At 46.4% G+C, this 71221-nt stretch overlaps 5 protein-coding genes, 1 long non-coding RNA gene and 1 pseudogene across 8 annotated transcripts in view; 3 read left to right on the forward strand and 4 right to left on the reverse strand.

The window, feature by feature from the left end:
• LOC136463736 (pentatricopeptide repeat-containing protein At3g04130, mitochondrial-like) overlaps nt 1-455 on the forward strand; it is a 1321-nt gene extending 866 nt beyond the window's left edge. Inside the window, exon 1 of one of the 2 annotated variants that reach the window (XM_066462716.1) lies at nt 1-455. This exon is cut by the window's left edge and continues 866 nt beyond it. In XM_066462716.1, the coding sequence (XP_066318813.1) occupies nt 1-391 (391 nt within the window). In that variant the 3' untranslated portion in view covers nt 392-455. The other variant, XM_066462717.1, reaches the window with a different exon arrangement.
• A 15311-nt stretch (nt 456-15766) lies between these two features.
• Nucleotides 15767-16949, reverse strand: LOC136463738 (probable histone H2A variant 1). Its single transcript, XM_066462718.1, has 2 exons — nt 16695-16949; nt 15767-16314 (listed from the first exon to the last, which is right to left on the reverse strand). The coding sequence occupies exons 1-2, from the start codon at nt 16812-16814 to the stop codon at nt 16018-16020; spliced, it is 417 nt and encodes a 138-aa protein (XP_066318815.1). The 5' UTR covers nt 16815-16949; the 3' UTR covers nt 15767-16017.
• Nucleotides 16950-24021: 7072 nt separating this feature from the next.
• On the forward strand, nt 24022-28148 carry LOC136463739 (uncharacterized). 2 transcript variants are annotated; one of them, XM_066462719.1, is made up of 3 exons: nt 24022-24454; nt 24665-25540; nt 26523-28148. In XM_066462719.1, the coding sequence occupies exons 2-3, from the start codon at nt 24794-24796 to the stop codon at nt 27918-27920; spliced, it is 2145 nt and encodes a 714-aa protein (XP_066318816.1). In that variant the 5' UTR covers nt 24022-24454; nt 24665-24793; the 3' UTR covers nt 27921-28148. The 2 variants fall into 2 exon arrangements, with proteins under 2 accessions (XP_066318816.1, XP_066318817.1); XM_066462720.1 differs by lacking the exon at nt 24022-24454 and adding an exon at nt 24465-24542.
• Nucleotides 28149-30946: 2798 nt separating this feature from the next.
• Nucleotides 30947-33376, reverse strand: LOC136463740 (uncharacterized). Its single transcript, XR_010761071.1, has 4 exons — nt 32689-33376; nt 32049-32609; nt 31650-31965; nt 30947-31564 (listed from the first exon to the last, which is right to left on the reverse strand). It is a non-coding gene; the product is annotated as an uncharacterized lncRNA (long non-coding RNA).
• Nucleotides 33377-33648: 272 nt separating this feature from the next.
• On the reverse strand, nt 33649-38988 carry LOC136467250 (transcription factor GTE8-like). The gene is made up of 9 exons (XM_066465873.1): nt 37116-38988; nt 36894-37031; nt 36314-36381; nt 35352-35421; nt 35203-35262; nt 34990-35102; nt 34864-34906; nt 34653-34774; nt 33649-34566 (listed from the first exon to the last, which is right to left on the reverse strand). Exons 1-9 carry the CDS (start codon nt 38419-38421, stop codon nt 34303-34305), a joined length of 2184 nt encoding a protein of 727 aa, XP_066321970.1. The 5' UTR covers nt 38422-38988; the 3' UTR covers nt 33649-34302.
• Nucleotides 38989-39943: 955 nt separating this feature from the next.
• On the reverse strand, nt 39944-40327 carry LOC136465820 (uncharacterized). The gene has a single exon (XM_066464409.1). The coding sequence runs from the start codon at nt 40325-40327 to the stop codon at nt 39944-39946; it is 384 nt and encodes a 127-aa protein (XP_066320506.1).
• Nucleotides 40328-54205: 13878 nt separating this feature from the next.
• On the forward strand, nt 54206-55585 carry LOC136463741 (uncharacterized; annotated as a pseudogene).
• The last annotated feature ends 15636 nt before the right edge of the window (nt 55586-71221 follow it).

The following is a 71221-nucleotide window of genomic DNA, read 5'->3' on the forward strand; positions in this document are numbered from 1 at the left end:
TCCTATTGTCATCACATACACTGCTGTTCTTGAGGCTTACTGTAAGCAGCACAACTTCAGGAGGGTGTATGAAGTCCTTGATTCCATGAGTTCTCAGGGCTGCCATCCAAATGTGATCGCTTACACAATGATCATGACCTCACTGACAAAATGTGAAAGGTTTGAAGAAGCTCTGAGTGTTTCTGACAGAATGAAGTCCTCTGGTTGTAAGCCTGATACCTTGTTCTACAATGCCCTCATCAACTTTCTTGGCAGAGCAGGTCATTTGTTTGAAGCTAACCAAGTATTTCGTGTCGAGATGCCAAGGAATGGTGTGCCCCGTAATGTGGCCACTTATAACACCATGATATCAATGTTAGGATTGACGATGTGTATGTACCTTTCTGTGTAACCCGTATATCTGGATAGGCTCCTCGCCCTTTCAGTAGATGCACCGCAGCCGGTGCCGCGGTGTAGAAGACGTTCAGCTCCGGTGAGATGAAGTCCAGTGACGCCGGCGGTGTCCTGCAGAGGGAGACGGCGGTGGTTGGGGCACATCCCGTCGCTGGCAGCATCTCTTTAGATCGGTATTAGGGTTTCTCTTTGGGTGGGTGTGGCGGCTCCGGTCAACCTCGTAGTCCGAGCCCTCACCCCCACATTCCTTTTATGTGTGCCGTGCGACAGGGGCCCTCCAACCGAGTTAGGGTTGGGCTCCCCCGATCAGGGAGCAGAGATAGGGCTCAATAGGCCGTTGGGCCTATTGGTGGAGATCAACTAACATTCTCCCCCTTGATCTCATTCCATCTTTCACTTTCATATCATTTGTTTTTGCTCATTCCATTACAGATTAGCTCATAGAGCATGTCTCATCGTCACGGTCCATTGCCGATAGACTTAACAGCTACAACTCACTACTCTGTTCTGAAATAGATACTTATCTTTGGGCCTTCTTTTGTCCAGGAATATTTTAGGCTTTCCCTTAAACCCAAGCTAGCTACATGTTCTCTGAACACCATGTCCTCTGAACATGTTGGGTGGTAAGCCTTTTGTAAGCGGATCCGCGAACATCCTTTCTGTTCTTATATGCTCAAGACTTATGACTTGATCCCGGACTTAATCTTTCACAACATAATACTTTATGTCAATGTGTTTGGCAGCACCACTTGACTTATGTTGTGAGTATACTGTACTGCCAGATTATCATCGCAGTATTACTTTAAGTGGTCTATAGATGTCGTCAACCACCTTTAAACCGGGTATGAACTTCGTTAGTTAGTTCACCTGCCCGTTGCCTCATAACACGCTACAAACCGTCATACATTGTGGACGATGTAGTGACAGTTTGCTTTGAGCTTTTCCATGAAATAGCTCCCCTTTGCGAGATGATAGAAAATCCACGTCTGGATATGCATTCACTCTCGCATAATCAGAATCTGAATATCCCACCATGTGGAGTGAATCAGATCTTCTATATGTCATCATGAGGCATTTCGTTCCTTGCAAATAACGCAAGACTTTCTTTATCAATTTCAATGTTCTATTCCAGAGTTCCTCTGGAATCTGCCAAGTAAAACCCGGTAACAAATGTCAAGTCAGGGCGTGTTCATACTTGAGCATGTTGCAAGCTTCCGACAGCTGAAGCATATGGAACCACTTTCACTTTATCGATTGAGCTCATATTGGTTCCTGGGGCATTGAAAATCCCCACATCTGTCGCCCTTGACTATAGGAGCAGGTGAGGGACTACATTTGTGCATACTGAATTTCTTTAAGATCTTTTTCATGTATGCCTTTTGTGACAGTCCTTATACCCTTTTTCTTTTATCTTGGTGAATCTCGATCCCTAGAACGAACGAGGCTTCGCCAAGATCTTTTATATCAAATTTCTTTATCTCCAGTAGTAGACTGACATCACTACTAGCAAGTAAGATATCATCTACATATAGAACAAGGAAGATAAATTTTCCATTCTTAAACTTTGCATAGACACAATTGTCCTCTACATTCTCTTTTAAAACCCAAAATTCTTTATTGACTGATCAAACTTCAAGTACCACCGTCTTGAAGCTTGCTTTAATCTATAAATAGATTTCTTTAAGCGGCATCCCATTCGTTCTTTTCCTTCCATGACAAAACCTTTCGGTTGTGCCATGTAAACATTTTCCTTCAAGTCTCCGTTGAGAAATGCCGTCTTTACATCCATCTGATGTAATTTTCAATCGTAATGTGCCACTAATACCATTATGATTCTGAAGGAAACTTTACATGAGACTGGAGAAAAGGTCTCATTGTAATCAATTCCTTCTCTTTGCATATAGCCTTTCGCCACAAGTCGCGCTTTATATTTCTCTATATTCCTTTGAGAGCCAAGTTTTGTTCTGTAGACCCATTTACAGCCTACTGTTTTGACTCCTTTAGGAATTATTTCCAAATCCCAAACTTTATTGACATTCATTGTTTTTATTTCATCTTCCATGGCCTCAAGCCACTTTGATGAATGATCATTTCTCATGGCTTCTTCAAATGAGGTGGGATCATCCTCCATTTGAAATTCCTCAGTGTTGTACACTTCATAATCAGCAGGAATAACTGATTTTCTAACTCTTTGAGACCTTCTAGGGGCCTCCACATTTGGCACAACTTTTGTTTGAGGCTGTTGTTGCTCCCCCTCATGTGTGGCAATAGGTTCTATAGAATCCTGAAGAACAGGTTCCTCATTTTCATTCATTGTTGCCACAGGTGAAATAACAACAGGTGCTGGCACCATAGTATCTAGCACTGTTGGTGCAGCTACAACAGGTAGTGAGAAAATTGGCTCATTAATCATTGGAGTGGGCGCTTACACCCGCTTCACTTCAAGGTCAATTTCTCGAGCTACCATGCTCCCCCTCATCAATTCGTCCTCTAGGAAGACAGCATGTCTCGTTTCCACAAACTTTGTATATCTCTCTGGACAGTAGAAACGAAAACCTTTTGACTTTTCTGTATAGCCAAATAAATGACAACTTACTGTTTTGGGATATAACTTCCCAATGTTTGGGTTAAACACTTTAGCCTCAGCAGGGCTCCCCCCACACACGCAAGTGGTTAAGTGAGGGTATTCTTTCTGTCCACAACTCATACAGTGTTTTGAGCACCGACTTTCTTAATTCTCTATTGAGAATATGAATAGAGGTTTTAACGCCTCCATCCACAGGCTCAACTATAAGGTGGAGTAAATTATTATACTGCCCACCATATCCATCAGGGTACGATCGATTCTTTTAGCTTCTTTATTCTGCTGAGGTTCGCCCGGTATTGAATACTGGGCTACTATACCATTCTTTTAGGGTATGCCGACCGTAGTACTCCACCACGGTCAGACCTGACTGTCTTTAATCTTTAATGTCTTAAATTTATCCAATACATCTTTTCTTTCTTTGATTGGATAAATATAGTCATAATGGGAGTAATCATTTGTGAATGGATCATAACCATCCACACTCTTTACAGAAAACTGACCACAGATGTCTGTGTGAATAATCTATAAAATTCCTGCGCTTCATTTAGCATCTTTCTTTACATACTTTTCTTTTATGCATTCTCTGCATTGTTGTTAATCTGAGAGCTCTAATGGAGGAAGAACATCATTCTTAACTTGTCTTTCTATTCTCCCCCTCGAAATATGGCCTGAACGATAGTGCCATAATTTCGACAACGCATCGTGAGCTCTCTTATGCCACCATTTCCAGAGTTACACTCTGTCACCAGCTGCTTTATCAGCTGAGTAGCATATGTCTTTGAAGTGTCAGTGAACTGACTCTTTATTCTATCGAGGTACTCGGTGACCGTGTCACACTTTGAGATTTAGCCTACAATTGCAGGTTCAATCATGTTCTTTATCACAGCCAAACTTTTTCTTGTTGGTAGTGATTCATTTCCTATGCCCAAGGAGTCATAGGATATCTTTTTGGGATTCAAAATCCCTCTCTTTAGTTGCCCAAATGGCATCATTCACTTTTGTCTCCCTCACCGGTGCCACAAACTCAGTGGAATACGGTGAGGTGACTACCCAGTCCACCTTAGACAAGATAAGAAAACCAGGTTAAAACTTTTCTTAACATAAAATAACACATCATTTGCATGCCTTGATTCCAACGTTGGTTAAAATCAAAACATACAACTATTCTTATACACTAATTCTACATCACCGTTGGGCAGAAATAGAATTAATGCATAAATCATTAACTTTCACAATTGTTCTTACACACTAATTCTACATCACCGTTGGGCAGAAGTAGAATTAATGCATAAATCATTAAAATTAACATCTGTTCTTATACACTAATTCTACATCACCGTTGGGCAGAAGTAGAATCAATGCATAAATCATTAAAATTAACATCTGTTCTTATACACTAATTCTACATCACCGTTGGGCAGAAGTAGAATCAATGCATAAATCATTAAAATTACGATATTGTCATTAACAACGTTGGTCAGAAAATAACAACATCATAATCCATGACAAATCTCTTTTTCTCCAATTAAATACCACATTGGTTCAAAATAACTGGAGAATAAACAATTTCTCTAGCTGTGGAAAAACTTTTTCTTTTTCTCCAAGTAAATAGCATGTTGGTTCAATATAACTGGAGAATATACTTTTCTTTAGCTGTGGGAAAACTCTCTTTTCCTTTAATTTTACCCACAGGGAAAATTTCTTTTTCTATTTTCTTTAATCCATTAATCAATTTCCAGGGAATAAACATTTTCTGGAAAATCTTTTCTTTTCTCCAGTTAAATATCATGTCGGTTCAAAATCACTGAGGATGAACTTTTCTTTCGCAGCGGAAAACATATGCTCAATTTCTTGAATTTTACCCACAGGTAAAATACCTTTTTCTATTTTTCTTTTGAGCCAATTTGTATTTTCAATTTTCCAGGAAAAAGAAAAAACCGAAACTGGGCCCTTGCTTTTCCTGTGTCGACCGAAAATGGCAAGGCGGCCCACGGCCCACGCCCGCGTGGGCGCTTCCCACGCTCTCCCCCGCGCCCAGGCCGCAACCTGGGCCTGGGCCGGGAATTTGGCCTGGCGCGCGCTGCCGCCTGGGCTGAAAGCCAGCCCGCTCGATCTGAGCCGTCCGATGGGGATCGACGGCTACGCGTCGATTTCGCGCAGTTAAAAAACCCCGACGCCGCGTGCCCGGGAAAAACCCTAGCTTCATTCGCCCCTTGCCCTTCTCTCTCTTCGCTCGCCGCTCTCTCTTCTCTCTTCCTCAGCGCAGCCGCAGCCACCGAGAGGACATCGAGCGGGAGTGAGCAGCGAGCCACGGCGCCGTCGCCGGCCCCCTCGCCGGCGCACGTGCTCCCCGACGGGTGAGCACGCCGCCGTCGAGTGGCCTGGCCGCGGTGCCCCCGTTTGCCGAGCCCGGCGAGCAGCAGCCCCGGTTCGGCCTTTCTTCTCCCGCGCCGGCCAAGGGCCGGTTCGGGTGGGTTTCTTCTCCCTTCCCTTTCTTATTCCCCAATTTCTTTTCGATTTGGTTCTTCTCTCATCCGAACTGATGTGGGGAATGGGGTTAGGGTTAGGGTTTCTTTGATTCCTTTCTCTTCTTTTCTTTGATTTCTTTTGTTTCTTCTCGGATTCAACCGGTTAGGGATGAGGATCCGTCTAGGGTTAGGTTTAGGGTTCGTATGCCGACCCTGTTCTATTCCCCTTTCTTTTCTGTTTTTCCTTTCTTTTCTTTGACATCCGAATGGATCTAGGGTTAGGTTCTGTTCTCTTTTATTTCTTTTCTTTTTCCCTTGTTTACCCGAACAGATTATCCCCGTTCTAGGGTTAGGGTTTCGGCTCTATGAGCCTAGGGCCCTATTTCTTCTCTGATCCATATGGATCTAGGGTTAGGGTTCGTGTGCCGACCCCTCTCTTCCTTTTCCTTTCATTTCAGGGTTAGGGTACTTTTGAACCTTCCGAATCGAATCGAGATCTAGGGTTAGGGTTCGGTGCCGAGGGCCCTTCCTCAAGGCCGAAAACTTTTCTTTCTTTTCATCCATTCTTTAACCCAGTTAGGGTTAGAGTTCAAGTGCCGAGGGCCCTTCCTTTTCTTTTCAAATCCGAACTGGATTCTTTTCTTTTGCTGTGCGCCGTCGAACGGTGCGGCCATCTTTTCCCTCGCGCGGTGGCGGTGGTTTTTCTTTCTTCTTTTACCCGGTTAGGGTTAGGGATACACACTTGTAACCTGCTCCGATACCATTGTTAGGATCGAAGTGTGTGTACCTCTGTAACCGTAGGATTGGGTAAGCTCCTTTACGTTTCTCCTTGCGGCACAGCAACGTAGACGCCAGTGCCGCGGTGTAGTAGGAGTAGTCCAGCGCGGTGGAGAGAAGTCCAGTGACGCCGGCGGTGTCCTGCAGAGGGAGACGGCGGTGGTTGGGGCACATCCCGTCGCTGGCAGCATCTCTTTAGATCGGTATTAGGGTTTCTCTTTGGGTGGGTGTGGCGGCTCCGGTCAACCTCGTAGTCCGAGCCCTCACCCCCACATTCCTTCTATGTGTGCCGTGCGACAGGGGTCCTCCAACCGAGTTAGGGTTGGACTCCCCCGATCAGGGAGCAGAGATAGGGCCCAATAGGCCGTTGGGCCTATTGGTGGAGATCAACTAACAATCAATTCTCTGCCAGTATGGGCGAGATGATGATGCTCTCGATGTGTTGAAAGAAATGGAGGCACAATCCTGCAAACCTGATCTTCAGACATACCAACCACTTCTTTGTCAATTATTGAGCTTGGTGTTCTAACTGTGGCACCATTCAGTATGTTGTCTCATATTATATTTATGCATTAGGTGATATCAATAGTGTACATGCCTATATAACAAAAGTCTCTAACTGCACTGGTGCATAAGTATAATTTTCCGCATTGTACATGTTGATTCACTTATTGTGTGTTTGAGAAAACAGCAAAACAATATGCTTTCTGTTTAAAGTGTCGATTCAAATAGAAGCTCACTGAACTCAGGTGCTTGTAGACTTACAAACGTGTATCATATCTACTTTATATAACATTCTTACTGTGGAAAATATGAGGAACATCCTTACATTTAACTACAATTTATCTGTTATTCAATATGGTTTAAAGTGACATGCTTTCATTTGACTACAGTTTATCTTTTTCAATATGGTTTATCACTTCTTTCAGTGCATCATTATTTCACTTACTTTGCTCCCCAAACCAATGAGTGTTTCATGGTATAAACATTCTGTCGTTGCCACTTATGTTAGGGGTAAATAATCACAGTCATGGTCAATTGAGTATCTGTTTTATCATTCCACAGCTCTTGGTTGCCTTCTGCATTTAGCATGTAATTAATACTCTCTTACGATTTATTTTTTGAGGGATTCTCTTAAGATTTATCAAGAATGAACTTGGGAAAGTTAATATACCATCCTGTTTAGGGTAGCCATGTCCGTGTAAAATATCTTTGCTCATTATGGACAACTAGGAAGATAGGCGTGCTTCGCCGCGCCCACTGTTGATCAGGGTTGATAGTTTGCCAATAATAATAAAGGTAGTCCCTTTTTAAAAGAAAATTACAATAGTATCCACTGTTCCCAGTTGTAATAACTTGAGAAATAGCAGTCACACGCATAACTTGAATAATTTCTCCCAAAGCACTCCACAGTCCGCGGTTCGGCAAGGTTGCTGCAAAGAATTTTTTTTATTTTTAACACTTTTTGTAAACTAATTTTAAATCTAACACTGTTTTTCTCCTAAAACTAACACTTTTGACCGCGCCTATTGACATGGCGCGGCGAAACACTTGTGCCGCGCCATGCATGGTGGCGCGGCGGGAGGATGACGTGGCGTCGTCGTGGCAGGGTCTGCCGCGCCACCCATCTTGGCACGGTAAGACCCAGTAAAAGCCCGTGACGCCACCACTTCGCCCGCCCTCACCCTCGACCCCAGCGCACTCCGCCACCTGCGCCACCGCCATTGGCTCCGCCCAGCGCCGCCGTCGCCCGGCTGCCGACCCCAGCTTGTTCGTGTTGTCAACTACGGTCTTCCGCCCCTTGATCCAGCACTACTACTGCAGCTGTAGACAGGTGCGAGTGTCTTCATTGTACATAAACATTCTTATAATAAATTTGAGGTAACTAACAGTCGTTCTGTTCTTATAACAGGTGGAGGCCTGAGACCCACATGTTCCACCCTACCTTGCGGCGAGATGACCTTGACCATGCAGGACATGAAGGTTATCTTTGGCCTTCGATTGTGGGGACTTCCAGTGACAGGTATAGTTGACAACGATCACTAGAGGGAGCTGGTGGCTCAGTTCACTAGCTTTCTTCCACCGGACGATGAGGTTTTCAAGAAAAATTAGTGAGCAATTCAAGCCTATTTAATACTTGCATTACTTTCCTGCAGCCATCGGGTCTCATTTTCATTGGCTGTGTTTAGTTCGCGAATTTTAGGAATTTGACTATTGTAGCACTTTTATTTTTATTTGATAATTAGTGTTCAATCATAGACTAATTAGGCTCAAAACGTTCGTCTCCCAATTTCCAATCAAACTGTGTAATTAGTTTTTTTTCGTCTACATTTAATGCTCCATGCACGTATCACAAGATTTGATGTGATGGCTACTGTAGCACTTTTTGGAAAACTTTTTAGGAACTAAACAAACACTTTGGTGAATTTCAGGAAAAGTTTCGGTGTTTCGTCGTCGTGGATCACAGAGCGCTTTGATTACTTGGACCCACAGGCTGATGAGGCTCAGATCGACAGGTTCGCTAGAGTGTGGCTCTGGCACTTCCTTGGTGCTTTTCTATTCCCAGACGTCTCGGGCAACATCATCAGCTAGATCTTTCTTGACATACTACGCCAGTCGTGGGATAACATTAGGGATGGCAACGGGGCGGATTCGGATCGGGTGGAGCCTTTGTGCACCCGAACCCAAAACCTGAAATCAAAACCCAAAACCGCACCGAACACCGATTCGGGTGATAATCTATCCCCAAAACCGAATCCGCAGATACCCGAAACCCGAATGGATACCCGAAACCCGCTTTGTATGACAACATAGTAAGAGAAATAAGGACTTTCTATAAACATATGCATGGTATATATACACATATTCACATGTATAAACAAGAGGCAACAAATAATAAATATTTTCATGAGTCAACTTAGAATATATTTAATAATTTAAGTAAACAAGTTATTATTAGCATATTATAAAACATAAGTTTTAATTCCAAATGATTTATTTCGGATATCCATTGGATTTCCACGGGTGGAAAACCAAACCCGAAACCGAACCCGATTGGTTTCGGGGCCCCGAACCTGAAAACCGTGGGTGAGAAATCATCCCCGAACCCAAACCCGCAAGACCTAAAATTCGTGGATATTCGACCTGAAACTGACGCGTTGCCACCCTTGGATAACATAGCGGCGTACAGCTGGGGCAGCGTAGTCCTGGCATGGACGTATCGACAGCTATGCGTTGCCTGCCGTCGCATCTTAGGGTATGCGAACCTTGGGGGTTGCTCCTACCTACTCCAAGTTTGGTGTTGGGAATGATGACCCGTTGGGAGGCCCCTTGTTACTGGTTTTCCTGTAAGTATTTCGATTCACTATATTCTTCGAGACAGTTACATATGATGAAATTATTAATGGCTAATTCATTATCGTGGTCAATGCAGCATTAGAACCGGCAAGATTCACTGCCTACAGCTCTGTATATCTGGACACAAGCAGAGTTAGTTAGAGGAAATGCGAGGCGCAAGTACAGGGATGGACTGTCTCGACATCCTAACACAACACCAGGTTACGCTCTCTTTACTTTCATACATGTCTTGTTCGATGTACACTATATCACAATCTAACTCAATTACGAAATATTTAGGTGCATTGGTGTCCTTGGGATGCTCTGGAGCTCTAGGACTATCTGAGTCCTGTCACTAGGGATGCGTCAGATGAGTATCGCTGCAACGTCCCTTTTATTTTCTTCCACGTGATCAAGATTCACTTGCCCATCAGGGTTTGTAGGTAGCTTAGAAGAATGGCAGGCTACCCACCACCGCTTTACTCCACCAACCAAGAATTGCATGGGTGCGTTATCGATTAATAATAAAGCTACAATTCAGAGGTGTGTATGATACAACTAATAATCATTTTGTTGTAGGTATGACCATAGAAAGAGGTACAAGACCAAGGATTGACGCGTGACACACAGCGCGTACATCTAGTTGTGGCAGACCAAGGACCGGCAGCCACGGTTCGCCTAAACGGCCATTTAGCCTGTTTACACACCGTTTAAACGCTACACAGTGGTACACCGTTTCCGTTTAATCGGTTGTTTTGACCGTTTAAACGGCCGTTTTCCTGTTTAAACACCCGTTTTACCCGAATAATGGGCTAAATGGTAGGTGACTAACTGTTTACCATTTAGCGTTTAGGATAACACTGCCGGTAGCCGGTCGATGCGGGTCCCCCACACGACCAGCACACCTTCGACGTGTACCTGTGGTGGCTTCACAGGTCTACGAGGACACATATCAAGCCCCCGTACATTGAGGAGGCGATTGACGAGGACGACGAGGAAGATGTGTACGACGTTGCCACTAGGGACGACACACAACTACAGACAGCCCCGCTTCAAAGATATATGGTAAGATACTGGAATGGTACAATTTGTTATCCATTTGGTATTAAGTATGTGCACTAAAACTGTCCAACCGCATTTCTGTATCCAGGCGACACAATTGTTAAGGCTGTCCAATGAAGTAGCGTTTCGGGTTCATGAGTCTAGAGGGCAGGGTCAGGCGTTCTCGAGGCTTTTGTGGAGGTAAACATAAACTTATCCGTTCTAAAAATGTTTCTTTAGTGTATATGCGTTTAGAAAATACACTAACTTTAACGTCTATTAATGTAGAAGGTGAAGCGGAGCTGCAGGAAGCTAGCTCAGAAGTTGAGCTGTATGGACACTCCTTGGGTGGAACCCGATTACCAGGCGCGGTCGGGTGCCACGTCTTCTGGCTCTTTGAGGACATTAGCCGGCTCTTCTTAGCCGGTGACAGGTGCCGCTTCCACTGTGCGTACACCAACATAATAGCGCTAGGAAGGACCCTGCAAACAAGGACGACGATGACGACGACGATGACCCCCCGGCTTCCGCATACAACACCACCAGTGGGACCCTTGGCAGTAGGACGAGATTGGCATGTGTCAGCTAGGTGGTGCTCCGCTTGGTACCCAAAGAGCCTCACAGGTAGTACAAAGGTAATGTCTTTAAATACGTAGGCTCCATAAACTAATGATCATAAAGATTATAAGTAATCGTGCATATCATATACTTGCAGGGTACGAGCCGTACCCACCGGCAACGCGACCACATCGACGTTGGCTACACTCCCAATGTGTTGCATATAAATCCGAAGAGACATAGGCGTCCGAGAGGTCCTTACACTCCTGGGACTTAGTTGTTTATGTCAAACTTATGTCGAACGAATATTATCGTCGAAAACTTGCAGACTCATGAACCAATAAAAATGTTACGTGGCAACTTGTCAACTTGAGCACGGACTTTATTTATTTGCTTCATATTCGTTTCAATGCGTCGCGGCGGCACTTGTAGTTGTTTACAGCACCGACAGCAGCTCCCCTTCAATTGCAATTGAGGCTGGTCGGCTTCTATCTGCGTCCAGGTACTGCCACGCCGTGGGCCTTGGCGCATCAGTGCCGCGCCGTGGGCTATGGCGTGGCAGACCCTGCCACGTCACCGGTCAGCGCCCCAGTCGTCGCCACATCATTCCTCTCGCCGCGTCAAGAAAATAGGCGTGGATAAAAATGTTAGTTTTGAAGAAAAAAAATAAAACAGTGTTAGATTTAAAATTAGTTTACAAAAAATATTAAAAATAAAATAAAATTCGCTGCAAAGCACTCTCCCACCAGTGTCACTGTGTCAGTGGCCAGCGATTTCTTCAAGCAGCACTGTGTGTTCAGAACCCAGGTTCCCATGAATGATGGCCGTTTGGATTCACCTCCTAAATTTTAGTCGTTGTCCCATCGAATGTTTGAACATATGCATAGAGTATTAAATATTGACTAATTATAAAACTAAATGCACAGATTGAGACTCTTTTGCGAGATAATTTTTTAAAGCCTAATTAATCCATGATTTGACAATATAGTGCTACAGTAAACATATGCTAATAACGGGTTAATTAGGCTTAATAAATTCATCCCACGGATTACTAACGGATTCTATAATTTATTATTTTTTATTAGTATCCGAACACCCCATGCGATACCCTCATGTAACACCTCCTAAACTTCACCGGATCCAAACACCCCTGACAGGTGCATTTCAAATGTTGTAGCTATACAAACTGATCACCATAAATCAACGGACTTATTCTTTTCGTACTGGCCTCTTGGGCTTGTTTCCATTTGGTCTGCACACATGCACACCGACTTTCAAGAACTGAGAATCCAATACAGTGATATTAGTTTTGAGAAAAAAGGTGTACATTAGAGTAAAAGATGAACCATGAAACATGCAAGCACAAAAATTTGGCAGCAAAAAAAGGAAATTGGTACCTGATCTTATGCCTGGTGTGTTTGATCTAGTCAGAGTTTGATGAGTGCTAAGATTCAACTAAAAGGTGGCTTACTCCAGCCTCCAGATTCCTTACAACCATGGACATCGATCATTCCTCAGAGAATGTATTGTTCCCTGGAAACAAAATTTTAATTAGATCGAAACTTACACTACATTTTGCTAAGATGGGCACTATTGTTTATGCTGAAGCAAGAACAGTTTTTGTTTGAAAAGATAAATTTCACCCAGGACCAAGGCTTCTCTACTTCTAACTACCTGGAAACACAATTCTGCAAGAAATAATACCAAGAGGATAGATTCAGGCATAGGTGCCTATGCAGTGAAAACAAAAAAATTGGGGTGTTATAGAAAGAGAAAAAAAATTATGCTTGGTACTGGATCCTTCCATCACCGTCTAATATAATACCAAAGGTTGTACTTGTGTTCCTAGCTTTGACAGATGGTATCCTAATAGTACGAAGTTTCACTTAATAACTGAATATAAGGTAAAGGGATTTTGGGCAAACAAAAAAAGCCAGGCTCAAAAAATTTAGGCCAACAGAAAAAAAGTGAGCTATTTATACCATGGCAGCATTTTGGAGCGTTAAGAATTGCTCCGATCTATTTACGAATAGCTAAAAACAGAAATGTTATAGGCCTAAACAATACATTTAACTACCATTATTTTTGCACTCCAGAAATCACATATGTTGGCTTCATGAGAAACATGATGATAAACCTATCAAAACCAGTCAAATATATAACATATTGAGGTACACGATGAACCTTGTCCAAACTATTGTTGACCTGAATCTGAAGCATTCAAATAACACATCGAAATATGTGAGATTTTGGCCTTACAGGAGGTATAGCTTACATCCATGAAAAATCAAGATCATAATACAAAAATAGTACTGCAGATAATAGGAAGGTAAAAAAAACTAAAATATTAGTAAAGACTCTTTTCCTGGCATGTGACATATTTAAGTGGCTTGGCCTGGTACCCTCTCTCCAGGTTCTAATCGCTATAATGCTTCAACTCGATCCCAATATAACTACTCAAGAAATGACTAATTATCAATCTCAGGAGTCAAAACAAGACCCTTCTTTTGAAACATCTAGACAAATTCTATAATAAGGAGGACATCCCATGGGTGAAACTAATCTGGAATGCTCATTACCGACATGGTCAAGTACCCATGCGTCAACTGATAGGGGCTCCTTTTGGTGGAAAGATGTCCTAAAACTATGTGATATGTTTAGAGGAATTGCTAAGTGCATTATTGGGGATGGTTCCACGGTGCTTTTCTGGTCTGATCTTTGGAATGATAACATTCTGAAATCCAAATTTCCAAGGCTCTACTCCTTTGCCAGAAACAAGAACATCTCTGTTGCCAAATTTCTGTCAAATAACACACTTGAGGCACAATTTCATCTGCCCTTATCAGAGTATGCCTTTCAAGAATTTCAAAGTCTCCAAGACCTTATTCAAGCTTTGCAGGTTGATCAAAATTCAAATGATTCTTGGGAATACATTTGGGGATGCAAGAATTATTCCTCCTCGAAGTGCTATAACTTCCCTTACAAGAATATACAACCTCCAGCTCCTTTTCTTTGGATTTGGAACTCCAAATGCTGTAACAAACTATGAGTCTTCTCGTGGCTTCTCCTGATGGATAGACCGAACACAAGAAACATCTTGAGATGGAAAAAGCAAAAACTTCAGGGAAATAACTACAATTGTGTCCTCTACAACGACAACATTGAGGAATCTACGTTCCATTTGTTCTTCAGCTGCCCGTTTAGCCAAACTTGTTGGCAACATCTTGGAATAAGTTGGAACCTAACAACGGAATTCTTCCAAATGATGCAGCAAGCTAAGATTCAACATCAGAACCCCTTTTTCATGGAGACTTTCATCATCGCTACCTGGCAAATCTGGAAGCAAAGAAATAATTATATTTTCGATAGAGGTCGCATGTCCTTTGGATCTTGGAAAAGCTCCTTCTACGAAGAAGCTCCACTACAGGCTCATAGACTCAGCGATGATAAGCGCACTGTCTTTCTTTCCTATATAGTTTCCCTAGATTAGCTCTTTAATCCACCTCGGGCTTCCTTCTTTGTGAAACTACTTTTGTACAGTGTTGTCCTTTTTTTTATTAATAAAGCAAACAGTGGAGGCCTCTCCGGCTGTATTTTCTCTCAAAAAAACTCAAGATATGACTCAGCCCTTCAAGTAGTAGAGAAGAAGTTTTCAGTTGAACTGTGTGGCGTCCGTTATTACCATAATCATGGCAAAAATGACCTCATTCGCTTCGCTGAAAAAACAAGCAAAAACACTATTCCGGCTGATTTGTGGGGAGAGAAAAACACTGTTGTGACTGAAAAAACAAGCTAAAAAATACGGATTATAAAACAAACGAACAGGGCCAATATCGTAGCCTGTTCTCCTTGTCTAGTCTCAGCTTGTTTTAACTTATTCTCTCTCACAGAACACTATTGAATCAGCCGAAATCAGTTCAGTTCTGGATCAGCCGAACACGGATACCTTCATACAACTAACTGCACGTCTCTGCCCATGGCTTGTTTTGATCCGTCCTGAACTTTTGAAAGATCACTTTCTGGCCACCAAAGATTGTAGATGTCTGGGCTACATGACCGATTAATTCTTTTCTAATTAGCAACTTGAAAGGCAATGTATGAAAGCAATAACATCAGTGATGAACCATTTATGTTGGAGCTGCCTATGACATCATGATGAATTGATGAAGATATGGCAGAACAGATAAGTAATGAACCGAACAATCTAGATGTCTTCTTATCTTAACCTATTGCTGAAACAATCACTGTAGCATCTCAATCTCAAATCATGATGAGCTTAGCTCTGAATACTGAAGAAACTGCAACTATGGTTTGGCATCACAACAAATTGGATAGTTCACCCTATAAAGATATAACTGTATCATTTCTCAGAGAACAAATAACGTAGCTAAGTCAAGCTATCGACACCAGAGACCCGCCCAAGCAAACTTCCCACCACTGGAGCACCAACGCAAACAAACATCACCGTTGTCGCACACGCATGTGTGGACGCCTTTCTGATGAACGACCTCGCTAACACAACCTGCCATTTGGTTTCGTTCAAGCTTTATTTTCACACGTAGCTGGACCAAAAGCTGTTCCAAACAAGGCCAAATAAAACTGCACAGTGAACAATTTAACCACTAGAATTTAGAACTTCAGAACCTTAAGCATAGGCACAAGAGAATTTCACATGAATCCTACCAGGAACAAGAACATGTCCAGCAGAAGAAAACTTAAATTAACAACATAGAAGTACAGGTAAACAAGACGAGTTTACAACGACTGTGACAACAGACACTTAAATTAACATAGCACAAGTACACAACTAGATGGACTATAGTCAGGCAGAAGCAGCAGCACGTGGGGTGCCCTCCTTCACTCCTTGGCGGTCTTGTTGATGAGCGACTTGTGGATGTGCGGGATGACACCGCCGCCAGCGATGGTGCCCTTGATGAGGGTGTCGAGTTCCTCGTCCCCGCGGATGGCGAGCTGTAGGTGGCGCGGGGTGATACGCTTCACCTTGAGGTCCTTGCTGGCGTTACCGGCCAGCTCAAGGACCTCGGCGGTGAGGTACTCGAGGATGGCGGCGGAGTAGACGGCGGCAGTGGCGCCGACGCGGCCGTGCGCGGAGGCACGCGACTTGAGCTGGCGGTGGATGCGGCCCACCGGGAACTGCAAACACGAAGCGCCAGTTAGCACACCCCAATCCAGCCCACATCGACATCAGCCCAACATGCCTCCACCCCCACCCAGACGCGCACTCGTCACTCCCGCACCGCACGGCCCTATCCGCAAGGCCTCCTCCCTCTCAGACACGCACTCCCGCAGCTGTGCTCCAAAACCTAACCCTAGCGCGAGCGCGAGGCGGGGTCGCGGCGGCGGCGGCGCGAGCACGAGGCGGGGTCGCCGCGGCGGTGGCGCGACCACGAGGCAGGCTGCCAGGCTCGCAGCGAGTAGGCGAGGGGCTGAAGATCTGGAGTTTTCTAGAACAGCGCAAGACAAGGAAGCGATGAACCCGAGAGAAGAGGCGAGGAAAGGGACCGGGAAGGTACCTGGAGGCCGGCGCGGGAGGAACGGGACACGGGGGCCTTCTTCTTGTCCTTGTCCTTGTCGGTGCTCTTGGCCGCCGTCGTCTTGGCGGCCAGCAGACCCTTCCCTCCCTTGCCCACCATCGCCGCCGGAAACCCTAGGTGGAGCTGGAGCGGTTGCTCGGGCTCGTTGCGGCGCGCGGCGAGGTCGAGGAGGGCCGGAGGCGCGGGGGGCTTTTGCTGCGTTTGGAGATTTTCTCCCGTCCCCCTGTTCAGTGCGGGAGCAGAGGTCTTTAAACGCGCCACGCACGGAAATTTTTGGGTTGGGGTTTGAATCCGGTGGGCGCCGAGTCCCGAGGGCGCCGCGCTTTCGCGGCTTCCCGGGCGTAAAAATTTCGGGCAGCGGATGGGACCAGGGTGAGCTGGGCTAGGCCTTAGCGTTTTGCCCATTTCAGGGCTGTGTGAGGCTGGCGATATCTGGCCCATTGGTTGGCCTGCCAGACAGCCCAGCTTAGCCTCTTAGGTGCCTCGCGCTCGCTGGTACGGAACCCGGCGGGCCTGACCGTTCTGTGGACCTGTGGCCTGCGGGCCGTCCAGATGTAGGAGTAGGGCGCAGGGAAAAACGCCACGTGAAAACATGTGAAATCCCGGCGCTCGGCACGTTTCACTGCTCTGAACCGGAATGGATGACCATTTCAAATTGGATAAAATTTATAAAAACTAATAATGTTACTACACAAATAGTTATTATGAGCTTATTTATTTGCTTGTATTAATTTGTTCCAGATTTTTGCAGTGTAGTTTACTACTTTCAAAGGTTATTATGTAGATTTACACGTTGCTAAAGCTGATCGTGATCGGTGACAGGTGAAATGCTGATAAAAGACTGTTTTGTTGTATGGACATAGCTAACCGTGGATTGATGGTAGGTACACTCCGTCGTAAATTATAAGACGTTTTGCCATCTCTATATTCATAGCTTCTACTATGTATATAGACGTAATATATATTTAGATGCATAGCAAAAGTTAGGAAGTAATTAGTTTTCTAGTTTGATCATTGTCATTGTCCCAAAACACATATTGATTAACCCCTAAGTTTATTTCAACTAAACATAAATGTCCCTTCATGTCTCAAATATAATCATCGTTACTTTAATTGCATGCCACTAGATATTGCTCTGAATCTCACATCGTAAATTTAACTAGATAGATAACCACGCTTCGCTGCGCTGGTTTTAGCCTCACACATGTGTTTTGCTGTTGTTTTGGTTAAAGAAACAGGGGCCAGTTTGGATGTCAAATTTTTTAGCAAAACGCTACTGTAGCGTTTTCGTTGTTATTTGACAATTAGTGTCCAATCATAGTCTAATTAGGCTTAAAAGATTCGTCTCGTGGATTTTGTCTAAATTGTGTAATTAGTTTTATTTTTTATTTATATTTAATGCTTCATGCATGCGTCTAAAAATTCGATGTGATGAGGAATCTTAAAAAATTTGATGTTTTGGAGAGGAACTAAACAGACCGAGAAAACTTGACGAGTGGTGACTCCTCCTGTTCATTTCCACTGCAGAGACCTCAGTCAGACGTAGTTAGCACGCTACCATCCAGCTCCCGGAGGATAACCGGTAGGACAGCTCCAGTGTGTGATCTAAGACCGTCTCCGAGGAATTCGTATGGCCACTCAAATTCAAAATTGATAGAAAGAGATTCAAAATGAGTCTCTTTATCTATATAGGAGATTTATTTTGGGTTGCCTGAGAGACACAATCTAAATATGGGCATCCTCTCTTCTGTAAATCTATTTGCAGAAAGGATTCTCTTTTGGATCTTGTTGTTATAGAAGATGCCGAATATGTATTGAACATTTTATCTGTAGCGCTACCCAAATAACGAATGAGTCTTGTATTTTGGATGTTGTTGTTGGAGATAGCCTAATAAGGTGCAAAGAAGAGAGAGAGAGAGAGTAAAGTAGAAGAGATGCAATACATTGGATCAAGGGTGATAACTTATAGGGTGTTTGGTTCCTACAGAAAAATTTTTAGTCCATGTCCCATCGGATGTTTGGACACATGCATAAAGTATTAAATATAGACGAAAAAAATAACTAATTATACAGATTGTGGCTAATTTACGAGACGAATTTTTTAAGCCTAATTAGTCCATGATTTGATAATGTGGTGCTACAGTAAATATGTGCTAATGTCGGATTAATTAGGCTTAATAAATTCGTCTCGTAAATTAGTCTCCATCTATGTAATTAGTTTTATAATTAACTCATATTTAGTTCTCCTAAATAGCATCCGAACGTTCGATGTGACATGGACTAAAATTTAGTCCATGGAACCAAACACCCCCTTAGCTTTTATAAGAACATGTAGCTTATTTGAGCACTTAGTGCATAGAATAAAAAAATAAACACCACAAGTTTATTTGGCTGGTAGCTATAGGCAAGGCATGTATGCTATCCTTCCTCCGTCCTAAAAAGAAAGACACGTACGGTTTTTTGTAGGCTAAACTTTCTTAAGTTTAATTAAGTTTTTTTTTTACAAAATATTAGCAATGTTTTAGTCTCTAAAAAGCTTGTTGTGAAAATATATTCAATTATTAATCTAAGGAGTACTTATTATGCATCATAAATACTAATAGTCTCTTGTACATATTTGGGCAAAGTTTAAAATATTTAACTTTTTAGAAAGCAAGAATAGCGCTTTTTGTAGGACAAAGGAGTAGCTAATAGGAAATGGTTTTTTTATTTTCAATGAATCTCCGTTCGAAATTGTAGTCATGTGAAAATATTTATATATTAAAGTTGCGATTAGCGATGTAATAAAAGTAGCAATAGCAAAAGGCTGTGTCATTAGGTGTAAGCGCAGCGTACGGACACGTAAACACACGGAGCAGATACGCTGGGAGGCCAGCGATCCTCCCGCCGTTATACGCCATGTTCGTTTGAGCCTGTTTGTCTCATAAGCCGTGACTGAAAGTACTGTTGGCTGATTTGGTGTGAGAGAAAAATATTGTTCGTTGGCTGAAAAAATACGGCTTATAAGGCCTGGTTTAGTTCCCAAAAAATTTCACCCCAAACTATCACATCGAATCTTGCGGCACATGCATGGAGTATTAAATATAGACGAAAAAAAACTAATTGTATAGTTTGGTTGAAAATCGTGAGACAAATGTTTTAAGACTAATTAGTCCATGATTAGCCATAAGTGCTGCAGTAACTAACATGCGCTAATGGCGGATTCATTAGGCTTAATAAATTCGTCTCGTATTTTTCAGGCGAGCTATATAATTAGTTTGTTTATTAGTATTCGAAAACCCCTTCCGACATCTCCCGAAACATCCGATGTGATATTCCAAAATTTTTATTTCACGAACTAAACGCAGCCTAAGCCAAACAAGCCCAAACAAACAGGACGATAAATTTTGGCCTTGTTCAAGTACCGTTCGCTGTTTTGTTGTCAAAGAAAAATAATATACAATGATAAGTTTAAAGCGAACAGGTCTTTAATATTCATGCTGACCGGGAACTATTTTCTACGATGCTGGTTTCATGTAACAGTGGACTGTGAAAATTCTAGGAGCAGGGCTCCTCCAAAGCTTGCAATAAACTGACCGTCCGTTTGAATGAAAAAGGTGGAATGCCAGCGAACACTTGCTTGCACAGCTGCCTGCTGGTTTATTTACTAATCTACGTACTATACAGCAACAGTCGATCAAACGGACGGTGTTGGAGGGGCACGGAGATCCTCTGTGTCATTAGCGACTAGTAGTACTTTGATGGAAATGGGGCCTGTCGCCACTCCATGTTCAACCAGGCCGCTGCATTTGACGAGGTTGCAGCCGATGCGCACGTTGGGGCGTCGTCATCGTCCAAAGAAAGTAAGAAACGCTGTTTGTGGGTTATCCATGGCGCCTCAATTTTGGCTCGCTGAATCTTAACTGAAATTGGTTGAAAAATACTATTTTAATTAAAATATTATAAAAAAAACATTGTTTTGACTAAAAAAATAAGTCGAACAAACCGTATATGGGTAAAGCGAATGGACCCAATAATGCGACGGATCGAATCGCATGTGGGCCGGCCTACGCCTACGGCGACGCGATCCGGACGGACGGGCTCACGTGGCGGCGGCGACCGCCAGCGCGTGGGGACGGCCGGGGCGGTTGGTGAGACGTGGAATCGGGCACATTTTGGGCAAAGCAACGTGACGAGGGAGCTGGGGGCACGAGGGCGCCTACCACCCTGCCCGACGCGGAACGCGCTAGACCTGCTCTCCTCGCACGGAGGCGATCCAGAGGAAGGAGGGCCTGAAGCCCTGAACCCTGAGGGGCACGCCCTGCCTGCCTGCCTGCCTGCCTGCCTGCCGGGCCGTGGCGCCTGCCGCAGTGACGCCTGCGCTGCGTCGGCCAGCCTTGCCCGTCCGATTGTTCGATTCCGCCGCGCATGGTAGTGGACTAGTGGTGGGTTGGGTGCCGCCGCACCCGCACCGCTCGGTGTTTCGCGGCAGGAACAGGAACACGTGTGACGTGACCGTGGCCCTCGCCACGCCGTCAGCCCGTCACCGATGAGCTGTCTCCGAGATGCGATCCGGCCAGGCCAGGAGAAAGCTGCTGAGAGGGCACCGTGAAGCTTCTCCACGTCTTCAGTTATTCAGGCAGAGCAAAGGCGCCCTCTGTCCGCTTCGCAGCACCCAAAGATAATCCAAACAAAGCCATTACATTTGCACGGCGTTGCATTACAATTTACAAACGGGCAGTGGCATGTGAGAGTAAGTACTCAAAATCATCTACGGATCATACTGTCTCCTAAAAATCAAAATCATTCGTAGATGATATACGCCATCCTGCTCGTACGTGCGAACGTTCGTGCAAGAGGATCGAGCACACCATTTTTGCACCAAATTCGCTGATCGCTTACGGGTAGGCAGAATTAGTGATTAGTGTAGGCACATACACGATGCTTGTCCGGTTGTCCCAGATCAATGAAGGGCGTGGAGGCCAGTTGGGTAGCAGGCATATGCACGCATGTGGAGGATTGTGGAGACGGGTCGATCGATGGAGAGCAGAGTCTGGCCACTTTACTCGCTGGCGTTGGAACATCAACGTCGTCCGAGTTAGTATAAGAGATGGGCAAACTAAGTGCTTGTGCTGTTCATGAATGAATGAACTCAATCAGCCACCTATCATTCATAAACCGGGACAGCGTCGATCGGGCAGATCCCAGAGGTTGCTTCGGATCCAAGAACCTGTGCAGACACGGTAATATATATATATATATATATATATATATATATATATATATATATATATATATATATATATATATATATATATAGATAGAGAGAGAGAGAGAGAGAGAGAGAGAAAGAGAGAGACTCTCCTCAAACGATTTCTTTTCGTTACGACAGTAGATGTGCTTGATGTTGTGTCGAGAAACGCTGCAAAGTTAATTTCAGCCCACGCTAGCTACGTTTAGTCGCGGTTTGTTTGTGTGCTTTACGTTTGGTCAGATTCGGTGTGAAGAAGCTAATAGATCTTTTTTAAATCTTTTTTATATCCAACCAAACTGGATGAAAAGTTGTTTGAAGGGGATTGATTCAACGGGCGAACTACAAGAGGTCACACCATATCATCAGCGAGCTCACTGCAACCGTCATGTGAGATCCGACTGCGACAAGTTGTCGTCTCATTGTCCCTGTCCATCTTCAGTACTACTTGCTGAACGAAACAAACAAGGCAACAACTCTGCACTACGTTAACTGTTCGATTCCGTTACCAAAATACGTTATCGATCGAAGGGCAAAACATGGAACCTCTGCACTAGTGAAGTGTTACACGGGTATATTTACAACATTCGGTAAAAGGACGTACCCAGTGCACAGTCTATGCAGGGTCTGAGGAAGGATATCAGTGGCAACCTTTATTCTCGTCTGTGCAATGCGAGGAGACCGCGACTCGAACCCGAAACCTTTCGGTTATAGGCTGTAAAACTCTACCGCTTGCATCAGGCTTGCCCTTCATATTTTACGACAGTTGGTAAAGAAGTAATTTTGGTGCAGCAGCAGCCTTCGGCCATCAACTGCGCCACAACTAGCTCTGATCACCACCGGTTACGAATTTGAAGCTGTAGACTCCCTTCGCAGAAACCATAAAGCTGGATACAGACACGGATTAGAATTCAGAGAACACCTTTCAAGTAGGCTGAGGCCATCTGCAGCCATCCAGAGCTGCCCCCAAGAAAGCTCCCCACCAAACAGCACGGTAAACTGGAGTGCTACCACTCATTTGCATCACGAGGCTTTTACACGTGTGTCATTAAAAAAGTTTGTAATTACACATAGGTTATTAAAAAATTGACCGCACATATATGCTACCGTTGTGAACTTCTTTGCTCTCTAAGTCATTCCATCCGCATTCCGTTCATTTTTCACCGTTTGGGAGTCCTGACAAGTGGGTCGGGTCAGTCAAAAAGTCCATAATACTTCTCTCATCCCTATCCTCTCTCTCTCAAACTCGACCTCATCTCTCTTCTCCGCGCGCGCCCCCGGTGGAGCTCGCCCGTGCCCGCGGCGGCCGGCCGGGGTCGAGCTCGCGTCACCTCCACGCGCGCTACGGCAGATCCACGGCGAGGACCGGCTGCGGCAGCTCCACGCGCGCCGCCTCCTGGCTCTCGCCGCCGCCGGTGGGGACGAGGCCGCCTCCCTGCACACCGGCGCCCTCGCCGTCGCCGTCGGGGCTCGTGTCGGTGTGCGCGGGGGAGCTCTGCCCTCGGCTGTTGCAGCTCCCCTTTGCTCACCATGTCCATCCCCGCCATCTCCTTCTTCTTGGCCGCGGAGGCGCAGGAGGCGCGCCGGCACCTCGCCCGGGCGCGGAGCGCGCGGCGGCACAGCGCGACGGGCACGCCCACGGCCACGAGCACGACGAGCTCCACCACCGCAAAGGGGAAGCAGCAGCACACCGCCTGCGCCGCGACGACAAGCAGGAGCACGGGGAGCACGGAACGGAGGCGCAAGAGAAAGAGAGAGAAAAAGAGAGTTTGGGTGGCTGACAAACGGACCCCACCGTATGGTAAAATGGTCATTTCACCTGTCAGTTTGACACCGTTAAGTAGAAAAACGGACGGAATGGCTTGGAGAGCAGAGAAGCTCAGAACGGTGGCATATGTGTACGGTCAACTTTTTTAATGGCCTATGTGTAATTACAAATTTTTTTAATAACACGCATGTAAAAGCATCTTGCATCATTGCCAACCCCAAACCAACCTTCCTGTGCTCCTCGCCTGCCTCCCCCTCCATGCATCAACCTCCCCTGCACGGCTGTTCCCATCTCTCTCGCCCTCTGGGCCTCATGATTCTGTTGCAAAGGCTGCACTGCCGAACCACCATATGAATGGCTTTGTTTCACCTTTCCTTCCCCGTGCCGTGCTCCTCTGAAAAGATTCCCCGTCTTCTCGTCTCCGCTGATACACAGATTCATCATGCAGAAAGCAGAAACTCCCCGCTCAATTAGGACCACTGGACGGCTGCATCACTGACTTTCACACTGTACTGTGCATGGACCTGGACCCTCTTCCTCTGTCCTCTCTCTCTCATCCATAACGACATGGCACCTTTGCAGCACGCTGCTGCCTACTAGTACTAGTAGTACCTCTTGAACCCACTTTGGTGCCTAATCCCGGGCCCTGATGAGGCCGAGCTTTGCATTTCCTGGCACTGCATTGGTTTGGTTCTTGTTCCTGAGCAGTTGAGCTGCGCACACCAACTTCTTTTGCGTAAGGTATTGTAATGTAATTGTCTTCGGCTTTGTCTGAGTTGCAGTCCAGTTCTTCCCTCGCCTGCTTTTAATCTTTTAATCCCCAATTTGCGTAAGTTCAATCTGCAGTTTACAAATGCTTTGCATCCTGCAGTTTACTCATTTTTTGTCACATGGTGTGGTGGCTTGCCGAGTCTGATGCACACATTCTCTGCTTCTTCCACCTTGCTGCAGTTCTTGGCACGGCGTTGTAGCTGACCATGTGAGTTCCACCTTGCTAAGTGCCATGTGAGTAGCTGACCACAGCTCACTCCAAGTGCAGCGGCAGCCCATTCCACTGCTGGATCTGCCCGAGGTTCCGCGATGGAGCAGTCCTGCTGCTACTTCCCGCTGCGGTGGGAGAGCACGGGCGACCAGTGGTGGTACGCGTCACCGATAGACTGGGCGGCGGCCGACGGCCACTACGACATCGTCCGCCAGCTGCTGCACCTCGACCCCAACCTGCTCATCAAGCTCACCTCCCTCCGCCGGATCCGCCGCCTCGAGGCGCTGTGGGACGACGACGCCCGCTTCGCCGACGCCGCCAGGAACCGCGCGTCCGTCGCCCGGAGCCTGCTGCTGGAGTGCCAGTGCAGGAACCCGAACCACCACCGCCCCGCCCCCGCCGCCGGCGCCGGAGAGAACACGCTGCTCCGGGCCGGGTACGGCGGGTGGGTGCTCTACACGGCGGCCTCGGCCGGGGACGCGGCGTTCGTGCGGGAGCTGCTGGAGAGGGACCCGCTGCTCGTGTTCGGAGAGGGCGAGTACGGCGTCACGGACATGTTCTACGCGGCCGCCAGGGGCGGGAGCGCGGATGTGTTCAGGCTGCTGCTCGACCACGCCATGTCGCCGAGTTGCTCGACGAATTGCCGGAACGGCGAAGGCGGTGCCGGGCGCGGCTCCGTGTTCCGGCCTGAGATGATGAGCCGGGCCGTCCACGCCGCCGCGAGAGGCGGGAGCGTGGAGATGCTCAGGGAGCTGCTCGAGGAAGGGCCCTCCAGCGTGTCGACGTATCTCGACATCCGTGGATCCACAGTGCTGCATGCCGCCGCTGGGAGAGGGCAGCTGCAGGTGAGCCATCGACAATTGCTATTGCATGTATCACATCTTTTGCAAATGCTTTCTTAACCGTTCTTGCTGTAAGCCTGGATCCTTACGTGAATGGTTATTATCAGTCGTATGTATGTGGATCAAGGAGATTCTTCTTTAGATTGTTTGCATGCTTTTCGAATTCTGATTTGCTTTTATTGCCTGTTTAGTTGCACTTCATTTTGCAAAAATTTTCAAGATTTCCCGTCACATCGAATCTTTGGACGCATGTATGAAGCATTAAATACAAATAAAAAATAAAACTAATTACACAGTTTAGATGAAATTCACGAGACGAATCTTTTAAGCCTAATTAGACTATGATTGAACACTAATTGCCAAATAACAACGAAAGTGCTACAGTTCTTCTCGATTGATCAGTTTAGCAAGGATCTGCGTACGGACTACAGAGGATGCATTCCATTAAAACCTTAGTTGGTTTGCTTTAGAACAAACTACTCTGTGCTTGTATTTTCCTCAGCTAGGTTGATATTGGAAAATAAATTGTTCATCTAGAAATGCTGAGCGTCACCTAAAATCACTTTGTTACTTCAGCAATTCCGTAAAGTTTTTTTTTAATGAACAGACACAATTCTACTATAAAGGAGCATCAACAAGTTTTATAGTTTAATGTGACAGTCATATAACGTCCAGTTGGAGAATGTTCCTTGAGTGATTTCAATCTCTGGTTATTGTAATCCTACATAATAGTATATTAAGCTAGGGTGTCACTATATACTTGTTGGCCACTTTTTTATTTCATTTATGATACTGAGCATAGTTATCAACCCATACAGTTCGTGGTCATAAAGTGTAGAAAGTATAGTTTGACATAAAAGGTAGCTTTCTTTCCTATCAATATGCCCCTTTACAATAATTTGAGAACAGAGTGAATATACCAAATGAATTGGAAAGTAGAAGTTTCCTATTTCTACACCTCATCTTCTAAGCATACCTTATGCAGGTTGTCAAGTACCTTCTGGCCTCTTTCGACATAATCAATTTGACTGATAATCACGGGAACACAGCACTGCATGTAGCAGCCTATCGAGGGCACCAACCTGTTGTGGAAGCGATGGTTGCTGCGTCTCCATCAACCTTGTCAGCTATTAACAATGCTGGTGACACATTTCTCCATTCAGCAGTTACAGGATTCAGGACCCCAGGATTCCGACGGCTTGACCGCCAATTGGAGCTGATGAGATACCTCATACGCGAAAGAACTGCAGATATCCAGAAGATCATCAATCTGAGAAACGACGCAGGCCTTACAGCACTCCACCTGGCTGTGGTTGGCTGCGCACACCCAGATCTGGTCGAGCTATTGATGACCGCCCCGTCAATCGACCTGAATGCTGAAGACGCTAACGGCATGACTGCGCTGGCGCTGCTGAAACAGCAGCTGCGTTCAGCAACATCTGACCGGCTCATCAAGCAGATAGTTTCCGCTGGAGGGGTCTTGAATTCGAGCATTCTAAGAACCCGATCAGCCATTGCTTCTCAGATCAAGATGCAGGGTGGGATTGCAGGCAGTCCTGGTACCACTTTCAAGGTATCAGATGCAGAGATATTCTTGTTCTCGGGTATGGGAGCAGTGGAGTCTCTAAGGCCAAGCTCGTGCTCCAGCAACGGGAAGGATGACCCTACTCATGCAGATGCAGATTGCGCTGAAAACCATGGATCATCAGAGAAGAGGCTGAGCTCCGCGACCCGGGCCAAAGACCGTCTCAAGATGATGCTGAGATGGCCTCGCCACAAGGCACCCAAGAAATCAGAGGACAGCAGCCCGCTGGACTCGATCAAGAAGCTGAGCGAACGCGAGGCCGAGACCCCTGCTCCACTAAGGCAGAAATTTACCAAGACAACAGCGCTCAACGGCAAGCGGACCCTAGCAGTGAAGAGCTCCACCCCAAGCTCCTCGTCCACCAAGAAGAAGCTGAACACAAAGCTCATACACGGCATCATGGAGGCCATGCCACAGCTAGCGCCGGCTACCACGCGGTCCGGGTCGCCAACGGACACGCTCCTGAGGTCCTCGATATCATCCACACCTCAGCCGCTGGCGAAGCTGAAGGACATCTGCCTCGACGACGAGATCTCCATGGTGACGCCGCCCGTCGGCAAGCTGAAGGACATCGTCCTGGACAGTGACGACACCACGGAGGACCCCTCGTGCTCCAACTCGTCCATGGACGACGGCTGTGGCACCGGGACGGCGGAGAGCGTGACCCGGAAGCACGGGTGCGGCAATGGGAGGCTGATCAACAGCTGCTTTGGCGCGCAGGGCCTCACCGTGGAGGACTCGGCGAGCGGGCAGCAGACGAGCAAGATGTTCAAGCAGCAGTGCCTAAGGATGTCCTGATTGACGGCATATCGCCATCGGCGTGCTGTCTCAGCTGCATCCAACAACTTGTATTGTATCATAGATTCACGGCGTGGTGTGATTGGTTTGGTATCTCGCGTGCAGCTATGCGTGCTTGTTTTCGTGTCGTGCTTGCTGCCTTGCATAACCAGTGGTGAACTGGTAAACCAATGAATCTGTGCTTGTGTAAACGGTGACGTTGACGAATTCACAGCTGTCAGTTTCTAACTTTCAGTGTCAGATCGTACAATCTTCAACGAATCACCGTTGATGAATCACTTCCTCAAATTTTACAACCTACTACCAACTATGACGTAAGGGTCAACCGAATTTTTTACAATTTGGCCTTTTTCTTAAAGTTTCTCATAAATAGATTCCTGACGGAAAGAATTCAGTAAATGGACCCTTAGCTCGGCGTCATTGATGCTGGCGCCACCGTCACTGGCGCCGAGCTCCTGAGCACGGTCGATAACCTGCCAGGGGGCTCGGCTCCAGAGTGACTGGCACCGAGCTCGACGCCGTAGATCTTTACGCCGAGCTCGAAAATATCTACCTAGTCCGCGCCTTTTCTCTCTTCTTCTTCCTCTCACGCCCTAGCCCTGCCCTTGCCCACACCACCGCCGCCCCCGCACCCGCTCAGCGCCGCGCCGTGCCCGTGCCCGCGCCGCCCCGTGCCTCGCCGAGCCCGCACAGCCGCGCCCGCTCCCGCATCGAGGCCGCGCCCCTCGCCGCTCCGAGGCCACGCCTGTTCCCGCGCCCGCGCCCGAGGCCATGCCCCCTCCCCCCCCCCCCCGACCCGTGCCGCGCCGAGGCCGCCCCTCGCCGCGCTGTCTCCCGTGGTTGGCCGCCGCGCCGTGATGCCTCCGCCGCCCTCCACCGCCGTCCTCGCCTTGCCCTCCACCGTCGCCCCTAGGCCGTGCCCATCGAGCCGGACTCGCCGCGCGTAGCACCGGGCATCCCGTGCTCGCCGCGCGCCACCGCTGTAGTCTGCCACGCCACCGCCGCCCTGACCCACGCCCATTGTCCGCCGGCCCAGACAGGTAAAAATTATGAATATGCAATGTACCTACTTAGTTGGTATTTGTTATTTATTAGTTAATGTGATGACTCAGGTAGTTGATTTAGTTAGTGATCTAGTGAGATATATATGTAGATAGATAGAAACATAGACACATAGGCACATAGATATAGTTAGATAGCTACTTAGATATATAGTTACATTTTTAGTTATCTACATATGATCTAGCTATTTAGTGAGTACATTGTAAATATATTCGTAGTTATTATCTTGATTACTTAGTTTATAGTTAGAAAGTACTTGTTAGGTACTATCTATCGTCTAATTTGGATTAAAGGACATGTGTTTCGTTACTTGTTTGAAATAGATGGACAACCTAGTGACCATATATCATAGAGGCACCGTTGAAAGCGATCGCTTTGGATATGTTGAGTTTCTTGACATGCAAAGCGTGCTTGTGCTATTCAATGATAGGCCTTCATTTAGTGACATGGTTGCAAGGGCTCGGGAGGAGCTATATTGCCTTGGAGATGATGGCATTACAGTTGATGGTGTACTGCACCTAGGTTGTCCTCCGAACATCTTCAGGCGGATGATCTCAATTGGTTGTGCGGATCAGTGGGAGAACTGTGTAAGATCGGCTATGAAGAGCCAGTTGCAATGTTTGGACGTGGTTGTGCGTCGGGTGTTAGTTGATCCCATCCCTCATGGGTTTACCCCAGCAATGGATCATCAGGCATACATCGACCTTCCCATTCCGGAACCTTACCTGCATGTGCAGATTGCACCTACGGTTCCCGATGCTCAATCTACCCCCAATGCGGTATTTGGAGATGGTTGTCAGACTCATTTTTCCGTGGCAGATCCTCCTTATGAGATCCATTTGACACAGAATCATCCGAGTAAGTGTCTTAACCGCATGGTTTTTGGGAGCTTACCCCGTTCCTTATATCTATTTCTTTTATTATTTCCTTATTTCTGTAATGATGTTGCAGGAGACATTCCTGAGAATGTGGATGTGCCCCCTGTTGCTGCGCAAATGTAGTTTGGAGATGGATTCCGTGGGTCAAATAGTGTTGAAATTATGCATGATTCGAAGCCATATGAGATGGCTAGGGCTCTTGATTTTGATGATGATCACCCTGTTGGAGAGCTGACGGAGAGTTATGTTGAGATGATGAGGCGTATCTTTCCCGGCCGTCGTGATCCTAGAGTTCACGAGTTCGGCGATCTTGCTTATTCTGATCAGGCGTTTGCAGAAGGATGTGATGATGAGCTCCTAGAAGCTCCTGAGGCCGGTCCTAACATGGTAATTGAGAATGGGAGGGTGTTCAATGACCTCCCTGCTTTGAAGAGGTGGTTGCAGGCTTTTGCAGTAATACAAAAGAGGCCTTACAGGGTATTGCATTCATATGTGGAGCGTCGTTACACAGTTGTGTGACAAGGAACGCTGCCCATGGAGGGTTTGTGCAAGGAAGCAACATGTAACCGGAAAATGGAAGATCACAAAAGTTATCGGGCCACACAATTGTGCTGACCATGAGCTAACACTGAGGCATCGGCAGTTGACATCTACCCTCATTGCCAAGCAGTTGATGGGAATTTTGCAGGGAGAACCCAACATGAAGGTGAGGACAATTATCAGGACCGTTGAAGCGTTGTATGGAGGATATGTGATAACTTATGGTAAAGCATGGAGGGCTAAGCAGCGAGCGTGGAAGATGATATATGGGGACTGGGAGGATGGGTATGAGCAGCTGCCAGTTCTTTTCAATGCAATCAAAGCGGTGAATCCAGGCATGCATTATGAGTACATCCCAAAACCTAATGCATGAAAGGATGGAATGCAGATATTCTTCCAGGCATTATGAGTCACATGCCATTTAATGTGTTTCGTGTGTTGATTTATATAATGCCGTATGTCGTTAGGTTTTTTTTGCAGCACGTGTTCACATTTCAATACGTCCGTATCATTAAGCGGAATATTAAGACCATAGATAATGAAAACAACCACATAATGAAAAGTTCAATACTATGCCACATTACACAACATATTAATACTACAACTACGTGCCGACAGTAGACATAGGGGCAAATGCACTTCCAAATCCTCAGTCTGAAACGTACTGAGTAAGCAACTCATCATCCGAGTACCAGTCCTCTACTACAACTCTGTTGCTATGGCTAAGCTCAACTGCGTTGCTCTGACCTGCCTGTCGCTTGTAGTAAGCGGCCTCCGCTTCATCTGCGGCCGCTGCGCCCTGAGTGAAGAACGCGTCGTCATCCTCCTTCGCCTGTAAGCCCGCCTCTACTAGAGCGATGAGCTCGCTTAGTCTATCAGTGTCGTCCTCAGCCTCCTGCGCCTACATACCCACCTCTGCTAGAACGATGAGCTCGCTAAGTCTGCCAGTGTCGTCCTCAGCCTCCTGTGCCTGCATGTCTGTCTCTGCTAGAGCAATGAGCTCACTCGGTCTAGCAGTGTCGTCCTCATCCTCGTCTCCCTCATCAGACAACACAATCGGTAATTGAACGGTGCGACCAGCTCGCGATCTATGGTCATCTAACTTCTTCTCCTCATACCTTGCACGAGCCACCTCTACGGCATGTTTCCCGCTGCAACCAATCCCTTCATGTATAAAATGCAATCAGTTAGCAACGCGATTATATTACATTTAAAATCAGGCAACGAAAAAAGGTTTTCAAGCACTCACTGGCATATAATGTAGCAACATGCTCGTTCAAGACCTGCATCTGTACTCTTGTCTCCTCCCTTGCCTCATTCCTTGCCCTCTCCTCCTCTAACGTCATCCGCCTCTCTAATCCCTATTTGTTAAGCCCAACATCGATCGAGTTACAAATACCGCGCTGTCTAGCAAACTCACGCATCTTTTCTTTGTGATGTTTAACGAATAGGTTCACGTAGTCAGGTCCATATCCCATCTTCCATGCAATTAGTTGCCTCTTCTTCAGTTCATCCAAGAACTTAGCTTGACCATCATAACATTCCCAACTGTATTTTCTAGTGCTCTGTTCAAAAGAAATATTATATCATATATGTCTTAGCAAAACAAACAAAATACGATTTCATGTTTACCAGAAAAATAACGAACCTCATCATACTCAATCATATGGCCGCAATAATAGCCTATTCCAAGCTCCGAAGGGACTAGGCCGTAGTTGGATTTTACACCACATTCGCACATGACAGGAGGTGCTTTGTAGATTACCCTTTCTTTCTTCTTTTCCTTAACCCTCCGTGGTTCTTTCGGTCATTGGTTCTTGGGACCATACAACCACTCCTTGAAACGACACTTCACCATTGAAAATACCTAAATAATAAGACATTAGTACATGAACACATATAGCTCAAGATTTCAACACATACATTTTGCACTTACTTCATGCTTGTTTTGACACACAAACTCCAACGTATTCTCAGGGTTTATCACAGCTCGATCTCCGCAATCACACAGAGGAGGTTCCTCGAGTCGTCTAACTGCGGCTAGGTGCTTCTCCTTAGCCGTCATTGCTGGAGGGTTAGGGGGTGGAACCCACTGCTTGAAGTGCTCACGTGGATGTCTTCCTCTAAACCAATCGTCGAAAAAGAGGTACCTAGAATCAAACTTGTCTGCACCATCGATCCACTGAAAGAAAAAGCATCTCTCATGGTCCTACACAACGAGATTCCAACAAAATATTAGTACCATACTTACACAAATACAAAAAAGGATAGTACAAACAATTTCTTACATTAAACCGACTACATGTGTAGAAGCAACACGCCGCTGTGTCCGGATGTTTCGATTGAAAAACATGGGCCGGAAAACCACAATCACAGTTATGGACAGGAAGGTCAGGAGGGACGGGGACATCTTTGCTAGACGCGTCGGGGTATAATTCTCGAGGACGATCCCGTTTTCGCCAAAACTCCTCCCGAAACATTTCTTGCATCTAACAAAACGGATATAATTTAACAAACATAAATCAAAACATCACAAATAAATATCAATGAGAACCATAACTACAATACAACCAATTTCGTTCTAAGAACCGAAAGCAGTTAACATTAAACCCTAAACCTAGGGTTTCTCATTTGATCCACAACAATGAACCCATAATATAACTACATGCGTCTAGGTTTGCTAGCTTTTTTCATGTATTGGAATCAACCTACGGTTGTATAATACATATATTGAGGGATACAATGAAACCCTAAGTGACGACGATTCTTATGTTCAAAAATCCGACTAATATATACCGAATCGATGCAAAAAACAAGGAGATGAGCGAGAATACCTTGCTCTCGAAGATCTACGGATCAAATCAAGGCTTTCAAGGTCCAATATATCGATTCATGAGGTAGGGTGAAGTGGGGAGAGAAAAAACCGAGAGGGAGAAGAAAGAAGAGGAAGAACGTTCGGGCAAGAAGGTTGGACCGGAGTTAAATGCAGAGAGCTCGGCGCCACTCACTACGACGCCGAGCTCAGCGCCAAGATCTACGACGCCGAGCTCAGCGCCAGTCACTCTGGCGCCGAGCCCCCTAGCAAGTCATCGACCGTGGCCAGCATCAATGACGCCGAGCTAAGAGTCTATTTTCTGAATTCTTTCCGCCAGATCTATTTGTGAAAAACTTTCAAAAAAAAAAAGAACCAAATTGTAAAAAATTCGAGTGGGTCAACAACCCAGCCCAGCATCTCAAACGGGCCAATGTCACACGGAAGACACTGATTGCACAAGAAATTGTAATTACAGAGAAGACAGGACGTGCATCTGCAAAACAATTTCTCTTGTAAATGCTAAGCAAGAGCAGTTCTTTTCGCTCATGCTCAACAAACAGCTAGCACTTCCTTCACTACATCAAAATTCAGATTTACAGCAGGAAGCAACTAGCCCAACTGCTACACAATCTAAAACAGAAAAAAAAAGATGAGAAAACAGGCTATATGAGCCGCTGAACAAACCCTCTTGAAATGGAGGTTGCAGCGAAGCCATTTGAACTCCACTAGTTCGGTGGCATCATTCAAGCCGTTTTGGTACGGTGGCTGAAAAACCCATCCTCTAGGCACATAAATAAGTTCATTTGACCAACTCGATCTCCTGTGCGCCTCCTCGAAGCAAATGACCACTCATTTACCAATTATGCAAAGATTATCTTCATCCTTCCCACGCATATTTTAACAAACCAGCAGCAGCAACATGGAGGGGGCTTTCACCACCAGTTTAGAACCAATTGAGCATCCAACACGTGCTGCTGTCCAGCCATTGTGCCACACATGGTGACCCACAAGAGGCGATCACTTTGTTGGATCAATAGGTTGGCACCAGCCTCTAGCCCTTGACAGGGCATGGCAAAACACAGCACCATCAGTGGATCTCTCCTTCCTCTGCTTCTTTAATGCTGGGAACACTGCTCGGTTCTTCATCATCTTCCTCATCATCTGCCTTTATGAACAGTCCAAGTTGCTCCAAAGGATTGACAGATCCTGGATGATAGCCGGCCATGCCATCCTGAGAGCGCTCTGGACTAGTCTCATCAACAGAGCTTACAATATGCTCTGTTGTGACTGTTCCAAGCATTTCCAAATCCTTGAGATGGAGGTTATCATTAATTTCTACAGTTCTCTCCATCTGCATAGAGTATTTATATATTTTCTTAAATAGCAACAATAAAAAATGAGAAATTGCTACTGCTGGTGGGTGAGGTCTACACTTGCCTCCTGTAGGGCCTGACGAGCCTTCTCCCTCTCAAAATCCCGTTTACGCTTGGCTTCAGCTTCAGCTTCGGCTCTACGAGCCTCCATGGCCGCATTACCTTCAGCCAACAGCCGTGCTTTCTCTGCATCCACAGATAAGCATAAAACACCCTAGTGAGAGAGAGAGAGAGAGCAATTAGCAGCAAATGAGACAGGTGGCCACACTTTTTACCTTCCTTCTGGAGTTTTTCCAGTTCCTCCTGTTTGTCTCCACCCTGAGCTCAGAAGGCCAGGAATGAGTCATATTATGACCTCATATATAGAATCAATGAAGATAAAACAGAACAAATTCCTATACCTGACTAAGAATGCCGCGAGCTTTGACAATCACATCTGCATAACGGCTCCTCAAAAGAGCTGCTCGCAATAGCCTGTCCGGTGAGGCTTGTGTATCGGGTTTTGAGTTTTCCCCTAAATGTTTCATTGGGAAAGGATCAGACGATCCGATCAGCTTAGTGCACTGAGACCGGTCAACGGCCTCATACGTACCAGCCTACAAATTCATGCTTACCCACTGGTGCAGGCTTTGACTCACTGTCCTCCCCATGGAGTCCCACAATATCAGCAGGACCTGTGGTTTAACCAGTTAGCCCACTATTAGAGATGATTCAAATATAATTTGTAACGTAATAACTAACAACGATTGGAAGTAAGCCTTACGGTTGGCATCAGCTGGGCTAATAACATCACTCTTTTCTTGCTCCACCAGCTGGTCAGGTTTCTTAGTCCCCTAAAATTTTGGAAAAACAATTATTCAATACAGAGCAGTCAACTAAATTGGAAGGGAATCCACATCCTTGCCACAAGAAAATTACACCAGAATATAAAGGTTGAAGGTGACCAGAATGCTGAACAACGCAAACATCAGATTGCCAAGACAATTTTAGTACAGTTTTGCAGAATAGGGCATTACCGGACAATGGCTGCATTAAGGCAAAAGATAACTTATTACACATCACAAGAACTAAGCTATTTGGTAAAGACCACGAATCTTTCAGGGGCAGAGCAGCAAGAAACAGTGTAGTCACCCTCCCAAGCAACTAAGGGAGCTAGCGGACATTAGAATAATTAGAAAGGTATTTCCTGGTTTCAGGATGGAACGTTTGCAAATACTTGTGCCTACTAATAATAGAACAAAAGGGCATTATGATATTTTGGTAATGGGTGTCAAGTATTTGAAGACAGGTAAGTATGACAGGTCTGCATACATGAGACTGGTCAAAACACTCCCCAGAACAAACTAAACAATGGAAATTGATAGTCTACAAAACACAACTTTGAGTAACATAAAATATAGCAAAATGGCACTTTATAGCAAAATGGCACTTTATAGCAAAATGGCACTTTAATGTTACTATATTTCAAGACAAATCTACTCATCCTCAGATCATTTTTAGACATCCAAACTCAACACACAAAAAGTAACTTGTAACTGTTCAGGTTGTTTACTTTAGACAACCCCTATAAACATCACTTCTTCATAATTGTAACTGGATGGAGTAATATATTTCAACTACAAAGCACTTGGCAGCAAATAGCCCATAATCCATTCACTAATATAAAAATAAGATATAAAGGTCTGTATTATTTCTGAAGCACCCAATACTAAATCAGTTTAGTACCTTCGCAAGCTTTCCAGGGCTGCCAACTTTTTCTGATTCACTTTCAGAGTCACTGCCAGAGTCAGAATCTGCATTACCGACAACATTGTAAACATCTTGGACTTTCAACATCTCAAAACAGGAAAATTTCAGGAGAATTATACTATTAAGGTTATGCATAATGCACAAACAATCAATAGTTCGCAGGAGCTTACTATTACTAAAGGGTTTAGTCTGCTAGAAATTATAGTAGGATGGGTTATGCAGCATGATGTCCTGCATCAACTTCATTAAAATTTAACAGCCCAATTCAAATATCAAGATCCCGATAAACAATTACTAAAAGGGAAAACATGATATTTGTGGCATTTATAGAGTACCATGTTTGCTCCTCTACTTTCAGTTCCTTGCCAAATTTGTATGTCATTGCCAGAGTTCAATTAATATAGAAATATGATACCAACAAAATGATGTGAAGAGATAATATCCATGTTCTCAAAGAATTTACAATACAAAACTGGGAAGAAAAGCAGCACTTTCTTTACACAAGAATGTCTATAATTGTAGAAACGAATGCAGATAAACACCATGAGACACAGACCGCTAGAAGATGATTCAGAGTCGCTGCTGGAACTACTTGGACTACCGCACTTGCTACTCCTGATTTGTGCATCTTTGTCTAACATGATAGGGGAGGCATTGCCACAGATATCCACATCCTCCTCGATAGGCTCACCACCTGCAAGCAAACCAAAAATTGACTACTGCACAGAAGGCGTGTAATTTAAATCTATTGAGAATTTCAAGCTAGAAGAAAATAAACCTTTGCAAGGATTTGTAGACGAGTGGCTAAGGCCAGATACATTTACAGCTTCATTCTCAGAAGGCTCAGATTTCACCTGCTGGCTCTGCTCTTTCTCTTGCAAGTACTTGTCGACATGTTTCTTCAGCTCAAATAGCATGTCATCACTGACAGCTTGGATGTCAATCTCTATCTCTCCGTCACCAGGCATATCTGTATTGATGTCAATGCATTGTTGCAGCAGTTCAAAGATGTGAGGAGGTAACTCATCAGATATAGAAGCCAAGCAGTTCCCAAAGGCTTCTCTCTCTTCAGCTGTCATCTTTGGTTTTTCAGGCTCTGTCTGCCGTACACCTTCCGTTGACACATCACTGCGGTCCACAGGAGGCGTCTTCCTCCTCTTCGAGTCAGCCCTGTCAACCTCAACATGTTTCTCAGTGGCAGCAGAAGCCAACTTCTTCTCAATTGGTCTCCATCGACTCTCAAACATCTTGTTCAGCTGGATGGCCATGTCATGCACAGCATGCCCCTTAGGATTATAAACCATAGCATTGTTAAAGGTCAGCCTGACATCAGCAGCAAAATCTGATGGACTTGTGTACAAGCCAGATTCGAGCTTCTTCTGGACAGTACCAAGATCCATTGGGGTCTTGACAATATCAAAATAATCAGGAATTTGCAGCTTGACTACATCAACTGGAACATTGAATATATGACTATATTTCTGAGTCATAAGCTTCTTCAAAATAGCTTCACACTGCTTAAACACTGCAGCTTCAGATAACACCGTAGAAGGTTCAGGTCGGGGTTTTGTAGGCAAGAACCGTCCCTTTGCACCACGGATAACATTGGTCACACCACGCTGAGACTTCTGTGGCTTCTTGGCTCGAGGGGCAGCTGAGGATGACAAGGCAGGTGCCCGACTGAGAGGAACAGGGGCTGCAAACTCTGGCTTCTTGAGGAGATCCCGCACGGAATCAAGCTCTGCCCGGAATCTCTTCCGAAGATACCGCCGTTCAGATGACGACATCTTGGACGGCACAAAGATCTCCCGCTTCACATCAAAGCCATCGCTGTTCAGGCTGATGCACTTGCGCTTTGGTGACGAAGAGTCCTCGGAATCGACACGAACAGGACTACCAGCTGCAACTTCCGACTCGCCGACAGTCTCTGCATAACCACGGGACGCGGCTGCCGCCACGCCCCTGAAAGCCATTTCCTCATATCCCCGTTTTATTGGCCTCTGCTGCCCAAACTCCATTAAGACCGTCGGTGTCATGTGCCCAGGCGCCAGCGGGTCACAGATCTGTTCAGCATTTACAACCATTTTCAGTGGCACACACCAAATTCAAGCTACACAAGCAACAGAGAAGACCATGTAAAGACAAAAATTGACATTATCCTCTCCAAAACCCTAATCCTAAATGGGAACCTTAACCCCAACACGAACCACCAACCGCGCACGAATCCAACAGCACAGCCCTCAAATCCTCCAATTCGCGCCCGAATCAGACACCTCCCAGCACCAATCGAAGAAACCCCAAAAATCCGAAGCAAGTCCCAATTCGAAACAAAGGGGGTGCGAGGCAGGACCTGGTAACGCTGGATCTGAAGCAGCTGCAACCCCACGGTCGGGATACGGGGGCGAGGCAGCGGCGTCCACGCGCGGGCGCGCCGGGGAGCTGGATCTGCTGGGGAGCGGGACGGATCTGGGAGCGCGCGGTGGCCGCCGGGTCGCGCCTCGCCTTATCCCCTTTTTTATTTTTCGCCTCCGTGATGCAGCTTTGCTTATCCTTTTTTTTCCTTCACGACGAGGCGACGGAACCCGAACCCGCTACTGCTTTGCGCACGAGAGGTGAGACCCGAACTAGGAGTAGAAGCGATGCGACTGTGACGCGCTGGGTGGCGAGCGCGCTCGGGGTGCGTATTTATAGGCCTAGGCTGCGCGCCGAGGCGGTGCAAGCCGGATCCGGGCCATCGGCTAGCGGGGATCGGACGGACCAGGCAACAGATCGGCGAGTGGGCCCGCCGTGAACGGGTGGGGCACGACGTGACGTGGAGGCGGGGGGCGCTTTGACTTTCTTCGAGATGGTTTCCTGGCGGACGAGGGGTTGTTTGCTAATCTATCAATGACTGGTGGGTCAGAGAGGTGAGCTAGGTCTACATGTCATTGACGTTCTGTAGTATAGAAGAGTACGCTTGGAAGCGGCCGTCTTTTGTCGAGCACGCGGGGTCTGGGTACGGTTTGGACGCGGAGTGACTTGGTGAGGAAGGATACGTGACGCGTGGAAGCAGCTGCGTGCCCAGGTGGGTCCTCCGCTGAGGTGTAGGGCGGGAGCACGTAACGGGTTGGCTTTCGGGTCCAGGTACATCTTGAAGCTAGTATATAATAATGCATGTAACGGGCTTGGTGTTGGGCTGGGTCTCGTAGCTTCCGTAGCAGTTGTGATAGGTCCAGGTTTTCTATGAGCCAAAACTTTACTTCCAAGTTTTCAATCCGTAGCCAAAATTAGCCCGTACGGTGAGGACTTGGGCTTTATTGGGCCGTATTTGTGCTCCAGAGTTCTACTCCCCTGCCTCATCGTGCCGAATTTTTTATTTTTTGACCTATTTTTTAAAAGTTTTTCACAAATATGCCTCTAAAGATATGCTTTCAAAATCTGAACCCTTATCTCGGCGTTATCGATGGTGGCGCCGAGCTTACACGTCTCGGCGTCAAAGGGTTTGGCGCCTAGGTCGGGGGGCCACGTCGGCATCAAAATAGAGCCGGAGGTGACATGGCAGCCAGCTCAGCGCCGTGGATCTTGGCGCCAAGCTTGGCGCCGTAGATCTTGGCGCCGAGTTTGGCGTCATAGATCCTGGCATCGAGCCGGCCTTACAGGTGAGTTCTTTTCCTTTCTCTCTTCCTTCCTTTCCTTTTCCTCTCTTGCTTTCTTCTCTCTCGTCCGACGCCTCCCGCCGTCGCCGCCGCGCCCCGCCTCGGCCGCACTACGCCGCCCCACTGCCCCGGCGTCCGCGCCGCGCGCCCCCGTCCCTGCTGCGCTGCACCGGCCGGCCGACCCACCGCCTCGGCCGCCGCGGCTCGGCCCAGCGTCTGTGCCCTGTCCCGGCCGTGCTACGCCGTCCGGCTGCCCCACCACCCCGCCGCCGTCGCGCCCCGTCGAGGCGGCCTCCCCGTCGTGGCCGGACGACCAGCCACGGCCGCCGCGGCCATCGCCCCCTGCCCGTCCCATGGCGCTGGGCCAGGCGCTGCTACCTCTCCATCCTCCACGTCCGCCGGACGCGTAGGTCGTTCTCCACCACCCCGTCCCACGGTCCTCCACTGCGCCCGGCGCCTCCTCCTGCTCTCCATCGCGTCGTGCACTGCCTTCGTTGGACAGGTAAATTTCGTGTATATGCAATGTAGTTAGATAGTGAGGTTGAATTGTGATGTAGTAGTTAGTTTATTTATATACTTAGGATGGTAATGTGATAACCTATTAAGTTTAATTAGTTGATGATCTAGAGATTAGGTGATAACCTAGTTAGACTATTTACTTACTTAGTTAGCTATCTACTTAGTTATGATAACCTATTTAGTTTAATTAGTTGGTGATGTAGTGATAATAAGGTGATAACCTAGTTGTTGGACATGTACGGAGCTAGCTATTATGTTATTTGCAAAGCTAGCAGTTACCTAGTATGTAGTTGTTGGCACGTAATTTGGACTAAACGAAATGTGTTTGGATTTGTGTATGAAATAGATGTACAACCTAGTGAGCATATATCATGGAGGCACCGTGGAAAGAGATCGCTATGGATATGTTGAGTTTATTGACATGCAAAACGTGCTTGTGTTATTCAATGAGAAGCCTTCATTTAGTGATTTGGTTGCAAGGGCTCGGGAGGAGCTACATTGCCATGATGATGATGGCATCGCAGTTGAGGGTGTACTTCACCTAGGTTTCCCTCCCAACATCCTTAGGAAGATGATCCCAATTGGGTGTGCAGACCAGTGGGAGAACTATGTGAGATCGGCTATGAAGTGTCAGTTCCAAAGTTTGAACGTGGTTGTGTGTCGGGTGTTAGTTGATCCCATCCCTCATGGGTTTTTTCCACCAATGGGTCAGCAGGCACACTTCGATCCTCTCGTCCCGGAACCTAATATGGATGTGGAGGTTGCACCTATGGTTTTTGATGCTCAATCTGCCCCCAATGAGCTAGTTGGAGATGCTTGTCAGACTCATGATGTTGTGGCAGATCCTCCTCATGAGATCCCTTTGACACAGAATCATCCAAGTGTCTTATCCGCATGGTTATTGGGAGCTTACCCTCTTCCTTATATCCATTTTTTTATTCTTTCCTTATTTTTCTACTTATGTTGCAGGAGACATTTCTAACAATGTGGATGTGCTCTCTGTTGCTGCATAAGTGCACTATGGAGATGGATTCCGTGGCCCCAATAGTGTTGAAATTATGAATGATTCGGAGCCATATGAGATGGCAAGGGCTCTTGATTCTGATGAAGATCGCCCTATTGAAGAGCTGACAGAGAGTGATGTTGAGATGTTGAGGCTATCTTTCCCGGCGCCGTGATCCAAGAGTTCACGAGTTCAGCGATCTTGCTCATTCCGATCAGGCATGTGTAGAAGGATGTTATGATGAGCTCCTAGAAGCTCCTAAGGCCAGCCCTAATATGGTAATTGAGAAGGGTGGGATATTTAAGGACCTCCCTACATTGAAGAGGTGGTTGTAGACATTTGCAGTGATACGAAAGAGACCTTACAAGGTCTTGTATTCATATGAGGAGCGCTGTTACACATTTGTGTGTGACAAGGAACGCTACCAATGGAGAATTTGTGCAAGGAAGCAAAAGGTCACTAGAAAGTGGAAGATCACAAAAGTTGTCGGGCCACACAATTGTGCTGACCATGTGCTGACACTGAAGCATCGACAGTTGACATCTACCCTTATTGCTAAGCAGTTGATGTGAATATTATAGAGAGAACCCAACATGAATGTTAGGACAATTATCAGGACCGTTGAGATGTTGTATGGAGGTTATGTGATAACTTATAGTAAAGCTTGGAGGGCTAAGCAACGAGCGTGAAAAATGATATATGGGGACTGGGAGGATGAGTATGAGTAGCTGCCAGTACTTTTCAATGCAATCAAAGCGGTAAATCCAGGCATGCATTATGAGTACATCCTAAAACCAAATGCATGGAATGATGGGAGGTAGATATTCTTCCATGCTTTCTGGTGCTTCCCTCAGTGTGTCAAGGCCTTTAGGCACTATCGTTCCATCTTCTCCATTGATGGTACGTTCTTGATTGGTAAATTCTAAGGCACACTTCTTATAGCCATATCCTATGACGTAAACAACAAGTTAGTTCCTTTGGCATTTGCTTTGGTTGAGAAGGAGAACGATGATAGTTGGGGATGGTTCTTGAGGCTAGTACGGATACATGTGGTTGGGCCTGGCAGGGAGGTTAGCGTCATATCTGATAGGCACCAGGGCATACTTAATGCCGTGCAAGAGCAAATAAAGGGGTATGCACCTTTGCACCATCGTTGGTGTACTTGGCACCGTGCCGAGAATCTACTCCAGAAGGATGGTGTTGAGGATAACTTTGATCTGTTCCAGGATGCTGCTTGACAACTTGAGGACAAGTACTTTCAGAAAAAGTTAGGGCAGGTCAGAACCGCATCAAATGTAGAAGGTAGACAATGGCTCACAGGTTTGATGAGGAATTTGGAGAAATAGACAAGAGCTCACGATGCCGATGGATGGAGGTATGAGTTTCAGTGCAGCAACATGGCGGAATCATTCAATAAGTTGTTATTGGGGATACATGGTATGCTCGTAAATGCAATCGTTCAATTCACCTTCTACAAGCTTGTTGCCAGGTTCAACGATAGAAACGCCCATGCGTTGAAGTTGTGGAGTGATGGAGAGATATAGGCTCTGAAACCAAAGGCACACCTAGAGAAGGCAAATAAAAAGGCTGGCACACATGAGGTTACATGTTTTGACCACGCCATAGGGACTTATTAGGTCGAGCATAGGGGTGGTACAACGTCTGATGGTGAGGTCCGAGAGTCGAGGATGCATGTGGTAATCCTCTAAGATTTCACATGCACTTGTGGTAAACCAAGGCAGTACCACTTTCTATGTTCTTGTTTGATAGTAGCAGCTTAACATCGCAACTATAATATCAAGAGCAGGATACCTCACGAGTTCAGTGTCGACACGCTTGAGCATACATGGAACCCCCACTTTGTGCCTTTTTGGGACCCTAGAGAGTGGCCTCCATATGATGGGTCAAAGTACATTGTGAATCCAGCTTATCATTGGAACAAGCGTGGATCAAAGAAGAGGACAAGGCACAGGATGGTTATGGATCAAATACCTGGAAGAACGATGCATGGGAGAGGAACCCCATTTCTTACTGACCCCGAGTACTATGAGTGTGGCAAGTGTGGTAGACTGGGCCATAATTCACGCACTTGTCATTGGCAAATTAATGAGGTGCGACTATTGGTTATTTTCATTATTTCATATTGGTCGTATTTATTCAATTAATTATGCATGTCTCAATTTATGCTTGTAATTGTATCAATTACTTGTACATTTCTAAGTTTATGTTTCATTGTATATTGAATTTCTATTTCATTGACTTTTTTGTAGGATGGTGTAATTCCACTTGCTCGACCCGGCGTACGAGGAGACCCACTGAGGACGTCTCATAGCGGAGGGGTAGGTAATAATCTATATGTTTTGTTCAAATTTTTGTGAGCATACATGTGTTCATGAAGTAATGAGAAACTATATTTTATTCCATGCAGAACCTTTGGTTCCTTCGTCCTAGAACCCACAATGGGTTCTTGGACATGCAGTACGACAACAGGTACACTCCTTTTCTACAAAGAGCTAGTCTAGATGTCATCTCTTTTTAGGTTCGTCGTGGGTTGCCCAAGTTCAACTTAGTGGCTATAACTACGTTGGTTGACAGGTATTATCTTCAATCATTGCCTCCATTCATGGCCATTTGTTCATGCGCTTACCTTTTTGACATGTAATCTTACTTTGTCTAAAATATAGGTGGTGGCCGAAGACTCACAGCTTTCACTTGCCTTTCGGAGAGATGACAGTCACGCTCTAGGACTGTTAGAAGATGCTATGTTTGAGGATTCATGACAATACAGTGACTGGGCAGTGCAGGTCAGAAGGTTGGAGAGCACGAGTAGAGGCCTTCGTTAGGCGTGAGGTTGACGAGCAAGGGGCTCACACTTCTAGAGTTCTAATCTCCTAGCTTCGGCAAGAGTTCGTACAGTGCCCTGAGGAGACAAATGAGGAGACAGTTGGGTACTACTATAGGGTGTGGATCCTACACCTGTTTGCCTGCGTTCTCTTCCCTGATGCCATGGGTGACACTACATCGTAGATATGGGTCCACTACCTCAGTGACTGGGACCAGGCAGGTCAGTATAGCTGGGGCTCTGTAGTGTTGGGTTTTCTTTATCGGTAGCTTTGCGTGGCGTGTCATCGGACTTCGTCCTCAGCATCACTTGGTAGATGCGTGTACCTGCTCTAGTTGTGGATGTGGGCTCATCTACCAGTTGGTCGTCCTAAGGTTCTAGCTCGTCATGAGTGGTTCCTAGGTTAGCCTCCATGTCGACAGCCGACGTGAGTATAGCTTTGGGACCAGGTTAGGGTTCCACACGCGAGGTTAGAGTGGGCGTACATTGAGTTCACGAACGAGCTAGATATGCTCACGATGTCTAGTGTAAGTAAATTTTATTTCCCATGCTTGTTTGAAATGGTTTAGTATAGCATCTAACATCTTGTTTGGACATGTTGTATGTGTCGTGGGAGTCGTACGCACTTCCTTTTTAGTTGAGCAATATGTGTGGGTGCGACGACAACTTCTATAGGATGAGGTGCCCTCTAATCTATTTCTATGTTGTCGAGTTTCACCTACCAGATAGAGTTGCATGCCAATTTAGAGTGAGACAGCTTTGGCCAACGGCTCCATTCTCGACTGGCGTTGACTTAAACAAGTAAGTGTTTTGCTATTTCAATTGTCTCGTGATGGTCCATTTCCATTAATTTCTATATAAGATGAAGTAATGATGACATACGTGCACTTTTAACATGGTGACATGTACATGGATTGAGAAGAATGTGCGTGTATGGGCATTTCTTGTTCTCATCATTATGGCAAGTTATAGGACTATGTGTTCAACCCATATCGTGATCTATTTTCTCTTCTTTCTTTGGAACCCACATGGTAACATTTTTCATAGTGAAGCTTACATATGATGATACTGTTACATATGATTTCTTCAATCACTCTATACCTTTCTTGTGAAGCTTACATCAAATAGTCACGTCATATAGCTTAGGCGCCATTGTTTTATAGCATCAATTTCATCCCTAAGAAACTAGCATCTTACGTGACGTGCAGGTTGGATCGTCAGAAGAGCAAGAAGATTTTTGATTTTGAGAAGCACCACCAGTGCTACATAGAACAATGTAAGTTGTTGCACGACAACGTGGACGAGAACAATGAGCCGTACATGAAACGTTAGTATAGGCGCTACCAAGCTTGGTACCAAGGTGCGACACGTTGTAGGCTGAGGCTACAATGGACAGAAGATGACTACGCCAACATCGAGTCCTCCGACGATGAAGACACTGCTTACGACCAAACTGCTCATGTTGGAAGGTAGGTGAAGGTAGGACCAATCTTGGATAGAGTGGTAAGTCAATTGCCTTATTTTTCTATATTAAGTTGCATACCAATACATTCTACGTTTGAGGTCTCTATTTTAGTTAGTGGCACCTTCGAGTCATAGCATCCTTATAATTAATTTAATCATGCAAAATAATCATGCCTTTAGAAGAGGACATGATGGAGTTTGATGCATGACCAAATGGATATTGTGATGACCTGTCGGTGACAGTACAAATTCTGATGGGTTTAGTCCTAATAGTTGTTTAGTGATTTTTTCTTCTACAAAAGAAGACAAAACTTGTTGTTATCTATTGAGAAGTAAATATAGGAGTTTTAATTAGAAGCTAGCTTTATTAAAACAAGCTTTGTTTGAAATTTTATAAGAAAAAAACAAGCTTTGTTTGTAATTTTAGAAGAAAAAACTTCCTGATTGTGGTTAGTTCATTACTTAATGTTTATGTTTGGTCGTGGAGGAGGCAACACACCACTACAATCTTATTGAGAACTTTGTTGCAGGGCAATACCCTCAAATGCTCGGTTGAAGACATTGAGCGCTTTCTTTCGAGAGTCAGGGACGACGACACGCGTAGCTTCCTAGAAGTAAGATTCAAAATATTCTTTTAAATATATTATTAATACATTAAATTCTTTCAGTTAACATAATTTTGTACAACAGAGACTGTCACATTGGCTATGCCGTGCGGCTGCTCGTTGTGGTTGTAGGACAGTCACGATGCAAGACGTGCACGTTTCTTCCATAGGTAGAGATGGCTTAGGTTCGTTTAGCTAAGCACCTACAGGGTCCATAGGTATTGCGTACGAGGACGAGGATGATGACGACGACGAGGTGGACCAGAGGCACGAGGAGCTTGGCCCATCTCAGCTCTAGGATGCTCCCTCGACTCAGCCTACACAGCCTTCAGGCACTAGGTGACGCCATCCACCTAACCCTTACACTCTAGGCACCGACGCTCTTGGTCACAAGGGTAAGGGTAAGACTAGGAGACAATGAGGGTTTATGGTAGATATTATTATGTACTATTATGGACTTTGTGGATTTTCATTATGAACTATTGTGGACTGTATGGACTATTATTATCGACTATGAACTACTATAGACTATAATTATGGACTGTGTGGACTATTAATATGCTCATGTATATGGTTTCAGATGAATGTGGCATATATTTGTATGCTTGAACATGTTGTATTGAGATTAAATATTTATCTCATATTTGTGTATGGATTGCATAAAAAAATAGGGGAAATTTTGCCCAAATTTTCTGCCTAAAGTACGTATTAATCAGCGTCATCAGTTTTTCTGGTTCATTAAGTAATTAATTTGTTTTTTGTTATGAGTATGCATGTATGCCTCTCGGCCTACCGCATTAATTGAGATTATCTTTTCTTTCATGCAAAAGAATCAAACATGATTATGTACCACATTGGTTGAGATTTTCTTTTCTTTGCTTCTATTTTATGCAAAAGAACTAAACGTGATTACGTACATTACATGCGTGTGAGCCAATCTTGCATGCGAGTGGTCGATCACTGAGCCGCTGAGCAGCAGTGGAGTAGACTAGTGAGCAGGTACGTTTATGTCATCGTCTCCAACTACAGTTAGTAAAATAATATAGCATTTACAGTGATTTGTCATGTCACCATCGAAAAGACTTTTCAGTGTCCTTTGAAATAGTGATTGAAGTCTGAAATTGAATAGGCTTTTCAGTCATGGAATCTAGGCTCTCCAGTGTCCTACGATGTAGGCTTTTCAGTGATTCTGAGTAGACTTTTTAGGAGCATTTATAGCATAATACAATGGCTAGCAAACTTGCCTCCGCCTATATATATGCGTTCTAGGATGCATTGCTAACCAAAAGAAAAAACAAACTAGTATTCGATTTCGTTGGAGTAAAAATGTTTGGAGGGTCATCTAGAGCAAAGGGTTTCGGGAGTGGGAGAGGAAAGGGGAGGACAAAGGAAACTCCCATTATGTGAAGGGGTCTCTTGGGCCTGATTTCTTTGAGGAACCAGTGTATCAGTTTCCCTCTAAGAGCAAGAGTGATTTCACTAAAGAGTGCCCTCTCAGAGGATACGATAGTAGAAAGGAAGATTGGCCAAAATACATGCATGATAAGAACTGCTTAGTGCAGATGTTCACCAAGGGGATCGACGGATGTCGTCGCTTCTTCAAATGCCCGCGAGCATGGGTAATTGCTATTACATTTTGTTTGTTAAATATGTTTCTCGAATACCCTTACAACTCACAAGACATACTTATTGTAGTCTTCCAAGTCTGAAGAAAACTGTGGGCTCACTAGGTGGGTCGATGCTCGATCAATTTTTCAGCATCAGTAGTACATCTACTACCTGCAGGACCAAATCTATGATCCATAAAGGGAAGTTAGCAGTGGGTACAAGGAAGACGAAGACGACGACAACAACAATAGTGCAAGTTCACAGGAGGCACTCTACAATGATCCATATTGCACCTTTCCTAATCACAAGAACAAGGGGCCTCCGCCGTCACCTCCGTTACCACCAACAATTGAAGGCTACTATAGAGAAGGTGCAACCCAATTTGCTATGTGGCCATACTAATAGAACGACCCTATCTTATTCACATGGCACATCCATGTGTTTGTTGTTTGGTTTAATTACCTAAGGCATGTTATATTTAGCCGAAGGAACTATGTATCCTTGTTTGTTATATGTTCTCACATGCCATTTCGTGTGCTTGTTGTTCGCTTCAATTACCTAAGGCATGTTAGGTTTAGTTCAGGACCTCTGTACCCTAGTTCGGTATATGTTCTCATATGCCATTTCATGTGTTGTGTGTGTTGAATTATATAATGCCCTACTTCGTTAGCTTTTGTTTGCAGCATGTGATCATATTTCACTACGTCCACAATATTAAACTGAATATTATGACCACAAATAATGAAAACAACTACATAATGAAAAGTCCAATACGATGACATATTAGACAATATAATAATACTAGAAGTACGTGCCAACAAACTAAATAACGCAGTACATGACCTAAGCATGTCCATACTTAAAGTGCATTATATGACAACACAATGAAAAGTCCAACAGTAGACAACATTATTCATGAATAAACCATAGAACTAGTAAGTAATGGAGACTACTGAGTGCAACGAGGCCACTTTCTCTTTCTCAGGGCATCGAGATTCTCCTCCATCGCTGCTTTCGCTCGGTGTGTACGCTCAAGCTTCTTCTCCCTCTCCTCCCTGTACGCAGCAACACGCTTCCTCTTTCTTGTGCTCCTTTTCTGCAACCTCCTCTCTGCGTCTCTTCTCCATCATCTCCTTGTCCTCTGCCTCCCACCGCAACCGTTTATGCATCCATTCCTTGTCTTCAGGCTCGATCTCAGTGTCGATTCACTGCTCAAAATCACAGAGCGGTGGAGGGGTCTGCAACAAATGCAATTGTTACAAAACAAAAAAATTATGCAAGATGTCATATGACACAAAATAATTACACAACATCAATTCCTCACCATCTTGTTAATGCGGCGCTGATGAAGTGTAGGCTCAAACGCAAAATTAGAACACATCCAATACCTCTGCCTATACGTGTCCTCTTCATTGGACTTGGCTACCTTGTAAGGATCGCCGTAAAAGCACATGAGCACTGGAACACCACTAGACAGAGACAATAGGTCAAAGGCATTTCTGGTCATCCGACCATAACTATAATTTAGCCATTTTCGTTCTAAGAACCGAAAGCAATTAACATTAAATCCTACACCTAGGGTTTTTCATTTGATCTACAATAATGAACCCATAACATAACAACGTGCACTGAGGTTATATTAGTTTGCTAGCTTTTCCACGCCTTGGCATCCTACGGTTGTATAATATAAATATTAAAATTGCATGAAACCCTAAGTAATGATGATTCTTAAGTTGAAAAATCCAACTAATATATACCGAATCGATGTAAAAAAAATTAGGAGGGAGCGAGGATACCTTGCTCTCGAAGATCTATGGATTAAATCAAAGTTTCTAAGGTCCAAGATGTCGATTCGTGAGGTAGGTGTGGGGGATATACCCCCGGGTACCACAAGATGGTACATGGGCCGCACCATTCGAGGTGGCCTAGCCCGTAAGATCAAGGCATGCATAGCAAGATTACAAGTTGTACTAGATATTGTAATAGTACCAAATTGGATACTTTACTTGTAACCTTGTCTCTTTGGAGTATATAAGGAGAGACAAGGGTCCCCTAGAGGACAGGTTAATCTATATACATCTCAATACAATACACCAAAGACACAGGACGTAGGGTATTACATCAACCACACGGCCCGAACCTGTCTAAATCGCTGTCTCTGCGCCTTGTGTCACCATCTGGTTCCTGATTACACGCACCATCTACCGATAATCTACCACCACGGGCACCCCCCTCGGTGGACTGCCGACCATATTTTGTCGATAGTGGCGCGCCAGGTAGGGGTCCCCTTTAGGGATTGTGTGTGTTGATCTTCTGGTGAATCAGATGGCGCTTTTCTTCATCAACGTCACCCGTGGCGACTCAGCTGATCGCGCGCGACTCGTCGTCTGAGCAACGTGGTTGGGCACGGCGGCGTGCACCAGGTGCGCCACCCTGCTCCTCATCATTGATCTGCACCTGGGCCACGAACCGATCTACTACTGCAAGTATTCTTCACCCGCGTGAAGACCAGTACGGCCCACAAGCAGTATGGCGACGGTCGTCGCTCGTCAACAGATCCAATCGGCTAGGAGTCTTACTGCATGGTTGCATGCACGATGCCTTGGCCTCCGTAGCCTCCGAACTTGCATGTGCTTACATATACACACATGTACACAGAAGGAAGCCAACAACTCCATCCGTTATGGAGTCGACTAAAACTCCAGATAGCAAGCTAGCCAAGAGTCATGCATATACGCGTATACGTCTACACAAAAGCATACATGCAAGCCATCTGATCGGGCAGAAGAGGTCAAGACGACTTGTCTATTTGCCGAAAAAGCTAAACAAGGATGCATGCACATATGGGAGCTCCGACCACCAGACCACGACGACCACGCCCCGAGCGGCTCCGCCGAGCTCTGACCACGTCGACCACATCCTGAGCAGCTCCGTCGAGCTCCGACCACGTCAACCAAAGACCACGCCAACCACGTCCCGAGCGGCTCCACCGAGCTTCGACCACATCAATCACCAGACCACGTCACAATGATGATCGCCGCGAAGAACGGCGCTACGACAACCGCGACCACCGTCATGACAACAGGTCGGAAAGCTCGAGGACCAGACGACTTCATCGCCATCGACCAGATTTCTATCCAAAGATAAGTACACTTCTAATATTTATATTTAATATAATTTTCATTACGACGTTTCTCCACAACGTCCTTGTCATGATTATTCTTCAAATAACGTTTGTCCATGTATACAATCTTAAATATAACATACAGCTATACTTAATACAAATCCTCGACCAGTCATGTTGACGCTCGATGTCTCCAGAAAAGGCCCTGTCTCCGGCTCCTCCCTACACGTGCATGAGCGTCTGCCCTCTGCGTTATGGGTGGTCGGCAGCGGCTCCTTAGCGATGCTTTGTTCATCCTACACGTGCACGAGCTCCGCGCCCCGCGTTATGGTTAATGGGCTAGCTAGGGCTGGAGGCTCAGCTACATACTAACTGGTCGGACGATTTATATTAAGTATAAACACAAACTTCATGTTAACACTGATGTTTACAAAGCACCAACTGCTTTATCACATCATGCTCATTTGCAAATGACTGCTGAGCGTCATACGATATTTCTTCACCGCTGATTTTTTCTCCATAATTTATTATTTTGTACATCATGTACTACCATTCTACATATTTATATTGCAGTAATTTCGAGCTATGCTCGGGGACTTCGTCGCTCGCTTCTTGACCTACGTTCGGGGACTGCCTTGATCACTCTCCGACCATGGCTCGGGGACTTCGTCGCTCGCTCCTCGACCTGTGCTCGGGGACTGCCTCGATCACTCTCCGACCACGGCTCGGGGACTTCGTCGCTCGCTCCTCGACCTGTGCTCGAGGACTGCCTCGACCACTCTCCGACCACGGCTCGGGGACTTTGCGTCTCGACTACATGTGACTGACAACTCGCATACAGTTGGGATATTTTTTCTCACTTAGACCTTGCTACAAGGCTCACACCTCGCCTTCCAGCAAGCTCGGGGACTACATCGGTACGATGCACCTACTGGTGTATCTCGTATCGCCTGTACGACGATTGGGTTCTCAACTTAATTGGGAATTCTTTTTAGACCCTGGCACCACGTGCCTACGTCACCTACTACCAGGCTCGGGGACTAAGTGGGCACACTTCACCTTGCGGTGAATGTGTTTGTTTTTCGACCCCTACGCCTCTGATGATCAAGGACGCTACGCTTCAAGACGCACTTACATTTCTTTTCAGAAATACAAGTGGGCACACTTCCCAGGACAGAAATCTTTTTCTTTCTTCTTAAGAGCATCATACATTCTTCGGACAACCTACTTCTCCGGTGACAACGGTGGTCGGAGATGTCAAGAACTCAAGCCTCACTGTTCGGAGAAGGTTAAAATGACGTGTCGCATCAGAATACATGGCGCTCGGGGACTAGCTGTGAGGGATATACCCCCGGGTACCACAAGATGGTACATGGGCCGCACCATCCGAGGTGGCCCGGCCCATAAAATCAAGGCGTGCATAGCAAGATTACAAGTTATACTAGATATTGTAATAGTACCAAATTGGATACTTTACTTGTAACCTTGTCTCTTCGGAGTATATAAGGAGAGACAAGGGTCCCCTAGAGGACAGGTTAATCTGTATACATCTCAATACAATACACCAAAGACACAGGACGTAGGGTATTACGTCGACCAGACGGCCCGAACCTATCTAAATCGCTGTCTCTACGCCTTGTGTCACTATCTGGTTCCTGATTACACGCACCGTCTACCGATAATCTACCACCACGGGCACCCCCCTCGGTGGACTGCGGACCATATTTCGTCGACAGTAGGGCAAAGTGGAGAGAGAAAAAACCCGAGAGGAGGAGAAAAAAGAGGAAGAAGGCTCAGACAAGAAGGTTGGGCGCTGGGTTAAAACACCACCTCAGCGCCATAGATTTTGGCGCCGAGAACGGCGCCAAGCTCGGCGCCAATAACCCCGGCGCCGTGCTGCTTGCCAGGTCACCGTCCATGCCGCCAACGTGGCCCCCGACCTAAGCGTCAAACTCTTTGACACCAAGACTTGTAAGCTCAGCGCCATTAATGATGACGCCGAGCTAAGGGTCCAGATTTTGAAAGCATACCTCCGAGGACATATTTATGAAAAACTTTAAAAAAGAAGGGAAAAAAGTGGGCTCATCGTGCCACAACAAGCTAATGGGCATTTCCCCAAAATGAAAAAAACAAGCTGATGTTGATGGACCAAGGACCATCAAGCAACCAACAAATCTAAGCCGGCCAGACCACGGCGGCGGATCCACGCACATGGCCATCAGGCCGGCGCCTCGGATTCTAGAACGCTGGGGGAACAAAACCACATGCTCGCTCCGTATGCGCACGCGGTGCTACCTCGAGAGCCCCCACGGCCATGGCCCCTCTCCGCCGCACGGCAGTCCCGGATCAGTGACGTCCTCGCCCTGCTAGTCGGCCAGGCCACCAATAAAAACGCTGCAGGCGCCGCCCGAATCTCAAAGCGAAGCCTGCTCCGCTCCGCTCGTGCGATACCACGCAGTGCGCAGCGAAACATGGATCCCATGTCCAGCGGCTGCATGTTTTCTGGACGCCAACTTTTTCTGTGCTGCTGCTGCTCGGTGATGACGATGGAAGCGATGGCGTGCGTGCGTGCTTGCTTGGTCGTCCACGCACGTCTGGATTTGGGGCGAGGCCGCTTTGACCCTTGATACACGGTCGGTCATGTGCTGAAGCCTGCCGCCGTCCGTGCGTCGCCCCCTCGCCGTGTGCGTAGGGCGGGGAGGGACGAGCACGGTGTGCCGTTGTGCGCCGTGCGCTGCACAGTGTCGGTCAATCATGAGCCCCAGCTCCAAGGCTTTCCTGGTTGCTGGGCTGCTGGCTCCCCTTTCCGCCGCAGAGCAGACGTGCAGTCACTACGCGCCATCTCCATCACTTCATTCAGTGCCCTCTCTGTCTCTCTCTATCACTCTCTTTGTGTGCCTTCCAGCTATCTCGTGCCATACCCGGTCCGGTGTCTCCAAGTCCAAGGTCCAAGCTTGGCTCAGCCTCCGAGCTCTGTTCTTCTTGCATTGCCCGTTCTTGCGCCTGTGCTGTGCCCCAGCGCATTGCAGGTCTTCGTTTCGTGTTCCTCTGTAGTTCTCATAGCAGAGATGAGGAGATCGTCTCAGGGGATGATGAGCCAAAGCTACGATGCGGGCAGCGGGAGGGGGCTGCTGGCCTGCTATGTCAAGGCAAAGCCGAGGCTGTCCAAGTGGGACGACGCCCAGCGGTGGCTGTCCTCCTCTCGGGCGAACGACGACGACCGGCGCCGGAGCTCCTGCGCGGACGACCGCCTCCTGCTGCCGTTGGCGTCGCAGAAGGGGCGGCACTCGTGGAGCGCCACGGACGGCGCCGCCCTGCCCGTGGCGCTGGGGCTCGGCGCGAGGGACGACGACGGGGATGCAGAGGCGGAGACCGAGACCGAGACCAAGAGGGTGGACTCCGTTCCGGCGTACGGGCAGCCACCGTGCTGCCTCCCGCTGCGGGACATCGGCACAGAAATGACGCCGGCCAGGAGCAAGGAGCCGTCCAGGGCCAACACCCCGCGCGCTGCCCTACCGGCCACGCCGGCACCAGCGCCGTCGACGGCGGGGCACGCGATCCGCGCACCGCGGCGCCGACCGGATTCCTCGACGGACGGCGGCGGATCGCCACCAGGCCTAGCGGCAGCGGACCGCGGCGTAGCCTTGGCGCCTGGTGCGCCGACAACGACGGCCGTGTCACCCGCGACGGCATGGGACGCCGCCGAGCGCGCCAAGCACATGGCCAGGTGCGGTGACCGCCATCTCTCATTGTCGGCTACTACCAAGTACCAATGCATGCTTTCTCCTCCGCACGTTGCTTAACCATGTGATGTGAGGCAAAGGCAGCAACAAACGCCACTGCCACGGTAATAGTGTTCGAGCACTGCCGGTGCATGCACTGGAGTGCATTGCCTGTTTGTTGCCTCTGTGTCTCTGACTCACTGATGAGTCATCACCACGTCGAAATGCCAAGTGCATGCGCCTTTTCGCAGCTTGTACTGTGCTGTGCATGCTGACGACGTCGCCGACGCGCCGCCCTTCTCGTAGGTACCGGCGCGAGGAGATGAAAATACAGGCCTGGGAAAACCGGCGACGGCAAAAGGCGGAGCTGCAGATGAAGACGACGGAGGTATCAATGATCATGGCCATATGTTTCAGTTTCATTAGTTAGGAAAAAAAGTAAAAAAAAACTGGACATGGTTCGTCACTCTAGAAATTGAGATGGGCCTTCGTTTCATCGCTGGGCAGGCCAAGGCGGAGAGGATGAAGCGGCGGGCATAGGAAAAGACAGCGAGCAAGCTGGCCTCGGCGTAGGCGCCATCCAGGGAGAAGCGCGCGCAGGCAGAGGCCAAGCTGAACAGGCATGCCACGCGGGTCGGGGATAGGGCGGATGCGCTGAGGCGGACCGGGCACCTGCCGTCGTCGTCCTCCGTGTTCTCGCTCAAGCTGCCGCTGATGTGCAGCTGAGAGGCGAAGGCGAGCTCGTGCACTTGCAGATGAGCGAGAGGGCGTGTTTCCACGCACATTTAACTTTATGCTTAATTTGGAAACTACAATCTCAAAGGATCCTGGGCTTTTTCTCTAGGTGGATAATATCATTTTAATTATTATTCTACTCTTTTCGTCCCTAAATATCTGTCGTGGTTGGTGTTCATGTCAAAAGTTTAACTCGATTTGTATAAAATATGTGCAATATTTACATTTTTAAATAAATTTATTAAAAACTAGATTTAAATATCTTTCAATGATACTAATTATGTACCATAAATATTAATATTTTTAGTATATATTTAATCAAAGTTGTTTCTCGAGAAGCGCAAACGACAGATATTTAAGGATAGAGGAAGTAGTTCTTAGGCCAGTCTCAATATAAATTTTATGGGGTTTCATGCATATTAAATAGGATGCCATCTCAGCAGAAATAGAGCTTTTGCATGCATCGAGGAGAAGAGAGAAGGAAAACGTTTCGAGCCTTTTATCTGTGTGCCATTACGAAAGATGCTTCAGAACTACATGCCGCTAAAAAGTTCGAACGCACCTATGCGCCATGACACTTTACTTTTTTTTTGTCTTCCAAGCCATTCCGTTAACTTTTCCATCTAACGGTGTCAATATGCGTTGGAAAAGTCTCAAATACCCTCACCTCGCTTCTTCACCGTACGCCTTTTCGTTCATCTGCAACAACACCTCGTGCATCTGCGACGGTGGTTGAGAGGTGGCCGGTCGGGCGGGCTCACGGCCGTGGGACTGTAGCGCCTACATCTGCGACCTGTGCACCCACGGTTGCCTCCTCGAGCGCCCCAGCAAAGAATGCCTGCTCGCTCGGGCTGCCGCCTCATGCGCCCTAGCTGAGCTCACCGCGACCGCCGTCTCCTGTGTCTGGCGGAGCTCGTCACAGCCACGGTCTCCTGCACCCCGATCGAGCTCGTCCCGCCCTTGGCGTTCTGCTCCTGAGCCAGGCGCCTACTTCAAGGGCTCGATGAGTCCGCCACTGTCCACGCCCGCCGTCGACCAGCCACTATCCGCGCCCGCCGTCGACCAGCCACCGTCCGAGCTCACCGCCGACGACAGCTGGCTCAACGGAGCACGAACTTCGTGGTGGAGTTCGCCGGCGGCGAGAGTGTAACACCTCTGGTGTTACGAGCTCGCTAAGTACTAAGATTATGGCCTGAGAGATACATATAATAATATAGTGAGTTTGTTTACTTAGCATAAAGAGGTGGTGATGAAAACTCCTAACAAAAGAATAGAATGAGTTGTGTTAATTGTTGGCATGAAAATAATTTCTATGAATAATGACCAATTATAACTGAAGTATAGTGTGGAAATAAATATTTGAGGGCAAGTTACGTAGCCAGGCATGTAATTTTAAATCTTGGAGAATAATAATATGAGCTAGTATTTTTGGGAAGCTCGGAAATCAAATTGAAATTAAATCCACTCTTCACGATTAAGTCGGCAAACAAACGATTTAAGTTTAAAGTGCTATCTTTGGTAAATTATATAGTGGAACATACCTAAATAGTGCTTTAATATTTTATTCCTACGAGTTAGTATGTAGTATGAGCTGGGTCATGGTACAATTGTTAGTTGACACCGGCAAGGTTTAGACCCTTTAATAATTACGGCAAAAGCGCTAAAGGATGTTAGTTCTAACCAAACCTTTACTCTATCCAAGTCAGAAAAGAATTGTAGACAATGTCATTTTGGCATTTAAAATTCAACAAAAAAATGATTAATTAATACATCCATGTTTTTGTACAGTTGGTTGCATCAAGACGAGCATTTGGGCATAGTGTAGGTTATAATCATGTTGGTTGTCACGTGGAACTCGTAAAAATTGCCTGAACTACGTTGGAACGCGTTGTGAACCATGTCGTTGGCTCTCTGTTCGTGAACTGGCATTTCAGTGACGAGCTTACCTTGGCACTCGTTTATCTTTCCCCCTAGCTGCTCTGTGATCATAACGATTGTTTTGTTAGGAACCGGATAGTGTTGGCTTTAAACTAGCATAAGTGGTTGAACCTTAGACAAGATAATTAGCTGTTTTTGTTTAGCTTTAAAATACGTGCACGACGCAGTTTGCTACCACTTGGCCTGAGCCACGGTCACCGCGCGCATGGGTGCTGCTGGCATCGGGCTCGCGTCTTGACCAGGTTGCGACCGCTGGCCAGCTTGCGTTGGTTGGCGCCGCACAACCTTGCCCTAGGTGATGGCCGGCCCCAGCTGACCATGGCCTGGTCCCACTACTGTGTGCGTGCCGCGCTCGCATGACCAGCCACTAGGCCTTGCTGAGGTTGTGGCTGCATCGCTTGGTCGATGTGGCGCTCACCCCATCCCTCGTTCTACCTACTGTGCCAGTCTATGCCTTGAAGCCCTATCACCGTGTCGCAACGGTGGCCTGACCGTAGAAGCGATGGTACACTCCCCTGCCTTTCCTTGCCCCGCTAGACGCCATGGAGAGCTCGGCTCGGGTTTGGTCTCTCCGAGTTAAGAGCGTCGCGCTAAGTCTCCTATTCGTCCATCACGTGGACTTGCTCGTGTCGTAGCCAATGACCAGGGTTGGCCGTCTTAAGCCTTCTGCCCACACGCGTGTGCTTCTCCATGGTAGGGCACAACCAGAGCTCACCTTTTCCGCCCTCCAATTCATTTAGCTTTGGTCCTCCATAAACTGATTCTTTACGCCAGTAGAGGGCACTGGAAGCCCACTTGGCGCTCCATCTCTTCCACCCTCGGCCATGGGCTATCAAAGGTCAATTGGGCATTTTGCTCGTCGCGGGCCTTGGTCGCCGCCGTGACCTGGAACTAGGGAGAGAGGTAGGATTGGAGCGATAGAAGTTTGATTGCTTGAGACCTTAAACTCGCATTGACCCCCTCCACTTGGCGCTCACATTGCTTTGTCCAAGAGGCCCACCATCGGTGCGGTGACACACTGGTGCCACGCTCAGCACATCGCCGTGAGGGGTGGGCGCACTTGGCTAGGTCGCCTCATCGCTCCTCCATCTCAACCGCACCGTAGCACGAACCCTGGTGAGCTCCTGATGCTTCTCCGCCACTTTCACTCTCCTGTGAACACATAGGTTTGGGGGAATGGCCATGCCGCTACCGCAAATGGCCGCTCGCCGCTGTAGCTCATAGTACTGCGTCCTCAAGCCCCTAACCACCACCTAGCCGTGCACGTTTAGCTGTGGATTGAGGTTAGCCCCTTACTCCTGTCTTAGCAAGCCTTGGTAGCCCGGCGTAGCGGCCCTCTGTTGTCGGCCACCGTGGCAGCGAGTGCAGGGAGTCTAGGGACCTCCCTGTGGTGAAGTCGGCAACATTCGGGGGCCTGTTTGCGAAAATGATGACTAGGAGAATAGTATGTAGGGAGGTTGTGCTATTACATAGAAGAACATGGTCTCTTTTACAAGAATGCCACCACGCGTGGGCGTCCTGACCTTGGGCAATTAAAAGGATCAAGAAGCCCAAGAGGGGGGGTGAATTGGACTAATTCTAAATTTTAGCAATAATTAAACCCTACACTTAGCCTACTTCACCCCTTGTGCTTAGAATGTGTTTCTATTGTTCTACCGTACAAAAGTTTTACGCCCTAGATTCCAATCCTACTCTAGCATGGCAATTCTAGGAATGTAAAGACAAGAAATGAATTGCTCAAATGTAAATGCTCAAAGTAAAGAGAGGGAAATGAATGCGGCGATGTTTTCCTGAGATATTGGACAGTCGCCACTCCCCACTAGTCCTCATTGGAGCACCCACGCAAGGGTGTAGCTCCCCCTTGATCCGCGCAAGGATCAAGTGCTCTTTACAGGATGATTCTTCGACACTCCATCACGGTGAATCGCCCATAACCGCTCACAACTTGAGTTTGGTCATCCACAAGCTCTGCCGGATGATCACCAAGCTCCCAATCACCACCGAGCCATCTAGGTGATGGCGATCACCAAAAGTAACAAGCACAAACTCACACTTGACCACGACAAGCCTAATGAGAAGGGTGGATGCACACTTGCTACTCTCCTTGCACTAATGAGGACCTTAATCTTAGATTCTCAAATCTCAATCACCTCACTAGGCTCTTGCTCTCCCTTGCACTCTCAAGGTGTTTCTCAGCTGAACAAATGGGCAAGAGACCTCCCATGGAGTGGAGTAAGTATTTATACCCCCACATTCAAAACATAACGTTTGGAGGCTGAGTCAGCGCTCTGTGGGGTGACCGGACGCTCCGATCAGGGTGATTAGCCGCTTCGTTCAGTTATACCCGCCACTGTGTCAGAAAGGGTCGTTAAGCTCTGACCGGACTCAAACCTGCGTCCGGTTAGCACTGACCGAACACATCTGGTGTGGCAAAACCGCCCGGAATAATGCACTTACGGAGGCGCTTGTCATCCACTAGACACTAAGCACCTCGAGAGCGAGCTACCTCGGGCGGATTCCGTCGAGCACACCCCAAGGGAGAGCTCTACCGACTAAGACACTAAGTTGCCTATCATTTCCATTAAATAGGTATGAAATATTACATGTATTATCTTAGCAACTAAAGGCATCCTTATTCATAATATCGATTTACTATATATATGATAAAACAAGGAGTATTAGCTCCCCTATTTATCCACCTATTCTAAGGCTACAAAAATTACGGTGAGCACATAATAATACAACAAACCTACTATAAAAATTTAATGGTTAAAGCTATTATCAATTTGCCACAAAAATTTCTACAATTATTAATCTAAATAATGCTAAGCTTTCCTAAATGAATTAATGAATCTATCATTATCATAGATAACTATAAACTAACTATACCAACAGATAGATCACATTTTTGTGAATCTAACAAATTTTGTTTCACTATTTTTGGACACCTACAACATTTACTATAATTTTCAAAAGATTAGCTCAAAACTAAATTAGAAAAACATTTACTAATTCTCTGGAAAAAGGAAAACAGAATTCAACCCGTGTGGCCCACGAGCTTGCGACGCGGCCCTCGCACGCGCAGCGCACCCGCCCTTGTGACCCGCCGGCGCGGCCCATGCGGGGCATGGCCCAACCGCGCAGCAACGGCCCGTGACGGGGAGGCCCACGCGCGCCGGTCACTTTTGCAAAAATGCCCTCGAGCTACCGATGATTCACCCCAAGGTCCGCAGCACTATTCCTATAGTATGCGATTATATAGATACGCCCCTTCCCTTTCGTTTCTTTAGCATGGGTGGGTCCTCTGGCCACCCCTGCGCGCACTGGTGCGACGACGATGGCACTAGACCGCCACATCAGCCATCTTCGCCCCTTCCCGCCCCCTCTAGGAGGTCGATGCTCACCTAGATGTAGACGCGAAGCGATGGGTGGTGAAGAGATGAACGGGAATGCGGTCAGGAGCTCCCTCCATGGCACCGACCAACCTGCTATGGTGGCAACCCCGTTCAGTCGAGCTCCACCACCAGAGAGGAAATATGGACAGTGGAGGAGCATTAGGGTCTCACCGTGATTCTACCCAAAGTGGTGGTGCAGCCGAAGACTGCCCTAGTCGAGCCGGCCACTTGCGCGCGGCAAGGGCGATGGTGGGCCGTGGAGGCATGACCGCATCAGCATCGGGAGGGAAGCAGTGAGGGTGAGGCTCAGGTGCGCACGTCGAGGAGGACTGTGAGGCAGGGCTGGGGGTGCAACCAATTTGGCCTGGAATGACATAGTGGGTAATGCCCACGGCAATGGCGGGCTTAGCCTTTAATGGCGCGATGGCGGAAGCATGGCTCCAAATTAGAGCTTGCCAAGGCATGATTGGACACGGTGCGGGGTCGGTCGGCTATCAGACTCAAAGGTGGAGTCAGGAGTGCATCAGATTGATGGCACAGCCTGGCTGGCATGGGCAACAGAGGAGAGACGGGGGGGGGGGGAAGGGAATGGGTCTAGCTGCTTGCCCGAGCTTTGGCGGGACACAGCAACTACACACGTGCCATCACTGCAAGCCACCATAGCTAGGAGAGGAACGTGCATGCTTGTAGGTAGAGGCAGCGCGATAGGGTGGCCATGGCACCATCAATGGTGAATGACATGCGAGTGGCCTCGGCAAGCCCATGTGCGCGAAGTCAGGACGAGCAACGACGCAAAGGCACAGGCGGACGTGACGGCAGTGTGATGTGGCGTGGCGGTGATAGCATAGTGCAATGAGCCGGCGTGTAGCATGGTCATGGGACTGTGGTGGCGTAGTGGCATAGGCAGACACGACGCAATGCAAGGCAACGGCAGTGACACGGCGAGGCAGGTGGCCAAGTGGCAGCGGATCGGCCAGAGCATCGAGCCCATCGAGCACGGTGAGCATGCGCACGTGCGTGCGTGTGTGGATGGCCGACGCATGCGACACTGAGTGCCCAAGGCACGGTGATCATGCCCACATGATGAAGCCAGCCGAGAGAATGCTGTGCACGATTCTTAAAGCATTCGACAAATCGAACACGTTGATCTAATTGCCAAACCACCTATGCAATTCTTAAGAGGGCATATTAGGATACTAAAACAAGCCCTAAAACCACACCACTCCTTAACCTAATTACTCTACAAAAATTGCCAAACATAGCTAGGTCAAACCAATTTTCTGACTTACGAAATCGACTAAGTCTTGATCGGATTCGCGTCAAATTCGATTTCCAGGCTATTAGGTATGTTAGCTAGTGAATTCATTTTTTGACCACAGGTATTTCATCGTCATCTACGAAGTTTGTACTTCTAACTTTATTAAAGTTTCGTACATATGTTCTATAGTGTTTTCATTCAATAAAAATTCGCGAACATCCTTACTTGATAATTTCATAAGTCGTGAACAACCTTTCATTATGCATTTCCGTTGGTCGTTTTAAGTTATGGAAATTGATCTACACTCAATATTACATGCATTAACACATAAACATGATGCTCATGATGTGTCTTAGCTAATGGTTGATAGTGTAACACCGATGGTGTTACATCCGATCAAGAAAAACGCTTTCTGGAACCTTACTGATGTTGACCGGACGTTGGCACCCAGAGTCCGGTCACTTCACTGTTCAGCGTCCAGTTAGTTACTGGATCGTGACCATCGTCCGGTCAGCACCAACCAGACGCGTTCGCTCAAGAGACAGACTCTCTGGAACCTCTCTAGAGTTGACCGGACATAGTTACCCAGCGTCTGGTGCACTTTCACTCAGCGTCTGATCAGTACCAGATGACTGCAGTTGATCAAATGAACTGACCGGACTCACCCTCTAGCGTTCGGTCACAACCAGACCAGCGTCCGGTCAATCATTTGACCCTCCATTCACTTCCAACTCAAAATCCTATGTGAATGAAATTTGTTCCAATTGATCTTAGGGCTATTCCTGAGCTACCTAGTGCTATGTTTGATAAGTGTGCATCACACCTAACCCACTAGACTTACCTAGGTCAAGCTACTAGTCCATACCCCTCTTAATGGTATGGCCAAAGGAAAAACAAAGTCCTAAACTACTCTAAGTGTCTCTCCAACACCAAACGACACTTAGAACTAGTTTGTCTTTAACCTTGTCGTCCATCCTTTGAAAATCAAAACGATTTCCATCGGTAGGAGCATGACGACCATGATTTCCCAATCAATTGCCATTACCATGACCTAACTCAAATTGCCTCTACAAGATACATGTTAGTCATAGTAATCTCGTGTCGTCATTAATCATCGAAACCCAACTAGGGGCCTAGATGCTTTCAATCTCCCCCTTTTTGGTGATCAATGACAACACAACCTCGAGTATGTATAAGAGATGAGTGAGGTTTTCAACATGCTTGGTTCATATAAGCTTTTGACAATAAGAACAAAGGGGTTAGACATGCTTATATGGTCCAAGCCAACATGGTGTACTCAAAAGATATGAAATAAGCATGAGTACATGAAGTAAAGCTCATTTGAATCGGAGTAAAAATACGGAAGCAAGGCAAATGAGCATAACCAAGTGACATGACATCTATATAAGTATCAATGTAGAGAGCACACATGTCACATAAGTCTCACCATCACATGTAAATAAGACAATGCATGAAAGTAAACATGAATGCATGGTATCACACACAAAGAATCAAAAGTAATGAATCACATGCTCCCCCTAGATCTAATGCTCCCCCTAGATCTAACATACTCACTCCCTATCCTCCTTTGGCATCAACCGCCAAAACCTAAGGGTCAGACGGTAGGACAGGAGCAGATGAGTCGGGAGCTGAGGTGCGGTGAGAGATCTGAAACTGAGCTGCATCATCCTCTGACCCTGAACTCTGAGTGGTCTGGCCCTCTATAGCTAGAAGTGAAGGTGAAACGATCGGGGTTTGCTCAGTAACTGGCGTGGCCTGTGACTCTGGAAGTATCACTGTAGGAAGTGGAGCCATATCTACCTCTACCGCTGTCGCTGAAGCCTCAAGTGTAGGAGTGACTATTTGAGGTGGCTCAGACGATGCAACAGACGACGAAAGCATCTTTGTAGTCCTGGTAACTAGAGCAACTATGGTAGGGACAGGGACTCATAACTCTAAAGGTGTAGGCTGCCCTATAAGCTCACTAAAGATAGCACCAAGACTTCTAGTGTCGTAGAACCGACCAATTTATAAGAGTACAAGTACAATGGCAGCCCGAAAGCGGTCGCACTATCATACTTGAACCCATATAAACCCGATAGTCCGTCGAGTACCACGATGGGTCTCGATAAACGATTTACAACAACCAAGATCATACATGATTCAACATACATGTCACATATTACATAAAGTTTACAGATACATTTCCATCATCAGAGTATGAAACAAAGTTATTACAAACCAAGTTTAATGGATAAAAGCGGAAGCAAATTAAGTTCGAAAGTAAAGTTTCCAACATAGTTTAAAACAGTGCCGAAATACGATCACAGTCCACAAAAGCATGTAGAGGTATTAATAAAGAAGCCTGCCCAAGGCTTACTCCTCATCCACAGCGGGATAGAAGCAACTCTTGTAATAACCATGATACACAGTGCCATCTACAACAATGGGAAATAAAACCCTGAGTACGAGAAGGTACTCAGCTAGACTTACCCGTCATAAACCAGAAATAAAATGACTCCAAGGATCATGTAAGGCAGTATAAGTGGATGTAGCTTGGCAACATTTTTGCATAAAAAGCAATTAACTCAATTATACAATTAAAATCCTGTTATCGAGTTAATTATGACTATCCATCTCTAAATTAGCAACTATCCTATGCCAAACATGTGGTATATCATTTTAATAGCATACAATAGTAACCATAGCAGGTATTGTAATTCCATATTCATTCGAACCATCATGTTCCATAACACAGTTACTACGATGTTGCGACTAGCCAAGTTTCTCACTATCCGGGAGAGACGGCGATTCGAATCGATTTCAACTAGCTAAGAATTTATTCCTAACACACACCCTGGCAGACCAGATCATTAGTCGCCTTAGGTCACCTTTGGTACAACTCAGGTCCACATTTCATGGGTTCGTACCGCGCCGCACAATCGGGGACACCAAATGCCAGGACGTTCAGGCCTAGCCTACCCTTGGGCTCAGTCTGGCTCCCTACAAGGAGCGCACAATAGAACAGGGCCTGGCTAGAGTTGAGCTACTTAGCTTCACAGTCGGAACGAGTTATCCGGCCAGCTAAGTGATAGGCATGCGTTCAATCTTGTCAGAAGCGCCAATAATGGTACGGTCCTTAATCGGCACAAATGGAATCACATGAGTCAACCCACACATAGACTCCACCTAGCCTTGATTTTCTTTTACCCCATGGTTCTGTTCCACGATAGCAAATATAGTCAACCGTGCTTCGGTATCCACCTATATCTCGCAGGTGACAGGAAATCACTGGACTTCTACCGGTCTAAGCATGGCTAAGCATATATTCGATCTTGGACCTACATAGGGTTAAAGGTGTATATATCTAGACAAGGAATTTATATGCATCAAGTGGTTCCATTCAACTCTTATAACCTAATGCATCAATCACAAGAACTTGAGTAATATTTTGTAAAATACTGGGAGACTTAGAATGCTCCGGGGCTTGCCTTTCAGAAAGGAAGTGAGGCGGTGATCAGGGCACTCCGGAAGCTCTTCTAGGTTCTACTCCTCGCCTTCGGGAGCTGTGGCTTGAGGATTCTCCTGCTGGTCCCCTTCCTCACCTTCGTCGAACTCCAGCAACGTTATCTCTTCCTCCGATCCTAGATGCATGAATATGGCATAAGATATTGCGAATGTATACATGCCGACAAGTATAATATGATGATACGTGACGAATGCATTCTTGTATGTATTCTTAACATCATGTTGTTAAAGTAATAACAAGTGTATCACATTTTACTGAGTATGTGCATATCTCTTCTTAATTACTAAATCAAACACTTTAACAATTCAGTTACTACACTACAAAACAACAGCTACTTGTTTTACTCGTAACTGAAGTTCTACTTATCCAAATGTGGTGATCTTAGACTTTATGGAAAGCTTATCAAATTGTCTACAACTTTTATTTAATCACCAAAAGCTAATTCACACTTTATCTTAATCAAAACAGACAATCAATCTAGTACTGTCTAGAAATTTTAGAGAGCAAGCATTTCGGGATACTAACTTTACATAGCTATAACTCCTAAACCCTTTGGCCTATTGCTCTAAAATTTTAACACAAGATAAATGAAGAAGTCATCTACAACTTTGTTATTAACCATTTTTACAGCAAACACCATTTTTACTATGCAACATACCTAATCACAAAATCTGTCCGAAAACCCTATTTACCCGAATTATAAAGCAACGATATTTCTATTGCATATAAACTTTCTAGATCTGACTTCAACAAGTACACCAACAGTTCAAGAACATTAAATGAACTTAATAAATCATAATGTCCAATCCCAAACTATTTATTTAAATGCCTTTATTATTTTATTTAGATACTTAGGTTAAATAATAAATATATACTAAATGTATATAATAAATTCTCAGCAATTTACAGTGGCTTACTAGTGCTACCAATAGACTACCATAAAAGTTTCATGCCATTTGACCAACTAAAACATCCTAGGCAAAAATGACAAGGTAGAAAGGCTTAAAATAGCATAAATAGAAAATCCTAGTGAAAAGTGTCAAGCAACAGATTTTATATTTTTCTTAGCATCCACATGGTATTAGGACAACCTCCAACAAATTTCATGAATATTGGATTCATAAATAATTTATAAAAATTCATGCAAGGATCACCTAATTATAAAAGGAAAATCTACAACTACAAATCTATACATGCACTAACCCTCAAATTTTTACCAGAGCTTATACTAGTCAAGACCAGCTTACCACAAAAATTTCATAATTTTTGGACCACAGGAACTCTAGATATAAAATAAACAAATTTACATACATTTAAAAAACACATTTCAAGTTTCTAGTTAAATCCTCCAAAAACTCTACTACAAATGCTAATATCATATTTTTCCTAAATACTACACTTCCTAAGGAACACTACAAAATTTGGTTCACAAATTTTGGATGTCTATAGCTCAACTTACAAATTTTCAAAGATTGCATCAAAACTGAAATAAATGGACTAGCTTCCATGAGTGAGCCGCTGACAGACGGGGTCCACCGGGCAGACGGACCCACACGTCAGCGACCAAAAACAGGGGAGCGGAGCTACTTCGACGCGGTCCGGCCACGACTCACTGCCGGTGAGCTTTCTGGTGAAGCCAAGGGTACCATCATGACCTACTACTCAAACCGCGACGGATGGTCTAGGTGGTGACCGTGCAGGTATGGTGGAGCGGGCTCGTCGCCGGCCATGGCGGCACAGCGGTGCTGCTCTGCGTGTGCCGGTCGTCTCCAACCACAGCGAAGCCAGGCGAAGTGCTCTACAGAACCACGGTGACCCAATGACTGTGACTAAGCTACCTAGGCGGCTAGAGGTGCTCCAATGAGGCACGACCATGGCAGCGGCCATGGCGGCACTCCGGCGAGGGCGTACCTGTGACGGTGCAAAGCGAAAAGTGGCTCACCTAGAGCACGAATGAGGGCGCTACAAGGTGGAAACGGTGGAGAAGGTTGAGGCGGAGCTGCGAGCGTGACCGATTGGAAACTAGGGTGGCGGTGAGCGCAGGTGAGCTCGGCAGAGCAGCTGCGATGGTAATGGCACTGGCGACTGTGGCGATGGCTACGCTGGGGCGAAGAAGGAAGCCGAATGTGAAATGGGAGCGCAGGGCAGTGCGGGTGAGCGCGGGGCTTGATGTAGTGCGCGTTGGCCCATCTTGGCCATGCTGGGCAGGGCACTGGTGACGCGCGGCCGTCCTCACTTCCACACGGCGCGCATGCTCTGCGATGGTCGGCCATCGAAGAACGGGCGATTCAGTTCGTCAGTGTCTGAAACAGAGCCTGATAGCGCAATTCCTCATGATACAAAGCGATTCACCAAAAGACTCTAAAACAAAAATTGTAGCCCTAAGTACCATCTCCAATTCTTGTTTAGAACTCAAGCCCTAATTCTCAACCAATCTCGAGTTATGTCTTCCCAAAGTCAGGCTTGTCCGACTGTCAGAGCATAAGACTTAGAATATTTCGCTAAGTGTTGAAAATAATGACTTGATGATTTTTGTGAGCCTAATTCAAGCATGTTAGGAGCTAAACCAGTCTATGACCCAAAAATAAAAGTTGTTCCCGATATCAAATACTACAACTTTGCTTTAGTGACCACCTACTTGCAAAGTCTCTATCATGTGGTTCAAACTTGGTCAAACATGCTACATTCAAAGGATGACTTGTACTTGAACCATGACCTAGTGACCTATTTAGCCCTAGCCATGAATACCAAAGTTGTTCATCATGATCTTCTAAACATGTTTAAGATATTTGTAAGGTCACACTCATTTCATGCATTGGTCACACATAGGGCTATCCAGGTCAACACATATAACATCACTTAAGTGCATTGATCATGAAAGGTGAACTTCATGAACAATGTTCCATTTGTTAACCTAAGTGTAGCTAATGTGTTTTAGTGACTCACATAAACCATTTACATGTATTCACTCATGATCATATGCATATACACATGGAAACATGAAATAACAAGCAATGTTGCAAATGTTTCAAACACATGTTTCAATTGTAAAAGCTTAAATATGAATGCTTGATGCTCATGCTCATGCAATGCAAGTCAATTTATGCAAGGCTAACACCTAGGGTGTTACATCTAGAGACTGGGGTGTCCATCACTAACACTGAAGAACTCTGAGTTAGAGTGAAGCCCATAACAATAGGAGTAAAGTGAGGACCCTGAGCTACCAATGGTGAAGCAAACCACTAGGACACATGCTCTGTAGGTGAAGCAAACTGAGTAGCTAGTGGTCCTTGACTTTGAAGCCCACTGGGCTATAGAGCTAGAGTCACTGGGGTGGTGGTAGCAGGTTGGCCTATATGAGGTGTAGACTATTGAGGAGCAACCCTAATAGCAGTGAATACATGCCGTGTGAAACCAAGTAACTGCTGCTGAATCACAAGTTGCTGCTGCTACATGGCCTCCTGCTGCCTCTGAAACTCATCCTATTGAGCCTAAACTTGAGCAAGTGCAGCTATGGTCTCCTGTGCCTGGCGTGCCTAGTCCTGCCTCATCCGCTTAAGTACAGCTAGAAGTGTTGGGTCTGTCTGTCGGTGGGTGAGGTGGAGAGGAGCTAGAGCCATTGGCCTCTCTATTGTGTGGTCGAGGAGCCATCTGCAGAATCGACTAATAGTCATCATCAGAGTTGTCACTCAGGTCGCTCTTGACCACATCCTCTTGCTGAGCATCAAGCTGCTCCTCTGTCGCTGCAATGCCCCTGATGATCTCATCCTACTGGGCTACTATCTCTGGTACCTCTGGGTGATGGCTTGGCTAGCGAGGTCTCCTCGCACAACTATGATGTAGCATCTAAGTCATGTCATATGATGGAAACTCGGTGGTAGCACCTATGTACTCTACCATTGTCTTAGGAGACTTCCATGTAACTGCCTTTTGGATTAGAAAAGTGATCCAATGAGCATAAGGTAGCTGACGGTGATCTCTAAAACCCTCTGCTAGTGTATCCTCCATCTCTGAAAGTATCACATCCCAAATAAAGACTAACTGAGACACTAGGTGATATACTAGCCATAGCTGAATACGTGTCAGGCCCTCGTGGTAACCCAACCTCGGGAGCAAAGTCCTCCTCATAATAGCATCAAGAAGCCGAGCTATATGTGTAAGATCACATGGTGCCTTGCTCGACCCCTCACCAAATGGCTATGTGAAGCAAGGTCTGACAATATCTGTAGGTGGCACAAGTTCACCATGAGGGCATCTTAGAGGCTCTATCTGACCATAGCAAACCTCATGAAGGTGAATAGGTGACTCTAGAATCTTGAGAATCTCTCTAACCCTCGAGCTCTAGAGCCTATAGTCATGACCTCTGAATGCAAAGTGAATGAATCTATGCCTCGGGTCAATCCAAAGAGAGTAGTAGAACTCACGGACCCATGATAGAACATAGCGGTCAGTCTATCCAAGAAGATCTATCAAACCTGGTAGATAGGAATGGTGAGGATGGATCTGCTCACCTATAGCTACAACTAAAGACTCTATGGAGTAGACTCTCTAAGATCTAAAAGCAACACTATTGTTCAGATAAGCATTATAAAAGTCCTCCTGCAAAACAGTATAGAAGTGCTCTGAAGCACGCTCATCCCGTCTCGATGAAAACCAATCCTCAAACTGCACAAAACGTAGCTGTTGCACCTGTCTAGCTGTAGCTACCCTCAAGTCAAGGTGAACCACAGGAGGCAGACCCTATGGTCTAGGAGGTGGACGAGAGCCCCTCCTCTATGTCTTAGGCCTTGGTGACACCTAAGTACATGTGCGACCAGAGTGATGAAGCTATGGCTGTGTTGCCTGCTCTGTCTCCTCAACCTGCTCTGTCTATTGAGTACCCTCTATCTGCTCTGCTGATTATGTTTGCTGCTCTGTCTCCCCCTGAGTCTAGCTCTCCCCTAAAGAGACACGCTGTCCTCCTAGCATGGCAGTCCCAGGTCAATTATTGTGCCGAGTCTCAACTCTCTCGACAGCGGCCCTCTGAGCTGGTGATAACCGATCACCTATACGAATGCCACTCCTAGATCCACCTCTCTCCGCTTGCTCTACGTCGACTATCACTGCTGCTGCTCTCTCTATCTCCACATTAGTGAACTTCCGCTTCTTCATTGTAGTCTTTTTTGCCTTTCCTTTTTCCTAAGTAGTCAGGCGAGGCGGAGGCCTTGGATCCCCATCTCTAGGACCACCTCTGGCATTCTTGCAACGTGCCATTTCTAAAGCAGACAAGAATTACCGCCACTGATAGGAATCAATAGCCAACTGACACTCATGAGGCTTGGCCTCAATCCGTACTCGTGGGCTTGGCCCCGAGTTTACTCACGGGCTTAGCCCCACTTATATGACATGCCTCTCCTTCAAGCAATCCAAGGTAAAAGTTGATTGGCATGGCATACATTCTTGCTAAGGACATGTTTAGTGCATCTAGTCATCTCTCTATTTTATTAGGCTCATTCATAAAAATCAAA

This window comes from Miscanthus floridulus, chromosome 7 (assembly GCF_019320115.1).
Source record: "Miscanthus floridulus cultivar M001 chromosome 7, ASM1932011v1, whole genome shotgun sequence".
Classification (NCBI taxonomy): domain Eukaryota; kingdom Viridiplantae; phylum Streptophyta; class Magnoliopsida; order Poales; family Poaceae; genus Miscanthus; species Miscanthus floridulus.

Bases quoted from the DNA above. Each gene is read 5' to 3' on its own strand.
- LOC136463738 (XM_066462718.1), bottom strand. From the start codon at position 16,814: ATGGTGGGCAAGGGAGGGAAGGGTCTGCTGGCCGCCAAGACGACGGCG. The intron at 16,315-16,694 runs GTACCTTCCCGG...TCGTGTTTGCAG, and splicing joins CCTCCCGCGCCGGCCTCCAG to TTCCCGGTGGGCCGCATCCA.
- LOC136463739 (XM_066462719.1), top strand. From the start codon at position 24,794: ATGGAGCAGTCCTGCTGCTACTTCCCGCTGCGGTGGGAGAGCACGGGC. The intron at 25,541-26,522 runs GTGAGCCATCGA...TACCTTATGCAG, and splicing joins CTGGGAGAGGGCAGCTGCAG to GTTGTCAAGTACCTTCTGGC.
- LOC136467250 (XM_066465873.1), bottom strand. From the start codon at position 38,421: ATGGTTGTAAATGCTGAACAGATCTGTGACCCGCTGGCGCCTGGGCAC. The intron at 35,263-35,351 runs GTAAGGCTTACT...GTTAAACCACAG, and splicing joins TAGCCCAGCTGATGCCAACC to GTCCTGCTGATATTGTGGGA. The intron at 34,775-34,863 runs GTAAAAAGTGTG...CTGTGGATGCAG, and splicing joins GGAAAAACTCCAGAAGGAAG to AGAAAGCACGGCTGTTGGCT.
- LOC136465820 (XM_066464409.1), bottom strand. From the start codon at position 40,327: ATGGGACGGGCAGGGGGCGATGGCCGCGGCGGCCGTGGCTGGTCGTCC.